General features: G+C 45.6%; 1 protein-coding gene across 1 annotated transcript; it reads left to right on the top strand.

Annotated features, from left to right (window-relative positions):
* Positions 1 to 7,261: 7,261 nt before the first annotated feature.
* Positions 7,262 to 54,172, top strand: TRABD2A (TraB domain containing 2A; the record flags this gene model as incomplete). The annotated part of the gene is made up of 3 exons (XM_009574971.1): positions 7,262 to 7,822; positions 51,657 to 51,803; positions 53,998 to 54,172. Coding segments are annotated over 3 exons (883 nt in total), but the record flags the coding sequence as incomplete, so codon positions are not given.
* Positions 54,173 to 63,842: the final 9,670 nt, after the last annotated feature.

The following is a 63,842-nucleotide window of genomic DNA, read 5'->3' on the forward strand; positions in this document are numbered from 1 at the left end:
AGACCCTGGGATGAGACCCAGGAGGACCTTTTGCCTGCGCTGTGCGGGACGAGCTACACCGCTCGCAACCGGACAGGCACGCCTGGAGCGACTTGCTGCCAGCATCCCTCGCTGGGGGTAGCCGCTTGCCTTACCGCTGAACGCTGAGCATGGTGGAGCAGGTTCGCACCACCAAATGGCCGTGCCCCTGAAGTGGAAACACGGTTATAAATTGTGTTACTTTTCGCTCGTCCTCTGACCTCATCAGCCTGACCGTCGTAAGCAGGAGCAGCATGGGCTGACCTGGCTTCAGTGGGTGGTAAGCGCCGCTGAGGGTCTCTGCTGCAAGTTAGGGGTGATGTTCTGGCTAGTGTGAAGCTTGCGAGTACGGTGTCATTTTCATTAAAAATCAGACACTGAGAAACAGCAGTTCTCGCTGCAGTTTCCGAGATTAAAGTACCAAAAATCATGTAGGAAAAGCCTTCCTGAACTTGCTTTGTGTTTATGTGTCTGTTAGTGTTAACAGACCATCCGTGCTGTCTGTTGGCATTGCTTGGACCTGGAAGTAGCCTGACCGGAGGTGCTGTGCACCTGAAATGCTCATGGGACATGTGTCTCACCATTCATGTTCATCTCCTGCCCCAGGAAATGTGTCTCCAGCATAGCTGTTAAGGGAACTGGAAGCCCTGAGAAGTAAGTGCAGACCTGCTGCACTGGGGAGGTGGCAGAGCCACAGTGCAGGGTAGGTGTGAGAAAGCTTTGCAACTATGAAGAATGTCTGCTCTGTGACCTTTCTTCTCCCTCTCACCTGCCCCAGGTCTAGGGGCCTTACTGCCTCCAGCTGAGCATGCCAGCCCCCGCCGCAGCCGTAGAGGCTGAGATGTCTCCTCCTAGGATTTAGGGCGCTGCTGATTCAACCACACGCCAAGCTACGTGTGCCTGACTGGAGGTGTCTGCCTGAGCTTGGGTTAGACAGAGCTTAACCCTACCTTGGGGGAGGGTGTCTTACCAATTTGCTTGTGCCTGGAACCAGTTTGTCAACTGGATTTATAGGTGGCCAGCTGTGACACTGCCATAAAGCCAGGTCAAGCCTCGGGAGTGGGTGCCCTCTTCCCCTTGAGGGCATGAAGTGCAAAAGCTGTGGGCTGGTGTGAATCTACTGCAAGGAGCTAGTGAGAGCAAGAAGGAAGGGGACAGCCTCTGAGAGCCTGAGCAGCAGAAGTCGTACTTGTGGGACCAGCAGGGAGTTTTCCTCAGGAGCTATTGACTGGATTTCTGCCAGTTACCAGCAAAACTGGAGGTGAAATGTGTTAATGATATCTCATTATCTGCTGATTACTCTGTCATTAAAATGTGAGACCACCTGTAGTTCTGGTATTGCCAGGCCGTTTCCTAGGGTCGTTAGGACAGTGGTGGTAGCTACACTGTCCAGGAATGGCAGCATCTGCCTTATTTGCAAAGCTGTTGATTCTATCTTTATGAATATTTACACCAACCCCTTGGGAAAAAAATATTTCTCCTTGTCCCTGCATCATCAGGGAAGACTTTTTTCTTCGTTTTTATCTTAATTCTTCATGGGAACTTTTCTTACCTCTCTAGATTACACGTATACATTTCTTCTTTTTGTCAGGCTGCCTAAAGGTTCTATCATGAAAGAAATATGTGCATCAGTGCCTGAAAGAGAGAAGCTGCTACTTTAGGGAATGAACATAAAATACTTCAGAGGGCTTTGTCATCATCAGTCCAAATTATAGTTAAAGCTGCAACCAATAATGTGCCCCATCATTCTTTTTTTAATAGGGAAAAAAAAACGTTTTGAAAACGGTTAATCTAAAATAAAGTATGCTGGAATCCTTTGGATTATATTCCAGTTACTAAGTAATGTGGTCTGGTGGTGCTTTCTTTTTGCTTAACATTGGAGTGTATTGGTAAATTTAAAGCCAGAATCCAGGGATTAACAGCAGAATGCTTGTGGTTTTGTCTGGTTAGTATTTTATGATGTTCCTGATAGGGCGCCAATTAATTTAAAGGGCTACCTTTCCCCATATATGCACTTCAGCAGAGCAAGTAATCTGTCTGCTCTCAACCCTTGGCTTTTTAGTTAAAAATTTGATTTTTATTTTTCATTTCTGGCAAACAGACTGAATGTGTGTTCTTTTAATAGTTGTAGCCAGCGCAGTGTTTATCCCGGGCGAGTTCTTCTTACAGTCTTAAGCTGAGTTTGAGCATGTCAGTAAGGCAGGTGGGCAAAACCTCAAGAGAATGACTGTTAAAAATGTGTCTAGCATTTCTGTGTGCATTACCGTAGATGCATGGGGCACTTTACGTGGTGAGTAAGGGCACAGTCTTTGCCTCAATTAGGTATAAATGAACATGACAAGATGGGACACCAGGATAGATAAGAGGGAGGGAGAAAGCCATATAGGGATGGTTATAGGGCTGCCTGCCTGGGTGAAATATTGCATGCCACATACTCTGGCTTCTGTAGCAAGCAAATAACTTTAAGAGGATATTGTGGATTGAGAAACAGTGCAATTGTGGGCTGAGGTTTGGAAGATGTGGCTGTGTCGCCAAGTGGTATGAGGGTTAGGGGTCCTGAAAGACACTGAAGCCACAGAGGGCACCTACCTGCCCAGTGAGTTATACACTTTGTGCTGGAAAGTGTATAGTATACAGAGAAGAGACAGACAGAAGATAGAAGGAAGCAGAAATGATGTAGAAGGAAGCAGACCAGGTGTAGGTTTCCCATGTCTGGAGTTCACATCCAGCTCCTCAGACTTTGGACAGCAGTTTTTCTTCCCCTCTGAGCCTCTGTTCCCCATATCACTACAACCTCCCCTCTTGATTTTTTTTGGTTTTTAAACTCTCATGCTCTTCTTCTAGATGTTCAGAGTGCTGCCACTAGATACATTCTTTGTTCCTCCTGGTTTTTGCTACATTATGTTCTGGATGTTTACCGTAATTTTACTCCTGACAGTGCATAATTTGGCCCAATTTGAGCTAGTTTCTCAGAAGAAAAATGATACTTTCTCTGATCCTCTTTGGCACCACTCTTCCAACAGAATCATTGCTGCCTCACCTGAAATAATGCGTGATGTCTGACAAATGCAGTAGTATTTGTGTATTTGAAGACTACAGGTTGCATCCCATGGTGGACCTATAAATACTGCTGGAAAAGCAGGTTGGGGGGGCTAGTTAAAATGAAGAGATTCTGAGGATTGGGTTTTTTTAAATCTTAAAAAAAGAAACCTATTGGAAAGATAATGGAAATACCTCTCAGTCAGAGCCTGTGTTCTGCTGAAGCAGATAGAAGGAAGGCAGGAGGTTATGGGAGTTTCCAGTGCCACCTGTGGACAACCAGCTATGTGATTAGAGGGCAGATGTTGGGGTATGGGACTAGCATGCTCTGGTTTCAGCTACTGATCTGCAATACGTAACTTTACTCTCCCTTTCTTCAAGGTTTTTGGCAGGGAGTGGATCCCGTAGGTCCCAGTGCGTTGTCTGTGAGAGTGTCAGCTTGAGCAGCTCCTTTTCCTTCTCCCTCATTCCCCTGCTGGCTGTGGAAAAAAAAGCCTTTCTCCTTTTTTGTTCCAAACAATTTTTTTGGCTGGGCTGATACCCTGAATCAGTTCACAGCCAGCTGTTGTTCACCTGGGGAAATGAGGTAGGGGAGAAGGCACTGTGCCACAGTGCTGAGCATTCAGAAATACCTTGATCTGGGACTATGTAGTGGGAGGTTAAACTTGAGGCACAGAGGAGGTGTGGTATGGCTAGCATGATGCTGCCTCAGATCTTCGTGCGGAAGCAAATTGGGAGATCTGTGTTCTCATGCGGGACTGCCGCTCTCTTCCTTAGGCTGTCCCTCCATTTTTTCCCCTTGCTCCTAGTTATTTCCATCACGAGTAATGCATTGAGTACCACCTGTAAATTGGAGAGTGGAGACAGAAATAAGCATCTTGATCCATTCGTGAACCTGACTTTTTGTTGTTATGCTGCTGAAAGTGAAATTCCTGGAGCTAAACAACCCAGCTCTCTCAAGCCTCCAGGACACCACTGTGACTGTAATTTATGCAGGTTTTAAAGCACCGCTTTCTGATGTAACAGCTGTGTGGAAGGATCCTACTGCAAGGGAAAATTGGGTTGTAGCACCTTTATCTACTGCATGCTCTCAGGGAAGTGAGGTGAGAGGGAGGTGCTGCCAGTGAGGGTGTATAGTGCGATGCTGAACAAGCCTCGGCACTGCTCTTGTGCTGTCTGACAGCCACCTAAAGCATTGTTTAACAGCTCCCCTTTTACAGTCTTGGGGAGAGATTGTACCCTTGTGTTTCCCTCTCTGAAGCTGCAGTGAAACATGTGTGAGCTCCAGGGGGTGCACAGGGACATGAGAGTGCCAGAAGGTACAGCAGGGGAACCACAGACCTGCTCAGGCACACCACGGACTTTGCCCCATCGTATCGGGCTGTTTGCAGGGGCGTGGCATGGAGGCAGAGCAGTGCTGGGACTCCAGTCTCCATCTCCTGAAGGAAAAGGAGATACCAAAGGCGTGTGAGGCATTATCACGTCATGAGCAGCTGTAATGCTGCCTTTTGGAGGGAAAGTGAGCTTTGTGAGCTCCCGTTGTAGTGATAATCCCCAACTACTGGTGCCTGGAAACTGGCTCTGCGGGGTCTGGCAAGATTTCCCATCAATGGTGGGAAACTGAGGCCTGTTCTCCAGCCCCCCACGCTGGTTCCAAGCAATTTTGAGAAGGGAGGTCTGAATGATGCTTGGGGTGGGTTGCCAAGTTCGTGACTGCTCCTGTTCATGTGTAAGTGCCAGCAAGGATGCCCAGCTGCTCCACTTTGTAAGGTCTCAGTCTCTAGGACTGTGTGAGAAGTTTTGCTAGGTTTCAGCCTGCTTTCTTCTGCCTGTGCTGCAGGCTCTTTAAAGGAAGACTTTATTTACTCTGTGCCTGATGGCCTGTGTGATTTCCTCAGTGATACCACTAATAGCTGGCAGTATTACTCTGCTTTCAGTATCCGATCGTGAAAACTGGGGGGGATTTGCAGAGCAAAAAAAGTGAGAGTGCAATGCCAAATGCCTTTCTAGCTGGGCTGTGTGCAGTAGTCCAGAGCAGTGCTGATGATCCACGTTAAAGCCTGGTACCATCCATCTGGGCTTGGGCCTTCTGGCTGGGTTTATTCAGGAGCTGAATTGAAGTTTTAAGTTGGCTGGTGACCACTTGTTCCTTACGATTCCCTGCAGTCGTGGCTGTTCTTGTGCACTGCCACGTACATGATCAGACTTGTGCGAAGTGACGGAGTGTTGACCTCCCGACCTCGTACCTGTCCCAGGTGCCTCTTCTGTCTTTTCGCTTGCTTGTAGACAGAAAGCAGCACTTCTGGTCCTTCCTCCTTGCTGGCTGATGACTACTTCTCATTCATTTCTCACCATAGTGATGTGTCCTTCCATTTTTCCCTCTTGACTAATGACAGGAGGGAACCCTGTCTTGTTTTTCCTCTTGTTTTACTTTGCGTATTCATTTTCCTGTGTTCTTCCTGGTCTATGTCAGATTTGTACTCACGTGTTGCCCTGTATCTTCTTTACCTCTCGGTGCTGCATCATGTTTGTTCTCCCTTCTTCCTGTGGTCTTCAGGAGAGTTTTTATAGTCTGTAATTCAGGAGTGCATTCCAGGACTGTCCTATAGGATCCAGAGTTGTAGCATGGTGTTACCAAGGTCTAAGGTATCCTTCAGACTCTCGATGTGCTGCAGAAGTGTCTGAAGAACCCTCAGGAGTATACTTGGTTTGTGGGTCCATACTGGACTGGTAAGCTGGACTGGTGGTAGCAATTTGCTGAAGTGCTGCCTGATCAGTGGCCAGGGTTTGACATAGGGAGCTGCTGGAGAAGGTTGTCCGGGATGAGCCATTGCAGAGCAGTCTTTAAGATTAACCCTTCTAATCCTGGGTCTTTATTATCAGAAATTTATAGGCAATGTGCTTCCAATAAATTCCTCCAAGCAGCCTGTTCTGCATTTGGCAGTCAGGCAGGCTTCTCAGATCAGCACACATGCACACTTAGCCTCAGAGCTGAGGTTAGAGTTATCTGCTGGCTAAAGGCTGACCAGATGTTTGAGTGCATCTGGAAGCCTGTCTTCTTACTTAGACATGCAAAGGCTACCTCTTCCTGTCTGCACAGACAAACTGTGTCCATCGCTCCACTAAGGACCACTGCACCAGCGGGGTGCATGCTGTAGGTCATGCCTGCTGCTGGTGTAATGTAACTTGGCAGGATCCAAGCAGGATCCATTTTGCCCCATCTGCTCTCCTGTCTTGCGGGATTGCTTAGGGCTTAAGCACAGCCCTGCACTCTGGTATTCCTGGGGATGCTGTGAGGCACATTTTGCAGCGGAACGAACTTAAAGTCTGATTCTGACTTCCTGATGGCTGTGGATTTTGAGAGATTTTAAAAGCTAATCCAGAGAAAGAAGCTTTTTCCTCCTCTGTGTTTAAAAGAGTATGGAACCACAGGCAGAGTTTGGCCTGCAGAATTTCTTCCCGTATTTTCCAAGGTATCGCATGCGCTTCTCTGCTCCTTAAGAAAGAGGAGAAGTGGGCTGTGAGGGGTCTTGACTGTGTGTCTGTCTGCCATGTGCTACATCCCTGTAAAACTGTATTTCTGCCTGCTCCAGCAAGTCTGCCTGCCAGCTGTGTTATGTGTTACGTGTTACTTATTTGTTTGGTGTCTCGCTCAGAGCGGAAAGTTGTCTCGAGATGCTGCGGCACCCTCTGACTAAGTGTCAAGGCAGTTTTCTTTGACGAAAGGTGCCTTGCTGTGCTGAAGTGAGAGGCATCAAGGCGAAGGTGATTGAAACCCTGCTGTCCTGCTCTGCTTCAGCAAAGTGATGCCAGCTTCTGACTCGATAAAAGGTGGAAGCTGGATAAGCGTCTTGCCTGGAGTGTGGCCTGCGCGGGCTGTGCTCTGCTGCTGGTTTTGGCAGACGCTCAGGTGATGAAGCGTTTCTGTTGAGAAGACCCAGTGTTGCCTTTCAGGAGAAGAAAGCCAGGGCCAATCTCCTTGTGTGTTTAATTAATGAAAATTCAATTTTGACCTCAAGACCTGAGAAAAAGGGTGGTCAAAGAGGACTCTGTGTGAGCAAAGCTGCTTTAGGAAAAGTCCCTGCTGGCAAGCTGCTGAGCCAGGTGACCTGCTAGTTTGGCACCATGTTTTCTTTAAGCCCTGTACTGCAGTGGCCCGGCGTGAATGTCTGTACTTATTCCGCTGTGTCTCCTTCTCCCCCAGCAAAGCGAGCTGAACTCCTTCCTGTGGACCATCAAGAGAGATCCCCCGTCTTACTTCTTTGGCACTATCCATGTCCCGTACACGCGTGTCTGGGATTTCATCCCAGAGAACTCCAAGAAGGCCTTCCAGCAGAGCCACATTGTGTACTTCGAGCTGGACCTCACTGACCCCTACACCATCTCAGCTCTCACCAGCTGCCAGCTCCTGCCACAGGGGGAGAACCTCCAGGACGTGCTGCCCCGCGACATCTACCGCCGGCTGAAGCGGCACCTGGAGTACGTCAAGCTCATGATGCCGTCCTGGATGACCCCAGACCAGCGGGGCAAAGGGCTGTACGCAGACTACCTCTTCAATGCCATTGCTGGCAACTGGGAGCGGAAGAGGCCAGTGTGGGTGATGCTGATGGTGAACTCTCTGACAGAGGTAGACATCAAGTCGCGAGGTGTGCCCGTCCTGGATCTGTACCTGGCCCAGGAAGCGGAGCGACTGAGGAAGCAAACCGGTGCTGTGGAGAAAGTGGAGGAGCAGTGCCACCCGCTCAATGGGCTGAACTTTTCCCAGGTGAGACGGAGTGGTGTGTAGGGTGCCAGGCTGGCTGCTTGGGTGGGTATCCCAGCAGCAAGAGCACGGGCTGGAGCGTGGGGTAAGTGCTCTTTCCTCGTGTTTGCTCTCTGCAGCCTGTGCCTCTGCCTGTGCCCTCGTGAGAGTGTGCTAGCTGCAGAAGTTAAAGCCACATTCTAAATTCATTTAGACCTGGCCTGGGGAGCCCCCTCTCCTCTTCCCTGGGCAGCCTTGGGCAGGCTCCACCCTAAGAGACACGGGACCCTTGGATGTCTGCTCTCTGACCCTGGCTGGGCTGCCCTGCAGGAGCCTGGGGCAGGCTGGGGCTGATAGCCTAAACTTGCTTTTATAATAGCTAGTTAAGAAGAAAGGTGTGATCACTTGGGGGAAGCAGGGGCACTGTGCGTAAAGCTGAGAAGTAACTGCTGGTTGGAAAAGTATCCCGGTGGACCTGTCAGTGCCCTCAGAAATAGGGGCCCATCCTCTACATTGGGAAATGTGTTTTTTGGTTTTGTGGGGTTTTTTTTTTCCCCCCTTCCTTTGAGACCGGGTGAGGGTCAGCACAACACTGCTTCCTGCAGGGAGCTCCACAGGCCCTTGTGCAAGTGCCTTTGTGTTTGCAAACCAGCTGGAGGTTAACACTGTTGTTCATGCAGTGTCACACCAGGCAAGCAGAACGACCTCTGTGTTGGATGGAGGCGGTCGTGGGCTCTCCTCTCTGAACGGAATACACCAGGGAGCAGCGTCTGTCGGTGTCTCTGCCTGCCTGGTGGGATGACAAGCAGGCATAATGTTGCTCTCTGGCCTGCTCTCTGGCCTGGGGTGCCTTTGCTGCAGGGAGGTGCTAGTCTGGGGAGGAGAAGTGACATCTGCTTAGGAATAGGTGAGACCTGCTGTGGCAGCATGCCCTGGTAGTGCAAGGTGGGAGGACCTCTGGTCATCAGACTGGGGAGTTTCAACTGATGCCTGAGCCTTTCGCCTGCATCCTGAAGCCTGTCCTGTCACTGATGCAGTTTCCCGTGCTGGAGGGGAAGGAGCAGAAGGAGAGGTGCAGCCCAGCAAGGGCAGGGACAGCAGTTTGGAGCAGATGTCAGAAGTGCTGCTACCCTGGCCAATCGTGGTGGGGGGCTACCAAGGGAATAGCATGGCAGACCAGGGTGCATCATTTGTGCAGTCCTTAACTGCAGGCAGGGCATCTGCACTCCTCTATTCCCTTGCTTGGAGCTGGGCAACCCCATTTGCATCTCCAGTCTTTTGCTTAACTGTGGTTTGAATCCTTGTGCTATCACTGTTTGCTTGCAGCCAGCCTAGGAATGGGCTGGGAAGTCCCATCTCCTCCACCTCTTACCTGGTTGAGGCTTTATTAACATTATTGCCTGTGTTTTAGTTTTGCTGACACTGCCTCTCTGTTTTAGCATGACAGAAGGGGGGGCATGTGCTTTCTCCGCTGCCTTGTACGACAGTGGTAGGGAGGCTGAAAAAGAGAGGTTGCAAATCATGTCCCCATTAAGCTCCTGCAACTGTTGACACTTACTTTTGGCCTTCACTCAGCTTTCTTTAAAGAGCGGCTGTTGCTGTGCTGTTTTGCAGGTGGAATAAATACCACATAAGCTGGGGAGCTGCGTGGGGTGGGGACACAGAGCTGCAACATCCAGAGCTGCCCAACCTGGTGACGTTTATTGTGAGAGCTCAGCTGAGTGGGTCAGGGTAACCAGAACAGCAGAAGAAAGTTGGCTCTAGTCAGGAAAATCACAGCCCGTGATTACCCCACAGTGGGTGGAGATGTGCATGTGCATCATGCGAGCTGCTGCTCCTCCCACGCCTGCTCACTTCCAGGGGGAAGGAGCACGCTGTCTATTGTGGGAGTGCGTCTGGAGCAGCCACTGCACCACAAATTCACACCCTCACTTCTGCCCACTGCTAGATTTCCAGTACAGGCAGCTCAAGGAAAAGGAGAACCAGAGGCAGATGGTTTTTATGTTTCTAAGCTAATTTCATGGTTGTTGCAGAACCTGACTTGTCAACTCTCATGGTTGGCAATTCTGTAAATCTTTGATTTCAGAGCTTTCTTCTCAGTTTGTTCAGGCAGTTGCGTTAATTATGTGTTTAATATAAACCAAAGAAAGACTTTGAAATAGTCTTTTTGAAAAATATTTCCTTTGGTATTGTGCTGCTGTCTGGGAACCCCCAGCATCGGACCACTTCTGTGTCTGACTTTCAAGTGAGCAAACACACAAGGACGACTTACAAACTTCTGCTGGAGAAAATGGGGACACAAAAGCATAAGGAATTGTCTAATCCTGTGCAAGAAATGCTTTTTTGTTGCAGCAGAGTCGCAGAAAGATGGTTTACTTGGCAGAGAAGCAAGTTTAGTGCTTTCAGTTTATTTCTGCGTGGGACTTGCTCTTTCTTTCACTTACAACATGGTGAGGAGGACTCCCAGGCCACTTACGAGCAATACATGGTTATTAGCTAGGTCCCTCTTTTGACCCATACTATTGGACAAGGCTTGGTTAGTGTGGGTATGTTATTGCAGGTGAAGGTCTGGAACAGTTTGTCATTAATTGTCTCCATGGGGTTGCACAATGCTCAGTAACTGCAAAGCGCAGACAAACCCAAGCTAGAGAATTCCTTCTTCTCCTTGTGAGGAGAGAGAGGTAAAAAAATAAAATAAACAAAAACACCCCACATACAACAGCTAATGCTGCCTGTCATGGGGCTCTTTTTCTTTGGCTATATTTGTTCCAGTTTCCCCTTTATCTTTTGTTTTATTACCCTCTTATTTTACCTGCCAAATCTCTCTGTTCTTGCTCAACTCAGGCTGGCTGCCCACAAAGCCAGGCCATAAAAGTATCATTTCTATATGGTACACAATGTTGTGTACTCAATCTGTGAAATTCTTTACTGCCTCCTCAATCCCTCTCTCTTGTTTCCAAGATCTGTGCAACTTTAGGGAGTATGGAAAGATTAGTCTGTCTCCATGCCAGGGTCATGGTGTTTATTTTCCCGTTTCATGGTGTTTCTATCCTAGTTTGTCATAAAAGACTTTTTTCTCCTACCCCACCTTCTTTCATGGGTAGTGCCTCTCTTGTTGCAATACCCTATAAGGATGCAGGTCTCATTCCTAGCAGCATCTGGGCTTCTAGAAGATAAAAGGCTTTGTAGCTATACACAATCTGCCACTGCTGACTTCCAGCACTGGAATCAGTCCCTGAGACCTCCCAACTGTTCCTTTCAAGTTGTGCATGTGCTTACATGTTTGCTGGATTGGAGGCACCAGCGCTCCAGCCTAAAGCCCGTGCAGCTTTGTGGTTGACTCCAGCTGTAGTGTCATGAACATCAGTTGGTATTGGCTCAGAAAATGAGCTGGCCTTGGCCTGTACCGTGCCATGCACTTGTAAACAGACTGTGCTTTGGCACACTCAGGTGGTTTCCAGGCTGTGTTTCTCACAGATCGGTTTGAGCTTGAACTCAAGAAGTTTGGACTTGTGTCTACCTTCTGCGTGGGACTGAGGCTTAAGTGTGTAAACACTGTCCAGCCATCACTATTTCCTAGCCAAGACACTGGCCAGTTTGGCTTCTCCAAGCTTGGGACACTTGATGGAAGACCCTACCTGTTAGCTATCCTTGATTTGAGAATTGTTTTCCCCATGTGGCTTTCCTGTGTCCAGACCTTGCTACAGCACTCTGTTCCTACCTGAGCATCTGAATACAAAGCTACATCTTCAAAAGTAGTCTTGACAGCTACTTGAGTGACAGTAGAAATCAGGGGGCCACTAAGGACTGGCTGCTCCTGAAATCCTGGCTTCAGCTCTGGGACTGAGCACTTGAAAGTTTTGTCTTTCGCATCTTTCGGCCACTTCCTCATACAGTTAGTTGCAGATAGAAAATGAAGCAAAAGCTTCTAGGATTGATCATTTGGCGTTAATTAGGACATTAATTGTTCACGTCTCTACTCAAAGAGCAACCTCTGGAAGCAGCAAAGCGCTGAGAGATTCCTGCTTTTCTCTAAAGAGTTCCCAGCTTTTCCAAGTTCTAGACCACTAACATGACTCTGTGAGAGCTGTGGACTCCTGCTTAGCAAATACGAGTCTGCTGACGTAACAGCAACATCATTTTTCTTGCTTAATCTGTGTACCCACTTGGGTGAAAGGCCCACCGTTGATAGCCCCTGGTATAAAACTGTCATTTTGGAGCAGTCCGTGTCTGTGGGGAAAGCAGGAAGCCAAGACATCACTGCCTTGTTACGTGTGGAGGGGGGAGTTGGTTGGTTTGGCTTTTTCCTCATCTAAGGAAGTTAGAGAAACAGCAGTGATGGCTTGAAATTAGGCCCAAAAGATGTGATACGAAATTGGAGAGAATTGTGCTAGTCTCCTCATTTCAAACAAAGGGCTTTTTTGCTACATTGGGTTGATCAATTTTAACGTTTGTCCTTAATTTCTGGGGCGATGAGGTCAGATCTGGCAGTGTTTCCATTCACGAGACCCTGGTTCAGGTTCACCTTTGACAACAGCAGTAACAGAGAACCTCAGAGAAAGGAAGAGCAAGGAGAGGCACACGGTGGGAGCTCTGCGAGGAGTAGTTCAGATCCAAACTTGGAGTAAAGCGAGGAGCAGTTGCTTGATGAAAGAGCTGACAGAGGAGCAGAGCACTCACTGCTGAACAAGTTGGACGGGACACTACTTGCGGTAACCTGATTGTATCTTCTGCCCCGAGGGTGTAACTTCAAGATGTATGTTCGAGGAGCAGCCCTCTCTCCTCAGATGATGGGAACATCAGGGTTTTCTGCACATGAACTAGGGCTGAAACAACTGAATTGATCTTATTTGCATCTTTGGCTGCTGAAGTCTGTGACCTAGATTTGTTGTTGTTTTCGGTTTGTGTGTAGACACACCTGCAGCCTCCACGTCTAGACATCAGGGATGGAGAATGGGCTGGCTGGTGGGAACCCAAATAGCTAAGGCTTCGCATTTCTATTGATGTTTTTGGAGTTTAATTAAGATCTTATTAACTACCTGGGGAGTTCAGAGTTCTTCTCTCAGTGAGAGTAAAAGGGGAATTCAGTTGCTGATCTGCTGTCTCTGCATTCAGAAGGGTGGAGACTTTGTTTCAAACAGCCTGGACTCTGCGGTAGGGCTTTGAAATCCCAAGCTGCAGATTTTGCTGTGGCACCGGTGCACTGGTCACATGTGCCATTATAAGCTCCTTGCATTTGCACTCTGCGCGCCTATCAAGTAGCTGGATTTTCCCATTAAAAATGCCCTTTGCTCAGCATATTACACCATAGAAACAGAAGATGTCAGGCGATAAATGTGGCTTCGTCTCTCCTTGCCGCTCCCACGGACAGCCCCTTGCCTGTGGCTGGCTCCCAGTGTTACAGCGTGAGCATGCCCATACACTTTTCTCTTTTCGCAGTTAGCGAGGGCTGGGCAATGAGTTGTGTACACCTCTGTGTACGAGCTCTGTGAGTGCTTGTAACTGGGTTATCCCGCTCTCCTCTGACAAGTCAGCGTTGGGCTGGTAAGCTGGTCGGCAGACACACTCCCTGACACCGGTCCTCTAGCTTTGGGTGAGAGTACTGTTGTTGCAGAGGAGCATAGCCCTGTCAGTGGGCTGAGAGGGGTCCTGGGCATCAGAGGCCGCTCGAGGGAGCACACAGAAGGTCTGGGCTGGAGCTGCTTTTTGGAGCAACTCAACCAACAGTGAGGAGTGTGGAGCGGGGAGGGGATGTGGGCTTGGCTTATTCAGTTGGTCAGTCAGTCGGGTGCCTCCGTGCTAAGCTTTGGTCTGCACGTTCTCAGGTCTTGGCGCAGACGTACAGTGGTCGGTCACGGTGGCCTGACACTGTGGCTCCGTCTGACGCCTGATCCTGAGGGCTCACTACTAATTGCTAAACCCAAAGTGTGGGACTGCAGCTGCCAGCTTTTCCCTTGGACACAAGGTTGCAATCGGTCTGGACAACCTAAAGGCACATGCCTGCAGAGTGGAAGACAGCTTCCTTTCTGATCTAAGAACTGGGCTTGCACTGCTGTCACCCTCCCGTCCAGCAGCTGTAGGATGGTTCCTTTTTGGCCCAGACAGGATTGCCAGGTCCGTGGGATCCCACTTGGCTCCTGCATCCCAGTGATAGGGTTTCTGTCCCATGGCAGTGGTTTCAAAGACTAATTTTTGGTTTTCTTCAACAAACCCCGACACATTCATACCGAGAATACAGCCCAGCTTCAGCTTTCAACTGCTTGATTTTGTGAGGGTTTGTATTCCACCAAAGAGCCTCTGCTATCAACTTTCTCTACTGTGTGCGGGTACTGTAACTGTAATCAGTTTGTCCTTTAATATTCTTTTTGTTAAATGAAGCAAAGGGAACCCGTTGAGCCTTTCCCAGCGGGGCACATTTTCTACGCGCTAACTGTTCCCTCAGCTCTTCCCAGGCCCAGCAGCATCTGTCTTGGGTCGTGGCAGTCACGTGTGTGCTTGATGCAGTGGTATTGTCGCTATCCTCATCTTTCCTTGTTTATGCATCTGAGTTTGTCTGTGACTCATTCAGGCACAGTGGTTTCCTGAGAGCTCGTGCTTGGGGGATTCAAAGTCCTTTTTACTCTCACTGCTTCCCAGGAAAGAGTTTTACCCTCATCGTTGTGGTCCAGTCCCTGTCTGCCAAGACGAACTGCAAGCCAGCAGACAATCTTTGTTTTAAAAAGAGATCCAGATTACACAGCACCTCTGCTCTCCTCCCCTAATTAGTTTGCTCCCCTGACCTTTGTTTCATCTGCAAAATCCATTAATGATAGAGTTGGGGTTTGTTGGGGTTTTTTTGCCTCTGGGTTGTTGACATGTATGTTGAATACTGGACGGCGAAGAACTTCCCCTGCAGAGGTCTGCAGTAGCTTACACAGTTGTTTCTCAACTGTATTTACATTTTCAGGTCTACTGACTACCATTTTTGTTTCCCCTGTCTTTAGTATGTGATTTTTTGTGTTTCTCTCAATTCCTACTGCCATGCACTGTATTCAGAAGTCTGTTCACTTGTGCTATTGCCTTTACTAAGTAGACTTGAAAGCTTGCAAAAAGCTATCAGGATTTTTGGAAAGGGTATGGTTTCCATTATCCTCGTTGACTTGCAATTTTCTATAATCCTATGATCATTTCCTATAATCTTCATGAAGGCTTTTATTAGCTAGTTAGAAAGGTTGATTGCAAGTAGGATGAGGAGGCTGAAACACCATTTTAAGATGTCTGTTGCTTTATCTGGCCTAATGCAGAAAGGGAGCAGCAGGAACAATTCTTCACTGTTTTTGATAACAGAGGAAAGACTGGGTCCCTCAATAAAATTATTATCAGGCAGCAGGCTTAGCAGATACCTGCACGTCCACACAAGACATCATTCATTGCCAGTATGCCTGGATGACGAATGCTCGGACACCAAGACGTGTGAACAGTTTCAAAGGTATTAGGCAGGTTGATGAAGGATAGTCACACCAGGGAGTCTCATACATGTCCCAAGTGCCGTCTCAGGATGTCCCTCAGCCCCTGACAGCTTGAATTGAGGGCAGGTGACAGAGGAAGAATCACGTTGTAGGTGCTCTGCAGTTGTTGGAGATAGGATGCTGGGCTTCTGCCCCACTGGGCAGGTGTGGGAAGGTCGTTCCCAAAATGTAACTGAGGCTGCGTTTTGCAGAGGGGTGGCCAAAGTGAGCTGAAACAAAGGGCATGACTTCTTTCTGGAGATGATGAGCTATGCCGGCAGTGCCGGTGGGGACAGAGCATGTACATCCACCTGGGCCTGGCTAGGTGTCCTGTATAAGACTTGCCTGGAGCCAGGCTCTGCTGGGAGTGCCAGTAGCTGTCTGCTTGCTCTCCTCCCTCCTGGTCATCTCGCTTGCTTTCAGGAGAGAGATGCCAGGGCAGGCTGGACTTCTGGGTTAGTGTTGCCGACACCCCTGCGTGTGCTGTGCTCTCGGAAAGCAGCAGCTCCTCCTGCCAGGTTGCCAGGTGAGATGGTGCTCCTGGGCATGCAACAGCCCTTTTCCTTCCAAAGCCTGACCCTGGCACACGTGACAGTCCTGCATGCAGTGCCTGCAGTCTGGGTTACACTCCGGTCACGGTGCATCTGTCCAGTCCCCTGAAGCATGCAGTCTGTGTGGGCGGATGCTTGGAGGCTCGACCTGAGACAAGTGGCACTAAAAGTTGGTGCTCAGAGACAGCTTCATTGGCTTGCTGGGAGCAGAAGGTAGGCTTGGAATTTGGTAAGGAACAGGTCAGCCAGCCTAAGCTTGGCAGTGTCCCTGCTGGAGCACTCAGACATCCACATTTCCTTCCTTCTCGTGAGGCTTATCTTTTCTGAGCATGCAGAGGTCAAATGTGAACAGATAAACGTGTGGGGAGTAGTTGGCTGTGCAGTCTGAAACCAGGGAGAGGTTTATGAAGGGATCCATCCATGCAACTTAAGAACAGTCCTGTCAATTAAAACCAAATGTTAAGTGTTTAGTCTGCAATTTACTGTCATCACAATCCTGTCATATAACTGTGTAAGGAAGATTTAGGTAGCTGGCCTTGTGCATTTCTCAGTCTCTGCTCTAACAAGATTAGCAGGATTGCTAGCTGACTTACATGAAGTGCCTGGTAAATGCATTGCAGGAAGGTTCTAGCAAATGATTTTTTTTTTTTTTTTAATGGCACCTTTTATGAGTTTTTGTGTTGACCTTTTTTGCTTTCTGAGCATGGTTCTTTTTGCACAGAAGCTGCATCATCAGCGGACTCAGTGCTAGAGTCTGATTTTCATCTTATTTAACTCAAACCCTTAATTTCTGTGTGGATTACTTATAATTTATCAGTGTGTCCACTCCCCTTGTGTCCCCAAACCAGTACCATGTGAGAAAAATATTTATACATCTTTATGGACCATCAGGCTGTCAAAGCTCAAATCAGCTGGGTTTGCAATTGTGCATCAAATCTGGCTGATTTTGCTGCAAATAAATCGGTGCTACTAGGTGCTACTTGATCGAGACAGCAAGCATCATGCCGTGGATGTTTCTTTCTCCCAAAGGTAAAAGGTGAGGTGCTGGCTGCCTTTGCTGGGTATGTTTGGTGTTGAGATCTCCTCATGCCGGCCACTTGTAATAGCTGTAGTGAGAGACCCCACTGAGACGCGTGGCTCATGGGGAGAGCGTCATGCCTTGTCGCTGTCTTGAGAGTGCACCAAGTACAGTTAGCCCCCTCCACCTTTCAGAAGTGGCACTTGTTGGCTTACTGGGATGTCATACAGGACAAGCTGTCCTACCCCCATCAAGGAGATGGGTTTCATGGTGTCCTCCACTTGGCTGAGCAAGGAGCCTGCTCTGAGCATGGCTCAAGCCTATTTTCACTCACACTTGAGGCAAGGCAGCATGGGACTGCATCACTACAGCTCCCTGGCTTTGCTTTTCTGGCACCCTGTGGCATTTTTAAGAGCTTCCTGCAAGCTCAGAGGAAGTGTTTGGACTTCTTGTGAGAACCAATTACATAAATAACGTCAGAAGCTCTGAAGTAGCAGGAGAGCTGCAGCCCTGCAATTATGTGCTGCTGGATATGTCCCAGCGCAAGGACCTCAACCCTGTTGTTGAGGACCCTGCTACTGATGCTACAGCTCTGGATTCCTCTGATTCAGTGTAGACCAAATTTGCAGTTGTTTCAAGTAAAACCTTTACTTTTGCTGGGGGTCCTGGATTAACTGCTTAAAGATTTTAACTGCTGAGAAAATCTGAACTTTCATCTGGACATTGTCCTAAGCATGTCCCTGCCTCTCCACCCACAAACCTTTCATCAGATTGAGTCCTGGCTCCCTGGTACACCTGAAGAAACAGGGTGAAAAGCAGGTTTTGTTACTCCTTTGGGCTTCTCTTCTACTTGTTTTGCAGGGGGGAGCTGGGTAAATCACTCAGGTGCTCAAAATCCACTGGTCTCTTCCCACAGTTTTACCCCTCTGCCGTGCACCCAGGAGGACAGGTAAGTTATGTCAGAATCCAATGATAAAGAAGATTAAAGCAGCTTAGCTTTCCACGGTTGCGCAGGATCAGCACAAAACTAACTCTCCCACGTCTTTCACTAGACATCTCAGGGCCGTGCAGCTTTAGGAAGGCTTGACACCGTGGCTGCTAGCATGCTTGACCATGGCTGTCTCAGCAGGGAAAACATGCCCTTAGCCAGTGCTAGACAGACAGAGGTTTGCTGCTGATGTTACGAGCTCAGTTTTGAAGCTCTTAACCTTATACGGGCCAAAGCAACCCATTCTGCTGGGAATGTGCAGCTGTTTGACCACCTGTGTGTATTGATTAACCTCAGCTTTGTGATATCCCATGCCTATAATCATACAATAACTCCACCTGACTTTCATGTATGCTTGGGGAAATTTCTGCCCATGCAGTTTCAGAGCATGCCCCAAAGTGCAAACATACCAAATTCCTTTGTAGCTCTTTGAGAGAGGAACTGAAGTCCTGTCACTGTTGGTATGTCTGGTAAAATGGTCTCTGGCGATTTTAGGGCTGAGATTTCTGCACTCAAGCAGTTGCAGACATCCTGGGGTATATCTATACTCTCCTTGAGACCATGATGGGTACCTGGTAGACAGGTACTTTTCAGTCTTACATTGGTGAGAGGTGACTAAGCAGACCCATTTCTCCCAGTCTGGCTGCTTGCTCCCAGCCTCTCACCGGTCCGTGGTCTGTGACAGCTCGAGTGTTTCAACTAATTGCACTGGGCACTGCATTTCCAGTTTCCCAAATGCCTGCACAAAGGCTTGACCCTGCAAAATGCAGACATGTAAGGAGTGGTTGGGAGCTGATGGAGGCATTACTGATGAAACAATTCATACAGTACGGCCTAGGTCTGGGCTCCTGGACAGTCTCTGCTGCTCAGCCAGTGTACAGTAACTTGTTAGGCTAGGGTAATTTGATCACAAGTTTCATCCCTGTATGAATTTATAAGGCCTATTTATTAAGATAGAGGAGCTATTGTTACAGTTGGTATCCGGTGGGATGAGTTGCACGTTTGGAATGTTTAAAAATAAAGTAGCTACAGCCATGCTTTCTAGGAAGGATGAAAAGGAGGAAGAAGAGAGGGTGACACCACATAATCTTTTCATTTCCTGTGAAGCTGTTGGTAAGTCAAAAGAAGAAGACATGGAAGGCTCAAGGTTGTAGCTGATCAACAACACCACAGGGGACAGAAGTACTTGTTATCAGTATTGCATAATGCCTGGGTGAGCAGCTCCTTCAAAATCTGCCACAGGAGAAGAAACAGAAAAGTTATACTTCCATTTAGGTATTTCAGGTATGTTTTTGCAGCCCTGGAAGAAACCTATTCACCTAAAACGCATAGGTGAATAACACTTATGTAGAAGGTATCACAGCTGGCTTGGAGTAATGCAATTTCAGACCTCATCCAGGTTAATAAAAATGAGTTAATCACTGCACTGAAAAGGATGTTTGCTTAAGTACAAGTAATCGTGACTGAACTTAATTTGTATGTGAAAAGGGAATATATAGTGCCAACCAATAATATGTATAATTGGTGCTTTAAGGGGGCCCAGATTCCCCAAGCTGAAAATAATTATAGGCCAAATAAAGTGGGAGGAAAAACTTAAGCGTAAAAATGTGAATGATAATTGGGAGTTATTCAAGAATCCTGTATTAGATCCCTGAGAAACCACAATTCTGCATTTGCAAAGATGAATTCCTTAGTTAAAAAAAGCTGTTCTGGTTAACAGAGGAGATGAAAGCAGCAATAAAAAACCCAAAATACAATGAATGGAAAACTAGAGGAAGCAACGTGGACAAGTAATCTGCAAGGAAATGCAGACAATTGATGAAAGAACTGAAGGGTACCAATGGAGCGCCTTTGGGCAGTGGGTTTGGAACAATAAGATGTATCAGGGATTCATGAAATCCTAGCAGTGGTACAGGCTCCATACTGAACAGGGTTGCAAAATTGTTGCTTATGAAATAGAAAAGGCAGAAATAACCGGTAACTATTTCTTGGTGTTTGGAAAGGAGAAGACTCTGTATTCATAGCTTGGTCATAAGGGAATATTTTCTGCTCCAGCAAGAAATTATTTCCAGTAATTAGAAAAAATGTTAAATGTCAGTGTTTTCAAATGTACAAAACATTAACAATGGTTAACTTACAGTCCAGAATATTTAGAGGCTAAGCCAAGGAGCTCTTTGAATCATTAATACAGGCACTCAAAAAACTTCAGGGGAGTGGAACAAACCTACTGTATCAGCATTATTCTGGGACAATGAGTGGGTAGCTTGTCAGGCTATCTAAACTTCAGTTTGTTCAAAGCATAAAAAGGCTGAGAGGCTCTGCAGCTGGCAAAGAGCTGAGAAAAGGCAGGATGATGCTTGCCAATTTCCCTTGAATGGGAAACTGGTTTTTTCAGACAAATGTGATCTCACTTCTTGATAGGAGTATGATTTTTGGTGCTAAAAGTCGTCGTGTTGACAAAATTATACATGGATTTGAAGGCTTCTGACTTTGTTCCATATAGGAGTACACACTAGACAAAAATGTGGCTTATTGTAAACAGCCCAGGGGAAGTGATCATTCTCATAAAATGGCTGTAGATGGAGAGTCATCTTCCACCAGGGAGGAAGGAAGCTAGAAGATGCTCATAAAGAAGTACTGAAGGTATCTATTCTGGCCCTGCATTACCCAGTGGCTTTGTCAGTGATATGAATACCAAATAATTGTTTGCACAAACAAGGAGATCCTGCAGATGGAGGGGAGGTAAACAACAGGTCAGTTGTGGGAGCAGAGCTCAGTCACCTGGAAAGCTGGGCTCCTCTGGTGCTGTTAAATGCAAGGCCATACATTTAGGTGCAGAGTATGGAGGTCAAGCTAGTAAGGCTGGAAGCACATTGATGGTGCAGAGGGCTTGGGAGATAACTAGTGAACATGGCTGCCAAGCCCAGTAGTGCAACTGAGATGGAGATTGCAGTCCTCAGGTGAGTGGTAGGAGCAGGGGAGAAATGTGCTGGGGAGCCCAGTGCAGGAACAGTGCTCAGTCCTGATGTCAGCACTTCAGAGAGCATTGAAGATTTGGAGCAAGGTCAGAAGGGAGCTAGACAATTAATTTGGGATCTGAAGAGCATGCCTGTACAACAGGAGAGTAGAAACTTGATCTACAAAGTTGTTTGTAGAGAAACTGACAAGTCATTTCATGAGCATGCTTGGGTATCTGTCTGAGGAAGAGGGACAATGCAGCAAAAGCCTCAAGTCCAGTGGCCTAGCTGCTGAGGATACACACTGTCAGAATCAATATAATTGGTTTCTAGTAAAGGCAATTAGCCAGTTGAACAAACTTCCTTAGGACCTGGTGGAATTGCCATCATTCAGGCTTTAAATCGCCACCAAATAGCTCTCTGAAACAGAAAAGATTGCTAGGTAGTGTTCAAGGGCTGCTGATTCATGCATGGAATCAATGTACATTTTGTCCTGTCTTATAAAATACCGATTTGGGGCATTTAGACATCTGCAATTAAGGCTAGACAAGCAGTTTCAAACAGCTTCCAGATTCTTGTTTTCTGTAGATCTTTTCTGTAGATCAGGTTGAAGCTTCAGAAGTTTGTTGTCAGTGCCAATGTGACTTTCTTTATGCTAATCTGAAACGAGACTTTTTTTTTTTTTTTTGACAATGAGAGATAGGACAAGAAATTATTATAAAACAGAGGTATGTGACTTTAGCACGGGGGCAGGCAGGAGTGAGGGGGCAGCTGCAGGTCAAAGCTGTGTGCTTTCTGCTGCATATCCCCTGCAAATGGGCTGAGCTTTTAGGAGCACTGAAACGCCACCACCAAGCACAGGGGTCTGTTGTGTGCTTGAGGTACTGGAGGCCTTTGCTAGCCAGTTCCAGATGCCCTCAGACATCAGCCAAATGTGTGTGTACATGTGAGAGGGACCAAAAGACTTGGAGAGCTGCATTCAGTGCTGCAGAGGAAGATCCCTAAGGAGCAGGCGCCAGCTCTTCTGGGCTCTGTTTACCTGCTTAACAAGAAATGAAGTGGGACCATAAAGCCATAATGCTGCCCGGAAGCCACATTCCACGTTAGAGTTCAATGCCTTCTTCATCCCACTAAGCCCCCACCTTAACCTCTGGTTTACATCTGTTCCAGGAGACTGTTAAAGGGCAGGGACAGCAGTAGGGCAGGGATGGTGCAGCTGCGGGGATGCATGGCAGGCGGGCACTGAGCACCCTGCCCTACCAGCATACGGTATGGCCTTATGTTCGTGAAAGCCCTTGCCATACTCTGTGCTGTCAAGTGGAGGGCTGGGATTTTGGTAAATGACAACAGCCCTTGCCGTTGGCTCTGTCGGCTTGCCATTGATTTGTGGCGCTGAGCACAGGGAGCACAAGGCAGATGATGAATGATTTAAAAAGCACTTGTGTTGCCAGGTCCTTTTAGTCCGAGGCTATCCTGGAATGGAAGACGCTTTCCTGGATGCTTCTGTGAAGACGGCTTGAGTCATCCCCAGATCAGTGTTTTGCGGTATTTACAGGGACAGCAACAGTGGCAGGGAGCTTGTGACACATACAGGTGGGAAACTGAGGCATCAGTGATGCTGGTAAGTAGCAGAAGTCACTCCTCTTGTTCATACTGTCTGGGAAAGCTACAGCATGTCTGCACAGTAGCATTGTGCAATGTGCAATGAATCCTCTGGGAATAATCCAGTTTCCTTTGCCTAAAATTTGGTTGTTATTTTAGGCTAGTCCAGTTTGACATTAAGAGCTAAAACTTCCAGGCTGGATTCTTCAGTCTGCACTGAATCCTGGCCAGCTGGCCAAAGCTAGAGTTGGAGCTCATTACTGCTATTGCAAAACTGTTTCCAAAATGTCATTCTGGTGCCACTGTTATAGATAGCATCATGGATAGGTGGGGATGTCTCTTCTATCCTCCCCATGTACAGTGAGGATTGGGAACCTGGCCAAAGGCATTGCCTTGCTCACGCAATTTTCAGGCTGGTAGCGTTTCAAGGCCATTAAGGTGTTTTGAAGACCTGTCATGAACATATCCGTTCCCTGTTGTGGTGGATTAGGGAAGCCGGGTCACCTGCACAGCAGCCCATTGTCTGTGGCTGCTGGAGTGGAATGTTTTCGTAACTTCCAAAAGTCGTGAGCTCGCTGGGGGAAGACCTTGAGAGAAGGCACTGTTTTATTTTTCCAGTGCCATCATGTGTGATTGTGCCCATGCAGTAGCCAAGCAAACATCTAAAATTTAGAGGAATTGCATCCTTTGGCAGATCAGGAACTTAGGTGCATCAGAGACTGTGTGACTGTGAGACAGGAGAAACAGAGGTGTTTCCAGGCACCATTGTCTTTAAGAGGTGTGTGCTGGTCTGTAATTGATGCTTCTATATACCCTTCTGCCAGCGATGTCTCTCTGGAAGGAGCCATCCTGCAGGTTCTTTGCTAAGCTCAGTGCTGGTGACTGTGGTTTGGAAGGGGATGTGCAGGACCATATGCTGGCATAAAGCAGGTTCGCGGGCAATGCAATGGAGTGATGGCGGTGACTTGATGGTATCTGCCTAGCCTACGCAGTTGTGATCCCATCTGCTACATGCTTGCTGTTAAGATTGGTGCTGGAGATCTCTTGAGAGGTTGTTTGTCCACGCTGTAGAGGAGGATCAAGTGGCTGTAGAGCTGCTGCATGATGCTAGATCTCCCTAAATAAGGGAGTTTGTCCCTTATGTGATGTAGAGCAAGAGTAGTGGATCTACAATGTGTCCCCCAACCCAGAATAGGCTTGGCTTAGGAAAGACTGTGAAAAAGGAGTCCTGCAGCTCTCGGGTAGTCCTTGGAGGATCCCACGTAGCCAGACAGAAGGTGAGCTGCATTAGATCTGTTCTAAGTTTTGCAGGGAAGCTGCCCTAGCCTCTGGTGCCATTTTCCTTTTCCTCCTCTCTGGCTATAGCCTTGGTGAAGCTCAGAGCCTGGCAAAGAGCTTCCTCTGTGTGCAGACCAAGTTGGCCAAGGGTGAAGCAGGTGAACCGTGGAAATTAGAAGGGTACCGATAGCCTTATCTTAATGCATTTTGTGGAAAGTCAGCTGCTGTTTCTTGCTGCAAAGCTTGTGTAAGTCAGGAAGGGATCTCCTGCAGACATCAGTGGATTTCTGCTTCAGTCCCTTTAGAGGAAATGGGCAAAGTCCTAGGAATCAGTGCTTATGTTAGATCTCTTCATACAAACATGGGACCTGTTGGCCTCATGGAATGTACCTCTCTCTGGAAAACAGAGCTGGTGTACACTGAATTAACAGCTGCTCCTCTGTGCAAGTGGTGGGGCTGGCCTTCACTTTTTATCCCTCCCTGCACACTGCTTTCCTGAGGTGTGTCCCAGCCAGGGAGAGCACCAATTCCCTATACCAAGCATGTTATACACATTTCTGCAGCTTAATATTGCAGGGTACTAGTTCTATAGTCACATGCCTTAGTCACAGTGGCTTACATCCTGAAAACTGCTTACCCATTCAAAGTGGTTGCAAATCAGCATTGATTCATTGATTTTATTAGAAATATACGAGTTTTTCACACTCAACTCTCTCTTTTTAGTCTTTATATGGCTACCTATGCATACAGTGCCTGAGTTTTGAACAGTGACAGAATGACTGTGTTACATGGGCTAGAACCAGCCCAAATGATCTCAGCTCATTAGGAAACTGTTGCAAGTGTCCTTCCTGTCTTCCTGCTATTTTGGGTCAAACAGCTTTTCCCTACTGTCCCTAAAACTTCACTCTTCCTCCAATTTATGTGGTCAAGAGCCTTAGACCTAGTGTTAAGAAAAATACTCTACATTCAGTTCTACTTTCCCTTGGCTTGCATTTTCTTCTCCTTCCTCTCCCCACATTTTAACATAAATGCGGTCTAGGGCAGACTTTGCTGCTGATGCAGAAGCTAAATGAAATGTTACATTGCACTCCTATGGTTGTATGCGCAGCACCAGCCCCCAAGGTGTGTGTGCAGCAGGAGAGGTGGAGAGGCAAAGGGATCAGGATTTCAGTTGCTCGCAGTCTCTGCCTTGGGCTGTCATTCTGCACTTCGTCCCACATACAGGGCTTGATTTTCTAGAAACTCTGAGTCAGGTCTGGCTTGCCTGGCACCCTGGTATTGTGGCACTATGTAAGATACTGCTGCTGTCACTTTCCCCTCTGCCTCTGAGCTCCACAGGCGTTGGGAAATTCAGTCCTGTTCCCCTTCAGGGTAAGCAGACTTTTTCCCCCACTCCCCCAAAACCAGGCTCATGCCCTTTTTTGGAGTAAGCACAAGGGGGCAGAGCTAGAACTGAGTTTTAACTGATTTCCAGTCTAATATCAACACTTGGCCAGAGTTTCAGGTTTTTTTCTTCTATTTCTTTTTTCCTGGAATACACAGACACATTTATTCCCAAGACAGTTAGACAGGTCTAATGTGAACCGGTGGAGTGCCTGAGGACTTTGCAAGCAAGCACTTTGGCCTCCACCAGGGTTCATGTTTAAAAACAAAGGCAACCATTAAGCAAACTTTCCTGGACCGGTGGGTGACAGGCATCAGCTCTGCAAGAGCATCACTGCTTGTACCAAGACACTTCAGCTTCGTGCTAGAGCACCACAGGCCTCCTGGGAGTTGGTGTCTTTTGGAAGTTTCCTCCTCCAGCAAATGCAAGCAGATGTGATGTCCCGGCTGACTGGTGCGGAGCTGGGGGCAGCAGGTCTCCCCACTGTGCTCCTGCCCGCACCGTGCATGCACCAGGTGGTGGTCCTACCTGCCAGGAGATGACCAAGAAGGAAGCCCAGATTACTGCTAGTCCGACTGCCTGTCTCCCACAAGCTTGTTACACACTACATGGAAAATGCCGTCAGGGCAAGACTGCGGTCCTGGCCAGATTCACACATCTGCATGCTCTGCAGGTTGCACTGCCAGAGCTGCAGGGAGGCATCAAGAGGATGTGGGGAGGTGGGGTAAGGCTTAGGTTTACACTCACTGACAGCCCCTTGTGAGGTAAAAAGGAAGGCTCTTTCTTCCAGCTGCGAAACAGAGGACAGAACGTGAGCAGGTGAAACAGGTTCCGCAGGGATACGACAATGCCATCCCACAGAGGGTTAAAGAGCTTCCCAGGGTCTGCAGTGGTGGGAGCTGCACAGACACTTAACAACTTCCACCTGGTAGAGGGAGCAAAAATGTAACTTGTTGCAAGGCTGGGAACAAGGCAGTTGCTCTGGGGCTGCTGCACTTCCTCCCCAAATGAGGTTCCTGGTTTCTGTGCTCACCTACCTTTCTCAAGGACTTCCACAATGAGCCAGAGGTTGTCCACGCTGCCTTTTTGTCCCAGGGAACAATGCAGTGCTTCTGTTCAGAGCCTGTCTGTAGGTTTTTGATAAAGAGCACTTTCCTTCCTTCCTTCTCGTGTCTCCCATGCCAGGCAGAGGTGCAGCACTGCTGAATTAGGAGGAACATCTGCTTTGAAGCTGGGATCTCACACCTGATTGAGCAAGATTCTCTTCAGCCCCAGCATCTCTGCTTGCAAATGCCTGCCTCTACACTGCCAGAGCATGTGTGCATGCTTTGGCACTGCTCGTCTGCTTGAACTCTGGTTTGTTTTCTGTTCCCACTGCTTCTTAATCCAGCCTGGCTCCCCTAGAAACTAGTCAATTTATCATGCAGGGTCTAGCCACAGGTCATGTAGTGGAAACCTGGAGACCCACCAATGTATGAGTCTTCACCTTAGGTATTGTAAGCATTAGGCGGGGCTTTCAAACATCCTTTAGATAACTTGCTCTGCTTCTACTTGCATTTGCCCTGGCCAAGATGTTTTCCTCCATCCGTTTCAGTCCCTAAAGGAAAGTAATTGCAGATTAGTGAGCTGATAACAAGAACTTTATCTTGGCCACAGAAGGTTCCAGCAGAGGATTTTATTGATGGGCTTTCATAGCTGAGAGTTAATACTGTTGGGAAAGCATCCTTCTGAAAGCTGTGCTGCATTTACTTTTAATGAGGGCAGAAATTGTACTTGTCTCAGACTGATTTGAGTAGAAACAGTCATCCCTTATCTCTGCTATGATTTCTAATATGAGTGGCAGGGGAAAATTTAGGTACTATCTTGTTGCTAAGACACACAGGAATGAAAATCAGGTAAAGTCTCTAGGTCTCAGCGGTGCCTGAAGCCAATCCATTTCTCAGCCATAGCTCCTACCAGGAAGATGATTTTATTTTCAGTCACATGCCATCTTACTTACTGAGGAGCAGGAGAACTGTGGTAAGAAACAGCCCAGTCCCAGCACGAGTCAAACAGCAAAGGGATTGCTGGGTTAGGCTTCAAAACTGCACAGCATGAGCAGCCATGGGAAGATGGATTGTAAAATGGTTGGTGCAGGAGTGGAGAAGACCAAAGTCAAATTTGTCAAGGACAGAGACTACTAAGCCTCTAAAGTATTGCAGAGTCATCGAGTAAGTGGGAGAGTGTGCAGGAAAAATAGCACAAGAGACCAACTCCGAGTTTTGGCATCACTGCTTTCCCCTCTACCTCTCCAGGCTGTGCCGGTGGCAGTCACTTAGCATGTCCTGTAGAAGTCTGGATTTTTTAACCAGAGAAGAACTCTGGAGAGGAGGTGATAGGCAGAAGACAGTATGTGGGTACAGCAGACAACTGTGGGATGCAGCGTACCACTGGGTTGCAGGGTAGTCTAGCAGTTATGACCTTGAAGTCCTTGCTGGCTTGTCATTCCCAAATCTTGGGACTGGATTACTCAGAAAACCTTGCAACCATCTAGCCCTGTTGCTGCTCCTGGAAAGAGCCACACTTCCGTGGCTTACAAACCAGAGAAGGGTCCAGTGGGAACAAAGCATGGTGGAAAATGCATGCAGGAAAATGCAGTCAGGAGCAAGGAAGGAAGAAGGGATGAGAGGAAGAACCAGATACGCTTTTATCAGTGGTGTGCTGTTAAAGCAAATCATCGTATCTTCTACAGGAGAATGAGGTGTGTAACAGGCTGAGCCCTTCATCTGTTGTCTCCATTAATCTTTCAAACTGGAAGTGGAGAACTTCACTAGAAATGAAAAATCAGGAAAAGGGGCTGGTTTGGGACAGCATCTACAAGAGAAGAGTTTCCATTCAGCCATCTTCCTTGTAATGTGATTTTTCTGGCTGCTAATCTGGACCTGCTGATAAACAGTGTTACCTCTTCGAACAGGTCAAAGCATGTGAATCAGGTCAGCTGAATTAAATAAGTGTTGGCCTCTTCTTATATGTCTTCCAGGTTTAGCATCCTCTAAGGTCACTGTTTTCTAGCTTTTACTTTGTCTGCTGCAGGCCAGCAGTGTGGCATTTCACTAGGCAGCTGAGACACGATGTGGTTGCACAAGAGCAGCAAGCAGGCTTTGAACTCCCAGCTGCAGGCGAGCTGGTAGCACCGCTGGTACATCCAGCCGAGGCCTGGCTAGCATCTTGTCCTGGTTTAGACAGGAGGGAAAGTTGATTGAGATGCAGTCCTGTAAAGGAGTAAATGAGAGTGTGACAAATGCTATTGGATAATTAGCTCACTGTAATAGATTCAGGGGAACAGTATGCGGACATATCCACCTTAACCTGTTCACATATAATCTAGGCTGGCCTGGGCCCCGCACTGCAGTGTAGCATGTTTTGCAAGTGCCCTAGCTATACAAAATGAATCTTCCCTTGAAAAAAGAAGAGCATAGAGCACCTATGCTGTTGTAGGACTGGTGTATGTGAAGTGGGAGAGGAGGGATCAGGTGCTCCAAACACATACTTTAGGTGTCAGGACACCTAGTTGCGTGGTCTCTTCTCTCTTACCTCTCTCTCTGTGTTTGTCTCCAGAGGGATTAGTTCTGACACATACCAGAGTTGCCACCAGATAAAAATGAAAGGAGGCTGAGCCCAGAGGCTGTGTACAAGAACACCAAGCAGAGCTTGGAAGACAAGGTCTAGAGTAGAGGCAGGCTTTCATAATCAGGAGAGCCTTACTTGCAAGTGGTGGCTGGAGGCAAGTTTCTGCAAATAGGTCCTGTGGGCTAGAGGAGAAGGAGATGCTGTGGTGCTCCTGCGGACTTCTATATACCTTGTTCAGGATGACAACATGGTGTAGTGCCCTCCATGTTTCACCCATGCGTGTTTTTTGGGCCAGCTCTGTGGCAGCACTGTAATTCTTCATTGGCAGTTCTGTGGAGGGCTTTGACTAGATTTGCTCAGAGGATTCGAGGTGGACTCTTTTCTACCGAAAGTTTTGTCAAAAGGTTAGGGAGTCCTCAGCTTGAAAACAAAAATGTGTCAAATGTAGTCTTGATGATGGTTTGAAAGAGACAATTTCTAGGACTGTTATTCAGGTTATTTTGGCAAAAGCATTCTTTTCCTTAGAAGGATGCCATGGCATGGTATGTGACGGCAAAAGAGCCAGGTGTCTCCAGGCTGAAACCTTGTAAAAGGAGGACCTGCCTTTAATTCCCAGCCCCGCCACTGCCTTCCTGCCTCTTCTGCGCCTTCTGTTCCTTGTATAACATCAGGATTAACAGTGCTCTGCAGAGCTGTTATGAAGGTGCTGCAGGGAATACACTGATCCAGTACTTGGAAATAGCAGCAGCAAAAGAGTTCGCAGGAACAGAGGGGATGGTAGCATGCTGCTTCTGTTGTTGGCTTTCCAAAGCCTGTCCACGTGCTTTAGTCACACTCTAGGTTTAGTTTTTTAAGGACTCCTGAGAAGCTGATCCTTTCCTAGCTTGAGAATCTGTTTTCCTGAGTAGTAACAAGCCATTTCAGTAGCCTTTTAGAGAGGTGGAAGTGGGGTTGTTACTGCAAAGCAAGCTGAGGAGACGTGAGGTAGTTCGACTGCTTTGAATGAAGGTGGATTTAGCCCCCAATAAGTCTAAATTTTTCACATGCACTGAAGGTGTGTTAATAAAGTAGATTTCAAATGTTTTCTTTCAGGAGCTAAGAATGCTCTTGTTTTTGGACAGGTGAAAATAAAAAACATTCATCAGGATTACAACAGATGTGCTTTTGTGGATGGGTACAAAATCTGTTCTGTAAGCAACAACCAAGTAATTGCCTAGGAGAAAAGGAAATACCAGAATAGCGTTGTTTTGCTTACTACCTCCACTATTCTGTTAATGTGTCTGTTAACCTCAGGTGATGCTGCTCGTTTGTGATCTTTTTTATTTTAAAAAATGTTTTCATTTAAATGAGTTAGTGAAGGTGGATTTTGTTAATTTATGTTGGCATAATTTTAGTACAAATTTTATTAGGATTGACAGATTGCAGCACCATTGACAATTGCCCAGCATTGCAGAGACCCAGCTGTAGCATGTATTTATTGTGTTTTGCCTCTTAATAGATCTGTTCCTCTAGCAGGAATTAGATTGTCACGTTTGAGAAGATTATCTTCTAAAACATAATTACTTTAGAGCCTAGTGCTGCAGCAGGGTGACTCTCTACGTACTTCAGGGGTGGTGGGGGGGGTAGGTGATGTCTCAGGATTTCTCTGTTTTCAGGGCTCTGATCAGGGTGAATTGAATTATTTTTGAGACTGGAACAGTATTTCACACTTCTGTCACCAATGGGCATGTTGAAAAATAGCAGGTGGGTAAGTCCCTTCAGATTATGAAAGTTAGGGGGGTTCTGGCAGATGCTCCTATATGGCCTAAACCTAATGTTCCCGAGTGCTTTGTCTCCCATGGTTAAATGAGTGACGCTGGGTCATGGTACTTTTAGTTCAAGCCTATGGGTCATATTGGTGGGTTTGTGCTTAGTGCAGGGAGTGATGCCCAGTGAGTGCTGGTGCTGTAGCAGATGCGAAGCTGAAGAGAGGAGCATTTAACAACGTGTTCTGAACAGCAGCGGCAAATCAGTGCGGAAGTCACCTGAGAAGTAACGTGAAAGTGCTTCTGAAATTCCTGTACATTTTCCTATAGACTTCTTGCAGTGTGAAGGCAGAACACACCCTTTGCTCCTGGATGTGACATTTGCCAGATAAGTAAATATGTGTTGGCTGAAGCAGATTTTGGAAAGTGCTAAGTGGATTAGAAGAACAAGTCCTGTTAGCCTCAGTGGGATTTGGACTCCTACGTCCTCTGTCTGCATCTGAAAATCTTTGCTCGTTAGGGCTGTCTGGGATAGCCCAAAATCTGTATGGTACTGGATTTTGAAGGAGCTATTTAAAGCGCCCTTGTTCTTTTCAGTGACAGTTTGTAAGAGGATGTTAGGTCTGAATCTCCTCACAGTTACCTTGCCTGTGTTGTGACAGCCCCATCATCAGTGTCATTGCAGAAGGAGCTGTGAGTAAGTGATTTTTCCAGCTGTTAGGGAAGTGCAATGTATCTGCTCAGATTTCTGGGGGTGAGAAGACTCTTTGCTTCTTGTTGGTTTGGCTTAGCTCTCAGCTGTGTTGCTGTGTAAAAAGGATGCAAAAGAAAAGCATCAGCATGCTTTTTGGCCTAGAGCAGAGGTGAGGCTTGTGGCTTGCTTTGCTGAGTATCTTTTCAATGGATTATGCTTACAGAAGAGATAGCAGGATAGGCAAAGACAGGTGCAAACAAACATCTTCCAGCGGGGTGGAAGATGGGGGCGTTTTTTTGGCTTTTTGAAAACGTGGGCTTGGTGTAAATCAGATCAAGGGAAATTTGGACCTTTTGTACATACAGTTCATGCTTTTTGTTAGGATGTAGCACTGTCCTTACAGGAAATAAAACAGGAAGGAGCCTGAATTGCAGAAGACAATCCATGTCCTTGAGTTCTGCAGCTTAAATTGTCCTTCAGCACAGTCCTGGTAGCTGATGCTTATTCTCTCTCCCCACTGGATTGTTCATAGCCCCAGGCCAAGGAATCCTATTTTCTCAGCTATGGCTTTTAATGTTACACGTAAAAGTGAGTGGGAAAGGGTTTCTTTTTCCGTTAGAATTTTCCAGCCTATGGAAAGATCTCTCTGTTTTGAATTGGTGTGTATGGCTGTAATCTCAATTTTATGAGAATTTATGAGACCTAGAAGGACTTAGACTTAGCTGAAAATAGTTTTGGTAGCTCCAAAATGGCTTAATTTTAAATTGTTATCCCATTATATTTGTTTGTAAAAGTTAAATTTTGGTTTAGAGGTACTGACTCCCTCTAAATTTTTTTTAGAAGTACTGGGCTGAAAGAGGCACGGGATTTTTGAAATGCAACCTCTTAAACATAGGTTAACTTTGGAGAACCAGTTTTGAAAAACCTCACTATGACTTTCAGAAAGCGGGCTGGATATGCCTTGTGCTGACTTTGTGGGCTTGTTCTGAAACTCTAATGACTTTGATTTCCTTCTGCCCAGCATTTCCTAGAGCACTTGTTTGCGTGCTATCTTGGTGGTCATTAAAAGATCCAGCTGTTTTATGCAAATTTCTTCTGGGCTTTCAAGTCAATGGTTGTGTAAGACAGTAAGAAGTGTCTGCCTGTGGATTGCTCTGAAAGTCAGTACAAAGGAAGGCAATATGAGGTTTATCATCGACACTGAAAGAACACTTCTGGATATATTTGGAAATTGCAAGCAATTTTGTGGAGAATTTGAGGTCTGTGTAAATACTATGGCACAGAATCCTTTTCTGTCTGCTTTTCTCTCCCATAATTGTATGAACTTTTATGATTTGGGGGAAGGTAAGAGCAGCTGGTGCCATTCCAGTCAAGGGAAACATGCACACATGTCAAGACTAGGCACGCTGCAACACCTTGGCAGCAAATCCCATCTGCTACCAAGATGTGAAGTTCGCTTTTGTTTCCGCTCTGCAGCCTCTACTGCCAGTCCTCTCCAGCAGGAGCGTTTCGTCTTGCAGCCTGCTGATTGCTACTGACAGTGTCAAGCTTCTGGCCACCGAGCTTCTTGCGTGTGGGAGCTGGAGCTGGCTTTGCGGCACCATGGCAAAATGTGTGCAAACTGCTGGTTACTGTTATTCCTTCTGCTGTTCACCTGCTGCCGAGGTTCCACTGGCATCCAGGTGCTTGTGTGGTGCACACATTCTCATCCAGCTTTTCAGCTGTCTCCAAGTAAAAACCTCAGGCAGCCTGTGCTAGGGATGCCGCTTCAGGTGCTGCTGATGCTGCTGCAGTTGTGGCTTTCTGTGTGTGTGCATGTAAGTGTAAGCTTGCTAGTGTGGTTGAAGTCTTGCAGCTGGTGTTCCGCCTCAGCAGCAATAGGACTGGCTGTCAGTGCTGGGTGCATTGCCTACCACGTCTGAGTTTCAGAGAGAAGATGGATGCGCTATATCCATCTCTTTTGGAGCTGTCTTGTGCTAGGGAGCAGCCTCAGCTGCTCTGTTGCACTGCTCTGAAACTGCATTCAGACTTCCCTCGGTGGTACGTGTTTGTGTGCAAGTGGAGCGAGTGTGTGCCGGCGGGCATGCTGAGGGAGAGCAGCAGTACAATGAGAGGTCAGAGGTGTTAAGAGGATCTGAGAAAGACATGGCGTTGAGGGGCAGGGTTTGGCAGAGGTGATTTATCCGGAAGAATTGGAGTACTGAGAAATCGTAACTTTTCTTGTGACACGTTTTTTTGTTGTTTTTTTCCCCTTGCCATAAAGACTTGTGGATAGGACCCATGCGTGGCTGAGACTGATGCAATTCCTTGGCTGCAGTCACACTTTCAGCAATCTTTTCTGATTGCTAGAAAGATGTTCTGAATCTGTCTCTGCTATAGGAACAAGTTGAGTGGCCTGTGAGCTCTGTGGATGTGCATGAATGGTTTCTGTTCAGTAACTAAATTAACAGCTAATTTAACAACGACACTTGGTATGTTAAGTAGGTTTATAAATAAACTGATTTATTTAATTAATTTAATAAAATTTAAATTGAAGGACCAATTAACTGCTTGCAGTTGGCAGTTATTAAAATTCCTGGTAGAGCTGGTTTGCAGACCGCTTCTGTGGGTACTGAGCTCATATGATGTGGATGATTTTATTGTCATCAGGTGTCATGATCCAGAAAAAATGCTAACCACCACTTTGTAGACAATCTCCAGGATGAAATTATTCTGTCATGTAACAAACAGAAACATTTCAGATCCTGTGGGTTTACAGAGTGTAACGAATTTACCAGGAAAAGTATGCTTTTCCATAGCCTGTCTTCTCAGAAATTAATCTTTGGGAAGATTATCTTATTATTTTGGACACTGACTTTCTCTCTGCATACATTTATTTCTCCCATACTAGGTGGCTCTTAATTAATTATTGTGCATACAATATTCTGTTCTTTAGCCAATTTCAGTTTCGTATTACAACAGCATCTGGAACTTTTTAAATAAGGAGACAAAAATATACAAAAAAGGCTAGATACTGGAGCAACCTGTCAGTCAGTACGACTGTTGGCTTTCTTTCAGTGCTCAATTTTCCAGTGCTGGAAAGATCTAATATCCTGGTATCACTTGAAACCAGAAAGTTCTGGGCAAAGTAGCTGGGCCTAGACGATCGGGAATGTTGCAGAGATAACTGGGAAAATAAGGCAACAAACATTTTAAAAAGAGAAAATCCTCAAGTATTATGTCAGTTCAAAATGGAGATGGATTTGAATTGATACTACTGTAGTAGGAAATGCCAGTTTGAGGCACCTTGCTTGTTTTTGTCCATGCTTTTTAATACCGTTTATAAAGACAGAGCTTGCTTCCTTTTTGCCTTTTTTTGGCTCGACACAGGTAGTACCTAGTATTTTACTTACGTTTCTGTCTGAAATGAGCCATTTTTTGAGCCTCCATTCCTTAAGAATTTAGCCTGGGGAGGATGGTAAGCAGATGATGGTTTAGGTGTCAAAGGCTGAAAAACTCTCACGTGTGTGTTGCAACACAGAAATGTACAGTAGAAAACATTAGCAGGCCACATCAAGGCATCCCCTATGCACTGGGTCCTAAAGACAGGAGACAGCCAGGAGCCTTCACCTCGTGGCTATCAGGGAAACCATTTGAGTGACTCACAGGGAGTTAAAAGGTGGGGTGGGAGCTTGGTGGCAGGAGGACCTCTGCTGAGCACACTCAGCCTTTCCTAATATCAGTGTGTCTTTCTGTCTCCAGTTATTGTCTTCCTATCTGAAGAAGACAATGCTCACACTTGTAGCGTGTGAGCATTTGGGTATGACAGCTAAAAAGACATGCTGAACCTGCGGAGACCTAATTCATCTTCTTGTCCCGTGGCAGAAGTACACCAAAATGAGGCTAATGGTGTCTTAAATCCCATCGTGGAGACTGTACAGCGACCCTGGAGAATCCATCCCTGCTTCATTCCTTCCCATTTCAGCTTTCCCCTGTACCTAAAACACCTGCTGTTGCAAGCTGAACTGATGTTGTCTTGCCAAGCTGTGGACCACAACTTGATGGCCTTTTCCTTTGTTAATCACCTTTTGTAGGCAGGATGTAGCCTGTCTCCTTCCTTGGGCTTCTCTTTTCTAAATGGATTAAGCCAGTTTCTTCATCCTTTCCTGTAGCTTATGTTTCCAAACCTCTGAACAGTCTTCTTTTTCTCTTCTGGACTCTGAATTTGTTTCTGTCTCAGCAGTCTCCAAAACTGGATGCGAGACTCTGGCAGAGGCCTCGACAGGGCTGGATAGGACAGGTTAATTACTTCCTGACGTTTGCATATTACAGTCTTGGAAACTGCGTTTTGCAAAAGCATCATATTGTTGACCCATAAATTTTCTGGTGCCCTGCCACCCACAGATCCTGTGTAATAGTATGGCTACCTTCCCAATAGTTCCTCATGTTTACTTGTGTATCAGTTTTGATTTTTTCTTCCCATATTTTCATTTGATCCATCTGAGATTATCCTTTCATTTTACCGTAATTGTGAAATACTGCTCTGTTTCCAAAGAAATTCTGAGGAACTTTTTGACCTTGGAATTAACAACAACAGCATCAAAAACCAAGAGTGTATTTATCATAATAAATCTCCATGTACTGAGATAGAAAGCCAGGAGTTCACAATCAATTTTGTTATTTTGAGCTCCTTAGCCTATTACAGAAAGGCACATTCAGTTTGCAGTGAGAGCCCCTGTCCTGGGAAGACCTGATGAATTAGCTTGCTTAAACATACTGCCTGTTTGTAAGTATGAAAAGTCCTTTGATTTCAGTGCCCTTTAGGTTTGAAAGCTCAGGAGATATGACAGACTTGAGACCCAAATTTGTCAGAAATTGTAATTGTAATTACAATTGTAATTACGCATTCATTCTATTAATGTAGTAAATCCCTTAAGCTTTTGCTGGATAAGAAATACTTATTAAATAGTGTTAGAATGTATCAAGAATAAAATGAAATGTGGAAGGATTATGATGTTTTAGTGCACTCAGCTGTATTAGTTCATGCAGTGATCCTGGACAGAGTGTTTGGATCACAGTATCTGACTTTTCACAGTGCTGCACAGGTCACAAGCCGTGCATGACTATGGATTCCCCAAGCCATGGTACAGCCATGGCTAGTAGCATAGGGTTGTATGCGTACTCTAGCTAAAGTCCAGGTTTGGCGTGTGTTGCTATATGAAAAGAGGAGCAGCAAATGTTTTGGGAGCTCTGTCCTAAACAGCTGTAGCAGTGTGTCTGAGATTGTGATATTTCACATCTGCAGAGGAGAAGGAGGACCTTTGCAGTTAGAAGTGTTAGTGCCAGCAGCCAGCCCGTGGTCCAAGTTTCTGGTAGTTCCTGGTGAGCTGTTTCAGCAGGCTTGGTGCATCCGTCCAGTCACTCTTTGTGAAAGGGGAACCTGATGCTAGCATTTGGGCTGTTTGGGGTTTTTTCCTCTCCAGAGTGTGTGCTTTCTGCAAAAGCTTTTTTTGTGTGTTAGCTGTAGTGCTTGCTAACACCTTTGAAAGACACCCCATTCTCCATTACAGGGTTTTTAAAGAGAATAGGACTGAGGATGATGGCCATCATGACAAAAGCAGAGGTATTTTCTTGTGTCAGCCGTTGGGAGTTTAAAAGACTATAAAAAAACTTTACAGAAGCAGACATGGGACTTCCCTTCTACTGCCCCCTCCTACCCCCCTCAAGTAGCCTGTAAATGTCTAGCTGCCACTCAAAACCGTGGAAAAGTTTCGGAGGACTTTCTGGGTTTAACCAAAACAGTTATTGCTGCAGCTGATGCTTTGTTGCTTGTGTTCCCTTCCAAATGAAGGAAATTGACTGTTAGGATTTGTGTGTGTTTAAATCCAGCACTTTTTACTTGACTTGTTAAACGAAGAATTTGCTTCTAGGGTAGATGAAGCCATGCAGTCTAATGACTGTGACAGAAAAATGGAGTGGGCAGAAGCAAGAAGTATTTTAAAATTGATTTTCTGGTGGCCAGATTTTTTGAGAACTCTCCACCAGCAGATCTGCACCGGTGCAAATTCCCTTGTGATGCAGAAGTATTCATTGCACCATTATGCAGCAGAGGAGCAAAAGCTGTGGAGGTAAGACAGGAAAATAAAAAGAGAGAAGCTCTTGAAAGAACAGCTTTGGGGTATCTGAGGATGGAGGAAAGGCTGAAGCAAGCAAATATTTTAGTTAAAAGACAGTGCTGTTACGGACCATCGGGAAAAGAATAGAACTGGTGTTGGTTTAGCCAGCAAGTTAGTGGTGAGAGGAGGGTGAGAGGATACTTGGTAAAACTAACCATTTCAAAACCAGCAGGACCAGATGACACACAGCCAATGCTTCTAAAGGAACTAGCACAGGATACCATGAACTGCTAGCTAGCCTTTTTGAACATTCACGGAGAACAAGTGAGATCCAAGAAAACTGGACTAGGCAAATGGAGTAACAGCCTTTAACAAGATAAAAGCATGTCCTTGGAAATTGTTAAGCAGCCAGTTTGAATTAATACCATTTTGAAACGTAACAAAAGGTCCAACATGGCAGCACTTACATCAAACAGTGTTTTTCAGCTATTTTAAATTGAAATTGAATGAGCCCTTTCTGGTGGTGGAGAATTGCAGGCCATCTTGTGCAGTGCTGTTGCAATGATTCCATCAGCAGAGAAAAAAAATGTGCTAGGCTTAAAGTGTTAATTATTTTTATTTCATGATTGCTTGAATCTGTTTTTTGATGATGGCCTTTCAAATGTGCAGTCATTTCATGGACCATCGTCTGATGTCCTTGGATGACTGGTCTGTCTGACCACAATTGAAATAAACACTGAGCTGCACCAAATACATCCTTGACACAATGTACTGAGGATTGGCCCAGTGGCTTTTGAGTATCATGAGGTCATTCAAGATAAAAGATTGTGCTGACAAAACTTTGACGGCCTCTGGAGCAGAATTGTGTGATCACTGAGTAAAGTGAAAACGTGGGTCTGGATTAACTGGACCAAAAGTAAAACTGTCTTTATGTTCCTTCCTGGATGCAAAATAAAGGTGCTAATAATATTTTTTAAGGGCCTCTGCAGAGGGATGATGTAGTCTCAGCGAAGGCTGGATATCTGTAGCAGACAGACTCAGAAGGGAATTACCATGATTTGGATTTACATTTATTTGATTATCTTCCAAGAGAACTTGGGAGGAGTCCCATGTCCCAGAGCTTGGATGGCTTGTCAGTTTCCATAGCCAAGGATAGGGAATGAGGGAGTTACTTGCCAGGGTGTACAGCCTTCAAGTTTTGTTTTACCTGGTTTGAAATGTTTAGGATCGTATATATAATTGGGCGTACTAGCTGTGAGCCTGGTGTATGGCTCAGGTTTACACCTCTTAACCAGTGGTGCTGCTATTTTTATGTTTGTAAACTCACACTTTCCTGGTGTGCGTATTAGACAAGCAGGGCACTTGTCTGGTAGCAGTGCTGTCCACTTCATCTGAAATGTCTCCTGGAAGAGATTGTACAAGGGGTTGCACTAGGGGCTGCAAAGGATTGGGGTTCTGGATTTGGTGCTAAGCTTTGATGCTGACTAGAGGACATACCAAGGGAGTGAGTTGTCTCCCTTGGATCTCACTTTCACCATTTAAGGATGGATGTGGAAGCACTTCCTTCCTCAATGCTTCTTGTCACCTGGCAGAGCGTCAATACTGTCATGTTAAAAGAACCTGATACATCAGCGTTGCAACTCTCATTTGAATTTGATAGTGAAACATTGACACCTATTGCTGTCGAGGCTGCTCTTACCCTTCCGATTCGCTCCCTGCCCCACTGGGGGGGGGGAGTGAGTGAGCGGCTGCATGGTTGGTTAAACCACGACAGAGGTACAGACAGACTGATTATAAAAAGCAAATGTGACGGCAGTTAGCATGTGAGGTCAAGCACTGAGCATGTGACCATCAGGAATGGACCTTACCCTTCTCCTGCCCACCTTTGGAGCAGCAAAAAGCTGGGAGCATTGAATTGAGTGAATTCTGGCTGAGCTTGTCCTGTCTCCAGCCCACCAAGGGCACTTTCACTGACTCTGGGGCTGATTTGGATAGTCACGCAATCAAATTGAATGCCAGCAGGTCACACACAACCAAGCAGAAGGGGAAGACCACGTCTGGAAGAGGAGGCTTGGATGGTAAAGGAAGGGAATTTCTTAGAGCTCAGGTTTGTGCAGTAGGAAGAGGGGCTTCAGAATCAGCTCAGCCTGCTCATGTAGTGCGAAACGCTATTTCTGAATGCAAGAAGGAGAGTAGAAACAGTGAAGTGAGACACTAGCAAGACTGTTACACTTAATTTGCAGCACTGCTCAGCTGGAAGACTGCAGCTGGTTAGGACTGCATTTTTTGGACAGTAGTGTGCATGCACATGACAAAAGGCTTTAATGTCTTCTATCGTTGGAATTCACGTGTGTACCCACAGTAGTTTAGAGATCTCCACTGGACTCACGGAGATCACCGTGGAGTTAATGTGCAAAACTTCCAGAGGCTCCTGAAACCTCTTCGGAAACTTATATTTCCTTTTTGCATTAATTTCAAATTGCTCAGCAGGTTCTGGTTTGGACCCATTTCAGGTTTTTTGGATTTATACAAGAGTTTGAAATGCTGTTCTGAGGGATGGTGATTTCATTCCTTGTTTTATCTGTCACAAACAGATGTTATGCTATGTAAGGTTCCCTAATGAAATGTTTGTTTGATGTGAATTTACTTTTCAATACCAAGTGTGTTTAACAACATGATAAGTATAACATGTTCTGAATAGGAAATCTCTGTTGTCCTGGTAGGGTTTGTGTTTAGTTGTATTTAATCATGAACGGTGCAGAGCCTGAAAAACTGGCATCATTGAGAGCAACTCATGTCTATTGATTGATGAGTGGTTTTGAATGCGTGTTCTTAGGGCAATGTCTAGGAAGATTCCTACACCAGCAGGGCTCTTGTGGACTTTTCTTCCAAACTGAAATATTGCTGTGTCTGGAAAAATTAGGGAAGAGGTAGTATTGACATTTCTCTGTCTTCAGTGAGTTCCCTGTCCTGCTTATGTGTAAGAAGGCAAAAAACCCCAAAGATGAGCTTGAATAAAAAAGTGAGCTAATACCCCTGGGAAAAGAGTAGCTACTAGAAAGGAAGGGGAGGTTTGGAGCTACGGTTGCTTTGAAGGGCGAATGAGCACAAATTTGGAAACAGAATCCCTATAGGGTGTGGTGGAAAAACACACCAACGTAAGGATGCATTGTGTATTGTGGCATACTGGTGTGTGTAGTCTTTGAGAAGGGCTGGGCTGAGCTGCCATTGAGCTGCAACACGAGCTAGTCCTGTGGGGTCCCTCACCGTTAATGACTGTGGTAAAAGAGTGTTTCCTCCATCTCTACTTGAGGATCACACATTGGAGGGTAGCAAATGCCAGATGTCCTGTTCTACAGAGGCAACTTTGTCTGAAGAATTGTTTCTAGTTAGAAAGGTTAAAGATGAAGACTGATCGGAAATACCAACAGGGCAGCATTTTTTCCAAGATGATAAAATGAGGGATTTGTAGGAGTTCATGAATTATAAGAGATAGTTTCTTCTGTCTCTTGGATTTTGCCACAAGTTTCTCAATGCCAACTTTATTTTCCTTGTATATGAGTTTGGGGGTAGCATTTTAATCCTTTCATGTATATGAATGTTTAAAAAAGCCCTGTAGGAGCTTTAGGGTAGGTGATATGTAGTGTATTTGAAGGGATGGATAGCTTCTTTTTGTTATCTATTCTGTGTCACAATCTAGAGTGAGGTAATCTCTGAACTCTTTTATCCTTAATCCAGTGTCACAAGACTGGATATGGCTTGTGGACCTGCATCTCAGATTTTAACTGAAGAGACATGAGCATGAGGAGTTCCAGCAGATGTTGCCTGAAATAGAGAAGATGCACATTAGTAACGATGTGTAAAAATATAATGAGGCAGGAGAAAGGCATCCTTCTGCAGATATTTGGGGTGGATAGTAGTAATGAAGCTTAACTCAGGACTTTGTATATGATGTGTTCTCATTCAAACTTAAGTTTTCAGACTAGACTTTTTGGAGTGCAAGCCTCATGCTGGGCTGTATAGGCCTTCGTGAGAGTTTGTTGTCCAAAAAATGGAATTAAATCACTTGGGAGTCCCTGAGAAAGATCCCGTTAGTCTAAAGGTACAGCTTGTCAGAACTTGCCCAGCTTGGGGAGGATGAACAATTCAGCCACTTGAATTTTGTTGCCCTGATCACCTGCTTATTGTTTTGTTTCTGTCACAGTTTTAGCAGATATTCACCAAGTAACTGCTGTTGTACAACATTGTTTGTCTGTTATTTCCAAAACTGGATTTGGAGAATGATGATTCACATCCCATTATGCCTTTAAAATCCTTTGCACAATTCTGAGTGCACCAGAGCTTTTTGCTTTGGTGCTGACAGTTACAGACCTTAAGCCAATATATTCTTGCATCTTTCTGTATATGGAGTTGCTGGTTGAGTTGCTACCAGTTGCATTGCAGCTTTTCCACATAACTTCTGAAAAAGCATTGCCCTCCCTAGCCCAGGAAGACTACCCAGGTGTTTCCTTCCAAGGCCAAAGTATGACATGCCCATGAGATAAATCTTGCCATGCTTTGTTCTTGTTTTACCACCACATTTCATCACACCCCAGAGCCTTCCGGCTTATCTTGGGCCATCTTAATCTTAACAGTCAGACTTCTGTAATCCTGGTGACTTTGTGAAAATGATGAGCTCTTGGCAGATACCTCTGCTTTTCTCAGGGGTCCTTGAACAAATATTTATCCAGGGCACTTACCCTGACAGTGAGTGTGTGTGACCATGTGCTGGAACTGCTGTGGGGAAGGTGACCTGCCCTGGCCTTTAACAAAATGATTTGACTATCTAGAGCTCAGAAGGGCTAAAGAAGACCGGGTTCACTCATTGTTGGGTCTGCTGTCTACCCTGTTCACTGAGGTGATTAAGAAATCTCTGTTCAGTTGGTCCAAAGCATATGAGTTCAGAGATACTCCAGGGCTTTCTGCCTGACAAAATCTTCAGATAATTTTTTTGTTCCAATCCATTCCAAGTGACAGTGTTGGTAGGTGCCTATTACAAAGCTACTGCGATCCAATTTGAGCTAACATCCTTCTGACTTAATATTTTGATGGACTGCAGTTACTTTTTGGTGATTTAATATCTGTTTCTTAAAATGCAGTCAGTGGGGGAAGGAAAATAATAAAGGCCTGTTGTACAGCAGGTAAGTCTTGGGGTCAGCAGGGGAAGTAAGTATCCTTTCTTCTGGTTTTGGATGCATTGAAACTGGCACAGAAGTCCACAGGTTAAAGTCTTCCATACTTTGAGAGCAATAGCTTACCTGATCTGTGAGATTTCTTGCAAATCAGTTGAACTTAGACAGTCACTTAAAATTCCTGGGGAGTCGTTGTTGGCATGCAGCAATCCTTTTCAAGAACAAAACTGAAAAAGAAAAAAAAAATCCCAACCAACCAACCAACAACAACAAAAAAACTAAAACCCCAGATACTTTTAAACATTAAAGACTCTATCTTTCAGAAGTGCCAAACACTCAGCAGTTCCCTGATTGCATTGGCAGCAGATGGGTTTTCATGGATCTGAAAATCAGAGTATTTTAGATTTTGCCACAAAGGCAGCTTGATATGTTGGCTAAAGTGGTCATGTCCTAATGTGGACAGCCAAAGAGGTGACGGGAGGTACTGCCTGGCAGTGGAGTCAGCTGGCTTATCCTAAGAACATCCTCTCAGGGGACTCGCACAGCACAGCTGGTGGCTTGTAAATTCCCACCCTTTCTTGGGATATACTTATTTTTCTATGTGGCTGAGCTCACAGTTGCTACGAAGAGCACAGCTTTAGGCCTGTGTTTCACTATGTGAAAATTTTGTCGGCTATTCCTTTTGGAAAGCTTTTGCACTGAGAACTTCCAGCCTCTGATCTGCCTGAAACCAGCTAAGAGACCATTTCAGCAGTTCTTGTTTGAGGTTTTTCTTGGCAAGTCTACCACTAATATAAACTCTCCCTTTGACCCCTGTACTTTCAAAAGGTCAGCTTGCTCTGGTGTGCTCCATTTGGAAGGCAGAAGCTTCTCTTAAAGGTGCTCCCAGTTGCCTTTGACATAAACACTGGTTTAAAGTTGTTGTTCTGTTTGGAACAGCAGCCAGAGTCCTGGCCTAATTGTTCTGTTGAGTGGAAAAATGTTTTATCAGTGCTGAGTGTTTTATACAGAACATGCTTTCCCTGCTGGCAGAACTTCAAGAAAATCCAAATTATCTTGTTGCATGGTTACCAGAAAGCATATGATAACTCTGAGCTTGTTCATCACATCGCAAGACTAGATTGTTTACTCTGTTAACTTTATAGTCTTGATTTGCTCATGCTTACATGAATTATGCAAGTAATGTACATCAGTTTTACATTGATGAGGGGGGAAGCATTCAAGCCAATGAAAAGTCTCTTTTCTGAATTAATCCATTCCACCAAAAAAGGTGCACAAGAACTGGTGAGAGGTGTTTCAAACTTCAGTATTCTGCATTTCTAAGACATGCTACTTCTAGCAATCTTCCAAACTGCTGTCAATTTTAGTCCTAAGCTATGCATGGCCTTGCTAGAGAGGACGAGTGAAAAAATAATCAATGCAGGCAGGAGGGGACCTGAAAGACTTTTTCCTTCATCTAGCAGCACTCCAAAGAGCATCTGTGGTTGAGTGAAAGAAAACTGGAGGCCAAATCCCAGGTCATAAATACCAAGATCATTTAGTTTCATTGATTGCGTTTTAGGAAGATAAAAAGTACTGCTAAATGTTACCATTGAAGCTGTGGATATAGGTTGAGCTTTGGCTGTGTTACTAGCTTACTCCTTACGGTGGCAGACACAGTGACGTCTTCATAATTTCTACATTTTTTACATCATTTCTACAGTTTGGAAAGCCAAATTGTTTCCTTTCTAAGGGAATTTTCCTGTAAAGTTGTTTAAAACAAAAAAAAAAAAAAAAAGAGCAGCTTTGTTAACCTCAGTATTTTAGTTTTGCTTCCACTAAATTTAAGAGTATCCAGTAGAAAAGAAGGAAGAGGAGGTAGACTAAAGCCACTCTTATTTAAGTAGAAAGTTTTTTTTAAAAAAAACCAAAACAAACCAACCAAACAAAACTTTAATTGCAGGTGCTGAATTTTAAAAGTATAGCCAGTCTCAGCCCAAGCAACCCCAGTTTCAGATTTTTTGCTTTTTACTCTTTTAATACAGTTTTGAGATGGCTGTGTTAAGTGTCTTGTAAAATAAATAATTATGCAAAAGAAAGAAACCCTTACTACTAGCATACTGGTTAGACAGTCATGTAAATTGGAAAGTGGGCATACCCTAAGAGAAATCTAGGTTGCTAGTAATTCTTTTTCATTTTGTTAATTGTTCCCAAGTCTGATCTTGACCTGAGTTTAGGAGCTACATGGCAATGCTAACCCAAAACAAGCTGGACATTGCTAACTGACGAAATGCTGAGTAGGAGACAGGCAGGAGTTACAAGTGTAATGTGTTTAAAGTCCATTTTTTTTTTTCTTTGAACTTTGGTTCAGGACTGTAGAAACCTGAAGGTTATACAAAGGGCTAGTCCCTAGTTTTGTTTGATAAGATAAAAATGTATCTGATGAAGGTTTGATTTGTGAAGGTTTTAAAAAAAGACTTTGCTAATGTTTACAAAATCCTTAAAAAAGATGGAATTTAAAAAACAAAAGTTTAATCCTTCTCTAGTAATATGCAAACATGCATCATAAGTTCATTTCCAGCACAGAGCAAAGATTTTCTGTACAAGGATGAACTTCACGAAAGCTTTAGGCAACCCAGTGGACACTTAGATGGAGAGCTCTCAGGGACAAAGTGCAGCAGCAGGTTCATAGCCACACTCTTAGCCCTATAGAAAGACGGGAGCAAGTCCCAGCAAGGTCGTGGAGATGTCCTGCTGTGAACTGCAAGCTGACCTCTGAAATGGGAACAATCTGTTCCACTGCTGGTCTTATTCCACATTGAGCACATAGTGGGGTGTTTATTTCTCCTGCTGTCAGTGGAAACATAAAAGCCTGTAAAACAGTGTAAATTACTCAGACAAAAGGCTATGTATTAATGCAGTTTGTTACAAGTAAATGAGTTGCACTTCTTCCAGCAGTGCTGTAAGCAGCATTCCTCTGATTCAACATTATCTATCATCCTTCTGCATCAAGAGGAGGATGGTAAATTCATTGACTGCTTCGTAAGTGATAAACTGATAAATTATTGGAAGTCCCTTGTTTTTATAGCTCCTAGTTGGAGAAAGGTTGGCTTGTGTATTCCCATATAAATCTCAGATAACAACCAAAATCTTCAGAGTGTCCTTTTGTTTAGTTCTGGAAAGACAAAATGCAAGAATCTCGCACCAGATGTACCAGGGTGAGTTTGTTGTCAGCAGCCCAAAGACCAAATTTTTCACTGCCGTTACATCTGCCGGCATCTGTGTGTCTGATTTGAGGCAAACAGAGTGTCATCTAGGTGCCTTGGATGATTGTGCTAGAGAAGAGGTGCTCCCTCTGCTTGCTATGCTGGCTTTTGAGAACAAAAGCCATAAATAAAACCAAGCCCATGGGAAACCTGTAGCTCATAGGTAACCTAGAATAGTTTCCATTTCCTTTTGTTTCAGTGACTTGTTGTAGTGTTCATCTCTTGTCCTCTGGGTGAGTCCCTCGGATACCCTGTCTTCTAGTCACCTGAATCCAATCTTTCTCACAAAAGTGGTCCAGGTTTGGGAAGTTGCTTCCTTTTTCTCTCTTCTTTACAAAAGCTTGTTGTAGGGTCCACAGGGAGCATCTCTTCTGGCGCAACAGACCCGAAAGTGACTTAGGCTTCTCTGAAGGCTGCAGGTGGTGGGTTAAATCTCCTATTGGTATTCTCGGCCCCTGCCAAAATCAGACTTCTGCCTGTGTGTGCAGGCTGGTGTTTGCAGGACTTGTTATGGCAGGTGGGTTCAGGTATCCAGGCTCTGAGAAGGCCAGTCCCAAATTTACTGCCTGGAAGGCAGCTGGGGTGTGTGTACCAGACATCTAAAGAGCTGCGTCACATTGGAGCGAGGAATCCGGCTTCCTTCTCAGCACTTGGCCTCCTGGACCATTACCGTGACAAAAGAGGATTATTGACTTTCATAGTCATGTGCCTTTGATTTGAAGCTCATTTTGATTTGGGGCAGTAGTGTTTGCTGGCCCAGAGAAGCGATGGTCTCCTCCAGGTGAAGAGCAAGAAGAGAAACACGCTTTTGAGAAGGAGGAGGAAGAGGGAAGGAGGCTGAAGAGGCTGAATGGAAGCCATAATGGATGCAGTTAGTCGCTGGGAAGGGTCCAAAAGCAGCCCATGATTCCTTAAGACAATTAAAAGCAAATTGTCCGGCTGAGCGATCCCAGAGCAAGGAAGATGCTCCCCCAGACTATAATTCAAGGGGCTGAATGGCCCTCAAAAACTGAGAGCGGAGAGAAAAAAAAACAGAAGATGAGGCAAATGATGGAACAGATGTGAGCGCTTTTGTTGGGAAGACTTGGAGGCTAGCGGGATGGCGATAGGCTAATTTGAGGTGCATAATGCCAGGTTCCTTTCATATGCAGAATAGCACTTTGATCCAGTGTGGATGAAAGTGCTGAAAAGTGGAGAGGATGGCAGGGGGTCTTTTGTCTTTGACAAAAAACGCATCTGCCGGGCTCTAACGCGCTTTTCCCCACCCCCTTAGCCTAGCAGGCCACTCCAACAATGCTAGCAAAGGGGACAAGTGTCTCCTGACAGCTGAAGAAATCTCCAGGAGGAGAATGAGGCTTGCAGCAATATGTATACCAGAGAGCTTAATCGATTCTTTCCACAGTACAAAAAGGGAGGGAGTAGTGGGAAGACGGAGAGATCACAGTGGAAATGGGAGGTGGGAGGAAAAAAATGCCTTTCTAATAAACTTGTTACTTTTGTTCTCCGAATACATCTTTTCAGGAGATGCTTTGATGCTAGTATGAATACACTTAATGGAGCAGAGTAGGGTAGAGTTGCTGGGGGGGGAGGCGTGAAGTAAGGAAGAACAGTTTTGCAAGGAGGACGAATGTGGAGTGATTTTGTGGATTCCAACACAGGAAAGATTTTGGAATTAGTAAAACAGTGCAAAGCAAGAGATAACCTGGAAGACATATGCATGCTTTCTGTACCACTTGTTGGAGGAGCTCAGCTCAGCACAAATTCTTGGCTTTGATTTCTAAGCAAAGTTGAAAATTTCTCTTCAACCTTTCCTTCTTTTCTGTTGTCTTCTTAACTCCTTGGACTTATTAGAAATGAAAGGACTGCAGGATTGAATGGGGAGCTAGGAAGGCAAGCAGTATTTGTACCAAATATAGCAGTTGCAGATCAACTAGTGATCTGGTCCCTGCTTCCATGCTCTGTTGACTTTCTTCAGCTTTTCACATCTGGTAAACAAGAGTGGGATCCAATCTGCAGAATTTGATGGCTTTCGTCTTCCTTAAGAATCACTTTGCACCTAGTCTAATGTTTTCTTTGAGAAATACTGACAGATAAGAGTTATCAACCTCTGAGCAAGACCCACCTCAGCAAATTGAATCCTTTAAGAACAGTAGGTTCAGGAATCTTCCTTCTCTTGAGATCCTGACAGTGTTTATCCATTACTATTTACCAAAGATAACCTTCTCACGAGGGCACAGCTTTAAGCCACACCTGGTATTGCAAACAGCTCCTCCCTCTTTAGCCCCACACCCCTTCTCTTTCTGCCAGGGAGTTACACTTCCCCCAAGAAGGTACAAGTGATACAGAAATGGAGAGAAGCTATCACATTCCTTTGAGAGGCTCTACACACACACTGGCGCCAAATTGTAATCCTGTGTAGTTGTTCAGTAGGTGTGCCGTGATCTCCCTCCAGCAGATGCCACCATTCTGTTCAGTCCAGCTGATGTGGAGAGTATTTTTGGCAGTAGCATCTCCTGCCTTCCAGCTGTGCAAAGCCTGATGACATGAGTTACCGTAACTCATTAGTGAGGGCTAATTGTCAAGGACATAGATGCTTTTTTGATTTCTGCCCATTTGGCGTACCTTGACTTTTCTTTCTCCCAGTGCTTGGGCTGTGGTTGAGAACGATGCAGAGGGACTTGGGCTGCTGCTGCTGTCATCAAAGGAGCTGAGACCACCTCCTTCCCTCACAACGCGCAGGTGAAAGTCCCCTCTCTGGGTGGTTCTTCTGTGACTTCTCTATCAGGTGCTATGCACAGTGATAGGATGCAGGTCTAGATCCAAATGTTGCTTATGGGGAAGTCTGACCTGGCACAGCACAGCCCTCTGTAATCCTCCGTGCCAAATTAAAACAGCCCATGCAGTGCTATGCAAACCCACCAACTGGGCTGTGGGGTCCATGGCAGCCTGCTGGATGTTTGTCCCCAGGCAGTTGTGGTTGGGATGGGGTGTAGGAGTCTTGGGCAGTGAGCTTGGACACTTTGTTTCTTCTTTGAGGTGAAACATCAACCACCTCGTTGTGAAAAGTCTTTTGTGCTTCCCAGCTGGGCAGGCAAGCCTTCAGTTGCAGACATCCTGAGATTTCTTCACATGTCCAGTGCCAACTCTCCCGCCTCCAAACCAGAAAGATGTACTCTTAGCAAAGACCAGAGAGCTGCCAAAGCTGCCTCACCAGGGCAGCTTTGTGTCATGCCAGCGATAAGTTTAGAAATGTGAGGGGAGGGGGGTAAGTTGCCTCTATTCCTGTGTAAACGTGTGCAGTAATCCTCCATAACTGCAGGTAGTCATTGCAGTTTTAAAACTGCTCTTGAGACAGATTTATTTAGCTGTTTGCAATTTAGCAAATTTTAGCTGTGTGCTAGTGTCTTATGGCCAGTGGGTGGGCATAAAGAAGGAAGGTGCCTGCATGGCTCGACCTGGCTGCTACAGTCCAGGCCAGGTCTGTTTGGAGGAGAGACTGAATCTGTTTCACTTGAAGCACGCTGCAAGGGAAGAGGGAAGAAATGTTTGTGGAGCAGAGGGTAGCATGCAGAGCAAGCGACAGCAGGAGTGCAGGCTGTGGGAGTACAGCGGAGAGAGGACGGTTTGCTTTGTTCTCACGGCTCACCCAGCAGGCTGGTGTTTTCTCCATAGAAGCCGGTTACCCTCCGCTGGTTTGTGTTTGGATGAAAGTCAAACGGTGAAGACTGCAAAACCTCTTTGATGTGCTTACTCTACATTGAGGCAGAGCTACGTGACCAGCTCAGGAGACCGTTACAGGTCTTATTGCTGCTCTGTGGGCAGGGACTGTCTGGGCATTGTTTCAGAGGCTGCAGAGTCTAGAAAGGGCCGTATTGCTTTAATGATAAATTGTCCAAGCGCATGCTGCTATAGTAGTCAAATAACTTACAAAATAAGCCATTCCCATGGAAGTGCTTTTGGCTGGACTGATTGTACATACGAGATTTTCCTGGCATGACCTAGCAGTCCTGGCTGTAGAAACCCTGCATTTTCAGCATGGATTTGGCTTGTCTCTCAGTGAATCTCATCTAGTCATTAACATCCATTAGGGTGTGTGGGAAGTGAAGCCAAACAAACAGAAAATGATGGCTTCGGAGTGCAGTAAACCCCAGCCTGCATGCAAACTTTTGTTCAGACATAAAGTGGTTTCAATTTGTTTTTGTTTAATTTACTTCCAAATTAAACAGAGGTCCTTTGCAAGATGGCCACTGGTAGGTTTTCTTTTAATCGGGTGCAGTTTGTATGAACAAGTGAATTCTTGCCCTTTTTAAAAACATGAGATGGGAGTGAATGTTGCTAATCCTGAACGCCATTCCAGAACTAATACTAAGTTATGGGCTTTCATATTCGGTTAAATACGCAGTGGTTTGGATCCAGACGGGCAGCTTTAGCTGTAGTGGGGACAGCGTGATTTCAGGTTTGGTGGGACCTGCACCTTTCTGTAGGAGACGGATTGTTGTGCTGGGGGAGGGCAAACTACACCTGTTCATTCCCACATTTGCCCTGTCCTGTAATCCCAAGATTTGGTTCACATCATCTCAGTACATTAAGAGTATGCTTACTCATGTATGAGTTTCATGGTGCTGGTGAATACTTCCAGTTCCAGAGTGCTTTTGATGGTGTTCGAGACAAATATCCAGGAGGAGTTAATTACGCAGAACCCTCACCGGGCTGCAGAGGGTCACCAGAGCTTGGAAAGAGTAACTTTTGAAATGTCTTTCAAGATCTCAACAATATCTCTCGGCTTACTTCCTTTAGAAATAAAGAAAATAAGCCAGTAGGTAGTGGGAAAGCTTGTTAGAGTTGTCTAGTCTTGGTGCGCAAACCAGCGGTAGCCTGAGTAAGCGCTGTGTTCAGGAGAGATGGCAGATGCTGCATGCTGATGGAGAGCTGCTGTCTGCGCTGGTGAGTAACCAGCTCCGCGCCCCACCGATATGCCCACTGGCATCCCATGCTCAGCCTGGGAGGTTTCTGTCCCAAGGCCTTCCTTGGCTCCCTGCCTTTCCAGGGCTTGGTGGCTGCCTGCTGCAGTGGCTGGAGCAGCGAGGGAGCGGTACAGAGGTGCTGCATCACCTGTTTGGCTCCTGTAAGTGTTGCTCCAAACTGCTCTCTTGTGTCTTTTAAGTGGCGGTCATCCTCATGGGGTGTGCATTGCCCCAGGCGGGAGGCAGCTGGAGCGGCAGGTCTCTCTGGGTCAGGCCCTGAGGCCACCACCCTGGGAGAGCCGTGCTGTGCTGGATGTGGGGAAGCAGCAACACCTGGAGGAGACCTCTGCTGATCTTCTCCCTTTCCGGTCAAGGGAGAGGCTTCCTGGGGGTAGGAGCTGTGGCAGCCGTGCTGGTTCAGCTTCAGGCAAAGGGAATGGGAGTGTGAAGGCCGAGGAGGAAGGGGGAGCAGCAGCAGCCCCCGTGCCTGCAGGGGCAGTCAGCTGGAGGAGAGCTTCACCTATGGGGAGGGTGGCCGCCTGCATCCCCCAGCAGTCGCCATCCTTCCCCGGCCTGCTCTGGAGAGCCATTCCTGCCTGAAATAAACAGGGTGTGTGGGAGGATGAGACACGAAGCAGGAAACGACTTGCGGATGAGGAAGAAAGGGCAAACGAGGAGAAGCCATGCTTAATTTAGGTAGGTGGCTGAGGAGCTGTGGGGATAGGAGCCTGTCAGGCCCTAGGACTCTATGGTGGTCAGGCAAACTGTCATCTACGGGAGCAAGATTTCAGTCTGCCCCTTTGTATCTTCTGTATTAATCTTGTCATGGGCAAAACCTCCTGGAGTTACGTGTAGTGAGTCAGTTCCCTATGAGCAGGCCCGTGGGACCTGAGGTGTGAGTATCTGCAGACCTGGAGGAGGCGCGGGTTGGCAACACATGGACTGGCGCGCTTGGAGCGGAGCAGCTTCAGAGAGCCCTTGGTGGGCGGCTGTATGTCTGTGACCTTCTCAAGGGGCGAGATGAGAACTCACCAGGAACTCTGTCTTTTCCTCCCTCTCACCCCCCCCAGGTGGTCTTTGCTTTGAATCAGACTCTCTTGCAGCAGGAGAGCCTCCGAGCAGGCAGTTTCCAGATCCCCTATACGACAGAAGACCTTATCAAGCATTACAACTGTGGGGACCTCAGCTCCATCATCTTCAACCATGACACTTCTCAAGTGAGTCTTGCCACCGCAGCTCTTATATTACGCACATGTCCCCATAGCGCTAACCCCTGTCTCACTCACACCCGTCTCTCCTCAGGCAGGCCCTTTGCAGGCAAGGGCCAAGGGCACGTCGGTGGCTCCCTGGCACATCCACTTTCCTGAGCCTCCTGTCCCAGGAGTCTGCACCACCTCACCCCTGTCTTGCTGCACGCAAGCAGCGAAGGTGCACCGGGCTTTCCCTTTTGGGCGAGTGCCGTGTTTGCTTTAGTGTCAAAGCTCTGTGAGTTAATCCTTTATTTTCTTAAGGATCCCGTGGAATTACGCTAGCTTAGGTATGAGCGAACTTAGCGCCAACAGAGAGCAGCAGCAGGCTCTTTTGTGCAAATAGTGACAGAGAAATGCACTCGTGACTTGGACGCTTGTGTAAGGCTGGGCAAGTTGCAAGCTTTTTAATGTCCCCTTTCAGTATGATTGTGTACTGTGGGCAAGGCCCAAAGAAGAGAAATGTAGTGAAACAAAGAAAAGATAGATTTAGACTGAATGTTAAGGAAAAGAAAACCTTCTGAGGCCTCACAGAGTTGGTTTATGGAGACGGTTTCCTAAGCAGCACAGTGGAATGCAATGCTCTGATCTTTAAACCACGAGAAAATGCCCAGCAGGGACCAATTTGGCCTGTTTGGGCTGTTAGATTAGCTAACCTCAGACTGAGACATCAGGCCTCTCTATTCTTGTCCGTGAGGTACTACTACCTGGCAATTCATGCACATCAGTGAAGACGTAGGCTCTGGCCTCAGCAGTGCTGAACAAGTGGGTGTTGGTACTTGGGCCTTCCCTGCTGAATAACCATTTTCCTATGGCCTTTTGATATATACAGTGCAGTGCTGCAGAGCTGGAAATACTGTCACACTAACCCTTGCTTCTCTGGCATTGAGCTTTCCGTGCGTGTTGTTACCTTCCTGTCCTGCACACCCTTTGGCCTGCAGATGCAGGCAACCTGGTCGTTAGCACTGCTTAGCTCTTACACAGTGCACTTCATTCATAGATTTCAAAGGGCTTCTCAAAGGAGGCTGGAACTGTAAGAGCGTACAGATGCTGCATCACTATTCTGCTAAGGTGTTACAGACTGCAGACAGATGGCATCGCCTTGAGGTCCTTGGAGAGAACAGCTCTTGCCGAGACATGAATGGTTCTGAGGAAGCAAGTGCCTTTTACTTACATGAGGGGCTCCACCGCAGGGCACTTTCCCTCACAGCGGAGCTGAGTAGTAATAGCCTGCAACACTATCAGCTTATGTTTTTAAGCAGAACATCTCTGTAAATCGTATTTGACCCCATGCTTGCCCAGTAGATGACCCACTGTGAGCGAAGAACCCTTTGGAAACAGTTGGTCATAGTCTCTGAGTGGCTCCATAGCTGCAGCCTTGAAAGGGAAAGCACCTGGCTTAGTGGCTCTGCTCCCCAGAAATTACCACTTGCAGGCCCTTTCCTTAGTAGTTCTGTAACTGCAATGCCCAAAGCTACTTGTAAAGAAGCCAGGATGGCTGCAACTCCAGACCCATGTTTCTCTTCACTAGCAAGAGGTCAGGGTAGTGTGCAGCCACAGCTGTCCTGGAGGCCCCAGGGGAGGAAGCCAGTATTTTAAAAGATACCTTGAGGACAGGAGAACTGGAGGTGGGTAATACTTTCTTTCCTGACAAAATCTCGCCCTCTTTCTTTTGGACAGTTTGGGGATGTTTTTGTTAACTGGTTCAAATTGCACAGTTATTCTTTGATGGCCTGAGGGGTCTGATACCAGTCAAACTCTCTTAGAAGAGTGTAATTATCATTATAGTTATGTCATACCTATGTCAATTTAAGGAAGAGGCATGTAGCTAAAGATAGCCAGGGGCAAATATTTACTTTCTTCAGCCGAGCAATCAGGATTTGGAATCTGCAGTGTGGCAAACTGAGAGTATTTGTTCACTTTGCATCAAAAAAAATTCAGCTGGCTGGCTTTGAAATGATATGTTGAGTGAAATGAAGCACTACGCATTATTAGAAGTTCGCTGAGTCATTTTTTAGCTTTCTTTGGGTTTTGTCCTACTGGATGTGCCTTGAGGGACAAGGTGATTGCCACATTCAGTCATGGAGCAAAATGCCTGTGTATGATGGCTGCCTGTGAAATAAACACCCCTTTCATGAAGACTTTTTTTTTTTCCCTACCTTAGGTCCCAAATTTCATTAATGCTACACTTCCAGCCCATGAACGCATTACTGCCCAAGAGATAGACAGCTACTTCCGTCAGGAGCTCATCTACAAGCGAAATGAGCGAATGGGCAGGAGGGTGAAGCACCTGCTGGAAGAGTATCCAGACAAGAGTTTCTTCTTTGCATTTGGAGCTGGTATGTGATTGAGGTGCCCTTCAACCTGAACGCATTCTTCCCACATCTATTAGAAGCTTTTTACAAATGCTTGTCTCAGTTTAAAGAAGGGTCAGTACTGTTACCATGGTGGAAACAGAACCTGATAGTTGTACCCTTGTAGGAGAACTTTTTCAGTGTAGGAGAGTGTTTTTCTTCAGTATGCAAAGAGCTCACAGTGTATGCATTGGTTGCAATACTTATTAGTTACAAACTTGTTTGTTACATGCATACCCAGAGATACTGAACCAAGTACAGTGCATACACAAAAGGAACAGCTCTTAGACATATGTGTTTATGCTCTGGCCAACCAAGGCAGAAGAGTAGGAGAAATAGGGAGCTGAGATGAAAGGTAGCAAGTCAGAGGTTGCACCAATGCTTGAATAAACCTCTCACAAACACGTCCAAAAGAATAACATGCCAAATTGTGTGAATCTAAGGGTCTCAATAAATGCAAGGGGAGAGGCAAGGCACACTTTCACCTTTTTCTTCCTGCTGCAGTTCCTTACCTCTTTCACTGCGCTTGCACAACTACAAGGAAATTTTGCCTGCCACTGTTTTGGAGCAGAGCATTGTGCCCAGATGGGGAAAACCTACTCCATTTTCTGCCTCTTAGCAGCCAGCAGAAATCCATAGGCACATCCAGCCGCACATCCAACTCAGTGAGGTTAGTACCCACACTTCAGACTAAGGCTGGGTGGAGGGTGTAAACAAGATTGGTTTGCCGTGACCTCCATCCTTTGTTCTAGCTCCAGGGAAGGGAAGTGAGGGGTGTTTGAAAAGACAGGTGCTAATTCCCAGAGAAGTATCGCATCCCCTCCATCATGAACCATATGGGCCTTGGGAAAGGGGGAGAACTGAAACTGATGTCAGGATCTATGTGATGTTTTCCAGGCTACTGCTTTAGTGAGGATGGAAGATCTAGACAAGGCAAGGAAAGTGTTTACTTAAACACTCTAAAAGCATTGGTATTTGAAGCCTGTGACAATCTCCTCACTTGCAGCAGGGAGTTGTGGTTACAAACTTATCATAACGAGGGTCCTGTGTGTGAGGGCAGGGAGGTAATGAAAGGTGGCTGATAATGTCTGTTCAGGCATGTGTGAAAATTGTAACGTGCTATCTTCCTGCAGTATCACTGCTCTGTGCAACTCCCTGTCACGAAGGACAGTGAAACAGGCACAGGTTATGTAGATTTTGGTCATGTCTGTCTGTAAGCTAAGACCAGGGCTTGGCTGTACTCCACTGCCGCTGTTGTTCGGATCACACTTGTCCCTGCTGGACTGATGTTCCTGACCAGCACGTATGTCAGCCCTGAGTGCCAGTTGCAGGTAGCTAGTCTTCTGTCAGGAGCTAGTCACAGATGTTGGGGCTCCAGTAACTGGGTCACAACTGAGCAATGAGCAGCCAAGGCAAATGGACGGATGTGGATGCAAGTGTCACTCTGAGTCTGCCCTGTACCAGGAGCAGGATTCTTTGAGAGAAGAGAGCCTCTTACCGTCCTTGCACAGGCACCCTGCATCCCAGCAGCTGCATTGGGTAAATCACGTCTTTAAGATGCTTTTGTCTCCCCTCCCATCAATTTCCTTCTCTTCCCACTCTTCTGCGCCAGACTGTCTTCATTGTCATTACTGTGCACAGCTCCGCCCCAGAGCCCAGAAGCGCGGCAGGAGCACTACAGATCCCTGTCCTTCCCAATCTCTCTTGTCCTCAACCTTCATGACAGTCCTAAAACCCTTCCCAGGCTTTCTGGATTCTTGCTTTCCTCCTTCCTCTTATTTTCCTTTTCCCAGTTGCCCCCTTCTTTGTCCCCTGATTGCCTCGTCCAGTAGAGCAGAGTTAGGATTCACCCAACACTTCTATACTATAGTGCTGCCGGGAGTCTTGGGCCTATATGAACACTCTTGATGTGTGGCTTATGTGCACGTGGCTTTATCTCCAAGCACGAAGTATGCTCTTCTCATGCTTTTCCATCATACTTTTGAATCCAGACAGGTTCCCTGTCTTCTCTAGGGACTCTAGATCGACTTTAAAATTGTCTCTAACTACATTCTGGTTTTGATACCAGTCCAGCCTCTGTTCTCTTCTGCTCTTCCAAATAGCTCTGCTCAAGGGACAGTGGCAGCCTTCCACTTCTAGCAGCACAATTCCTCATTACCCCCTTGTTTGACTGCATGGGGGTTTCTTTTTTTTTGATTTGTTTCATATTAATTGTTTAAATGAGATAAGTAACATCACAGGATATAATGCCGAAAATAGATCCATTTCTACACAGTTCTGAGGTTTTCTGAGTGCACATTACAAATATGAGTGCAGGCTTTTATTGTTTTCCAGCAAGCTAATTTAGCCTTTTGCTTATCCAGATTGCTGTATGTGATAGATAATTATGTGGAAGATTTAATTTTATGCCACCAAGCAGTGAAGATGAACAAATGTCTTGTGTTCTGTTTTGAGCATTGCTTGAGTATTGTACTGTTGTTTAATTACTGGAAAAGTGTTCCAGGAAAGTACTCTCACAATGCAGGTTAGAATGAGCTTGCAGCAGAAGGTAGAAGAAGAGGAGCAAAAGAAAGGTTTATAGGAATGGGACTAAATCACCACTGCATTGTGGTTTTCCCTCTTCTGGCCACCAGTGAAAAAAGTATCTCCCAGCAGCGGTGGATAAACTGCAGGACGAGGTTATGTTAAAATGGTAGTAGGATATTGAAGGGTCTCCAGGTTAGAAGGGGGAGAAGACTTTTAGTTGTTTCTTTCCAGATTCTTTCACACTGTGCTTTTTATTTTTAGAAGGGCTAGGCTTTTTGTAAGGAAAGTTCATTTTTTTTCTATTAACCAAGCACCATTGAAAAAACACTTTTATCATCAATTATATCCAAACAAGGTCATGGTCTGTGGGTGACTGCGGTATTACAAATACCCCCTCTTGTTATTTAAACTACTCTTTCTATTTTTATTTTAAATGGGGGAAAATCAGAGAAGATTGACGTGGTTTAGAGATGTGTAATACATTGTGCAAAAAAAGCTCATCTCTCTTTCCAGGTCTTAATACAGCTGCATGTCTATAGATGTTGATTTCTTACATGGAATGACATATGGTAATTTGGACTGTAATAGATTTGATCATTAGATCCAGCGTATTTTATGCTTTTACTAATTTTAACAGATCAGACAAACTCCCCCTATGTTCTGTTGAAAACATTTCACAGTCAGAGTTCATTTCTGGAACTATTTTTGTTTGGAAGTAATTTAAGCTTGCACAAAAGCAGAGAGGAAAAAAGTGACAGATTTTGCTGAAACTATCCAAAAAGCTTTGCTTCTGGCCAAAGTGCAAACATGGAAAGTTTCAAGCCAAAATAAGTCTGCTTGAAGGAATTAGAGGAAAGTATGGGAAGAGAGAGATGGTAATGCCAGTGGCATTCCCTAGGTTCAGTAAGGGTTTTGTCTTAATTGTGGACAGGCCTTTTTATATGGCGGCACTAGAGTTACAAGCCAGACCTAGTTCTGTTGCCAGTGGAAGAACATGTGAAGCAAAGCCAGCTATAATCTTTCACAAGCAGTCTTCTTTCTATATGCATTTTTAATTTCTCTGAACTGTAAGTGGAGCGTTCAGGATCTGAATGCTAAGCCAAAGTAAGTGATGGTGCATGTGATTCCATAGACTGCCAGCTAGATAACACTATAGGTTTCTGGTTTGTCTAAGAGGTGCACATTGACGTAGAGAGGGCTGCATTGTCCTACTGTGCTGTGGAGAGTTTTACCACTGGTACAGGTCTTACAAGGGTGCTGCCTACTGGTTAAAGCTTCACAGAATCATGGGATAGTTGAAGTTGACAGGCATCTCTGCAGATCATCTGGTCCACCCCCCTGCTCAGAGCAGGACCAGATAGAACCTGAGTCTGGTCAGGTCCTGAGTATCTGCAAGGATGGAGACTCCAGAACCTCTCTGGGCAACCTCTTCTAGTGTCTAACCAATCTCACAGTAAAGAAGCTTTTTCTTATGTTTAAGTGGGATTTCCTGTTTATCAATTTGTGTTTGTTACCTCTTGTCCTTTCATGGGACACCACAGAGAAAAGTTCTGGTTCATCTGTTTTACAACCTCCTATCAGGTATTTACACATCAGTTATACCCCTCTGATGTGTATTTTTATTTCCTCTTCTCCAGGCTGAACAGTCCCAGCTCTCTCAGCCTGTCCTCGTACGACAGATGCTCTAACTGTTCATCATCTTTGTGGCCCTTAGCTGGACTCTCTCCAATATGATCAAATCTTTTTTGAACTGGGGAGCCCAGAGCTAGACACTGGACCCAGATGTATGTCACCAGGGCTGAGGAGCAGGGAAGGATCACCTCCCTCAGTCTGCTGACAACAATCCTACTAACGCAGCCCAGGAGACCATTGGCCTTCTTTGCCACAAGGGTGTGTTGCTGGCTGAAGGTTGACTTGATATCCACCAGTACACCACATCCTTTTCTGCCAAGCTGCTTTTCAGCCAGTTGATGCCCAGACTGTCCTGGTGCCTGGAGCTATTCCTGCCCAGGTGCAGGACTTAGTTTGCTGAACTTCATGAGCCAACACTCCCTCATCATAAATCCATACTGACCAGTCCCAATCATCTGCTTATCCTCAACACATTTGGAAATGGTTTGCAGGATAATTTGCTCCATCACCTTCCCCAGGAATAGAGGTGTGGCTGACCAGTTTGTAGTTCCCCAGATCTGTCTTCTTGCCCTTTTTGAAGATAGGAGTGATACTTGCTTTCTTCTAGTCCTCAGGGACCTTCCCTAATTGCCACGACCTTTTAAAGGTAATCGAGAGTGGCCTCGCAGTGACATTGGCAAGCTCCCACAGTTCCTGTGGATGTATCCTATCAGAACTTGTACATGAGTGGTCTGTTTGAATGTTCCTTAACCTGATCCTTCTCCACCCAGGGTGAACCTTCTTTGCCCTGGACTTTCCCTCTAGTCATAGGAACCTGAGATTCCTGAAGGCTGATTTTACTACTAAAGAAGGTGACAAGGCACTGAGTACCTTGGCCTTTTCCATATTCTTTGTCACCAGGTCTCCTGCTCCCTTCAGCACTGGGCTGACATTTATCTAGTCTACATTTTACTGCTGAGGTATCAGTAGAAGCATTCCTTGTTGCCCTTGATGTTTCTCACCAGATTCAACTCTAGATAGGCTTTCCTTCTGCATGGTCACTTTTATTCCAGAATGAGCATGGCTTCTTTGCTTTAGCTTATTTACAGTTTCTGTTGAAGGGGCTAAAGAATAAGAGAGAAAAGAGAGAGTATTGTGGGGTTTTTTTATGCAGGAGGAAGCATGCTTAGTAGTATGAGATCCTGACTTTATTATGACAGGCAAGGCCTCAGGTGAAGCCAGAGTTTCTAGGAGCCAAGTTTAAATTCCCTCCAGTCTCTCCCGCCTCTTTGAACAGCTGAGAAGCTCCAGAAGTGCCAGCTCATGAATAAGAAGTATAGAGGGATCTAAGATGCCTTATATCCCTGTGGACAAAATGACTGACTTCACTGAGAGACGCTAGCTGATGTGACAACTTCAGAAGTTGGTCCTCTTAATCTTGTAAACACTGGCAAATTCTTTTTTCTCTCAGAGTTCTTTTTTCCTTGCTGCTGCTGAAAAAAGCATCATTCTGAGGCTTTAAAGTATAGTGGATGTTGGCAAGCCACCATTAACGCTAAGAAAAGAAGGAGGATGGTGAAAACTTCTTCAGCTACCATTTCTTCTAATTACTAAAGGAAGTATTAAATGTGTTAATTTAGCATTACTCAGACTGTATGGATACAAACCTCCAGGGACTGGCTGTTTTTTTCCCAGTCTTTACCCCCCACCTCCTGCAAGACCTCCCAGAAAGAAGAATTGTTATGAGCAGACTAATGAACCAATATCCAAATTAGCAGTTCAGCTAAGAGCTCCAGATCTTAGTTGTCTTCCTCCCAGCAGCTGAGTCAACTGATACTTGCTAAACTAAAATTAACTCTCAGATGGTTGACGTGTGATCCAACAACACGCAGAAGAAGGATTTGGACATCATTGTAGAAGCATAATTGACCCTGTCTGAGCTGAAGATGTAACCTAGTGTCTTAGCCACCTGGACAAGAAAAAGAGAGAACATGCTACCACCTATGGTTACCCCAGAATCTGCCATAGTCCACCAAATAGCTTCCTCCCACTTCTCTAGGTTGAGGCAGTCCTTGGGATGTGGGGGACTGGTCAGTTATGTGTCAGCGTCGGGTGCCAAATGCATTGGATCCACAGGCATGTCTGATTCCTTTTCCCTTGCCCCTTACATCATAAAAAGAAAAAAAAAAAAAAAAGAACAGATTTCGGGGGAAAACTGGAATTGTGCTGAGTCCCCGTCCTGAATGGTGTGTTAAGTAGTCGTGTTTCCGTGTAGAGCTGTTCGCTGTCACTTCTTGAAATTTGCTGTCCCATCTGGCATTTTTGGATGGGAAATTATGCAAGAGGAACAAGATTTATTGTCTCTGGAAAATAAAAGATTGGAGAAAGGATCTGTCACCAGTGTTTGTAAAAATAATTAACAGTGCTAAGCCCAGGATGTCTCTGTCCATCTTGTGTAGGTGTTTATACCTGTAAAACAAAACCAAACAAAAACCTGCCATGGGAATGTGAAAGTTGCCCAGGTAAATGGGATATCAATTTGCCCTTGAAATTAGCGAGAATTCAGAAACCAGCATGGAAACTTTGAACCTCCCATCAGCACATTTGGGACTGGAGATGTGCATTTGCACAGGGAATGTAAATTTATCTATGCTTTATGTAAAGGATTTGAAATGTGTAATGAGGAAGTTCATGAAAAATCCACAAGAAACTGAATCTTGGCAGATCCTGGAAGAGGACAAAAAGGACGGGGGCAGGAAGATAACATAATGATAAAACAGATTCAGTGAGTCTTGTGGGGCCACCTCACTTCTCCCTAGGCACAAAGGGCTTGCTGATTGCCTGCTTGCTTCTTCTGTCTCTGGAATGCAGCATCATTTTAGCCTCTTTGGGTGGGAGGAAAGGCTGAGTCCCTGAAGGTGTGCCTGTACCTCTGTAATCTGAGAATGCCAGATACAACCCAGCAGCTTTGAGACTGTTTTCCTTAGTAGCCTCTTTGAGTCTGCAGAATGCTAATGGCAGGGTTTATTAGAACAACAACCCCCGAAGCAGATAGATAATGTTGTGTGGAGGCAGGACCCACATCCAAAGCCCCAGGGTTCACTTGAAGGGCACTCCTCCTGACATCTCTGACACGTGAAATGAAGAAAGCTTTGCATTTCTGCAATAGAGGCAGAAACCTCTGTTCCAACATATTAGTGCAACTGTCAAAATCAGCCAGGTCAAACAACTGTGTGCTGTTTCTGCTCAGGTACTGACAGTCTGGTGACTATCAGCTTCTTATCTGTGCTGGCGTTTACCCATTGCTACCTTTATTGGGCAGCTACAGCAGGAAAACTTTCATCTTGTAATGTATGTTTTAAGCTAGTGGGATTTCAAGTCCTTAATACCTTTTTTCTGGAAAGAAAGCAGTGGTGTGGAATGGGAGCAGGTCCAGCGGCAGAGGTGGCTGTAACTGCTGCAGCTTAGACATAGCACTGGTATTTCCTCCCCTTGCTAGTAGCATAACACTGGTTGCTAGCGTAGTCACCTATGTGAGGGTCTCCTTGCCTAATGAGCCTAGGGCTTCAACAGTGGAAAACTCTCAGTAAACGCCGGTGCAGATGGAGCCCTAGTGGCTAAGGCTGCCTGAACAGAAGCTGTTTCTTTCAACTTGGTTTTTACAAAATAAGCAATATGGGGTTGTAAACTTTTTCCTTATGTTAACTTTGCTATGAATTTGGCCTTATAATCAGTGGAAAAGTTTTTTCATTTTTCTAGCTTCAATTTGTGCAGTTATTGGAAGGTTTGACTTTGCCTAAAGGTAAAAATGGGAATCCCTGGGACCAAAAAATACTCAGGTCATACATCTAAGAGACCTAGTTTTTGACAGAACCTGATAAATAAGTGTCTTGTTGTCTTTCACAAGAAAAATGCCTTCATTTTGGCTCTTGCAAATTGTAACTTCATATGGTTCTTTTTGATGTTATTAGGCAATTTTTCCCACCTTCATCATCAACTATTTTGGGAAGGATTTCATGTTTACATGATTCTGTTACAAACAAATGTGGAAAATGAATCCTAGTAACTTCATATAGGTGAGTTAGTTGATGAGCAAAGCACATCACTTTTGAAGAAATGGAAGGTTATTTTTTGTTTCCTCCTGAGTGAATGCAGGTTTGAGGCACTTTCTTTAAGTCTCTCCACGTCTAGTGAAAATATTTTCTTGGGTATAGAGAATGGCACTGTTCCACAGTCCTTCCCACCAGATTTTCCCCTTTGGTTTGAGAGTGGTGAAGTATGATCCACTAAGATTTTTTACTAAAAAAGAGATTTGAAGGAAATAATGTTTTTTGAAGACAAACACTTGTGCTCGCCTCAGTGAAGTAAAACCTCAAGTTCAATGTTTATGGAGTAATATTTCATTTTACAGGTACAGGAAGGAGTACGTTTGGAAGTCTGCAGTCTCAAAAAGATTGGAGGGCATGGGAGGGCTGCTTGCAGGGGATTTGACCTATATGTAAGCAGAAGTATTTTAATGCAACATCCTTATGCTCCTGTGAATTCGGGGAATCTTTAAGTTGACTTACAATACCCCTAGGGCCGCCCCCATCCTCTTCAGTTTTTGTCATTTCTTTCTCCTGGCAGCATTAAATTTGTGAGAGTACCATGTTCTTGGTCCTTTGGTTTGCGTTCTGGCACCTGAGTTTTTCCTGACTTGGAAATACTGTTGAAAGCAAGAAGATTTTATCAGATTTAGTGTTACATGGTTTCAGTTTGAGAAACTGTTTTAACTTAGGTGTTAAATCAGGAATCCCAGCTACTTTATCAATGAGCCCTATTTTCCATATATAGTTTGGATTATCTAGTGTAACTGCTCATTACTTCCTTCCTCTGATTCTGGGAGAAGTGAAGTGCGAGCTCACTCATGAGCACGCTGCTAATGCTTGAAAGCAGTGTCTTCCTCTTGAACAGTGTATACAGAAAGCATGCATCTAAAGGAAACCAATCTATAACTTAGTTGATCACATCACCTGCTTTCCTTCTTTTGCTTTGGATCATATTAAATATTTTGTCTAGCTTTTTTTCCTCCATAATTTTACTAACTGGGTTAAAATGACTCCATGTTCTGCATCCCAACATGTACTTAAAAAGTACAACCGTGTGTATGCGTGAGGCAAAGTCATGAAATTTGCCCCTGGATTTCTGAGCACCAAGTACAGGTTTCTCAAGGGTCCTCAGCTGGGAACGTTTGCTACTGCTGGTGTTGTCAGCCCATATAGGAAGTCCCCTGCAGTTTTGCACAGGATCTTTTGCAAACAAGGTTTGGTAGTAACTTCGTTACACAAAGCTGAGGGCTCTCTCTGTGCTTGCTGCGGTATGACTGCCTCCAATATGACTTGCCAAACTCTGCCAGTAAAACATGGTTGGGGTTATCTTTCTCCGCTCACTTAGTACTGTATGGGAGCAGAGCAAGCTCATTTTGTGGTATGTGTGAAAAATGGAATTTGCCTGTGTCGTGGTTTAACTTGGCAGGCAG

Source organism: Fulmarus glacialis, unplaced genomic scaffold (genome assembly GCF_000690835.1).
Source record: "Fulmarus glacialis isolate BGI_N327 unplaced genomic scaffold, ASM69083v1 scaffold42143, whole genome shotgun sequence".
NCBI classification, from domain to species: Eukaryota; Metazoa; Chordata; class Aves; order Procellariiformes; family Procellariidae; genus Fulmarus; species Fulmarus glacialis.